The 72,089-nt window shown below is 30.2% G+C and overlaps 4 protein-coding genes, 2 long non-coding RNA genes and 1 pseudogene across 14 annotated transcripts; 3 read left to right on the forward strand and 4 right to left on the reverse strand.

The window, feature by feature from the left end:
* Nucleotides 1–5,301: 5,301 nt before the first annotated feature.
* Nucleotides 5,302–10,466, reverse strand: LOC102665937 (uncharacterized). 3 transcript variants are annotated; one of them, XR_001387348.3, is made up of 7 exons: nucleotides 10,028–10,466; nucleotides 9,749–9,812; nucleotides 8,079–8,153; nucleotides 7,953–7,997; nucleotides 7,198–7,407; nucleotides 5,716–5,776; nucleotides 5,307–5,602 (listed from the first exon to the last, which is right to left on the reverse strand). It is a non-coding gene; the product is annotated as an uncharacterized lncRNA (long non-coding RNA). The 3 variants fall into 3 exon arrangements; XR_413383.3 differs by having other exon boundaries at nucleotides 5,302–5,602; nucleotides 8,079–9,812; XR_413382.4 differs by having other exon boundaries at nucleotides 5,308–5,602; nucleotides 8,079–10,466.
* A 1,056-nt stretch (nucleotides 10,467–11,522) lies between these two features.
* Nucleotides 11,523–18,466, reverse strand: LOC100816439 (probable 2-isopropylmalate synthase). Its single transcript, XM_003521819.5, has 12 exons — nucleotides 17,903–18,466; nucleotides 16,037–16,250; nucleotides 15,873–15,953; nucleotides 15,519–15,611; nucleotides 15,325–15,411; nucleotides 15,085–15,185; nucleotides 13,808–13,841; nucleotides 13,648–13,722; nucleotides 12,633–12,716; nucleotides 12,403–12,537; nucleotides 11,936–12,081; nucleotides 11,523–11,832 (listed from the first exon to the last, which is right to left on the reverse strand). The coding sequence occupies exons 1-12, from the start codon at nucleotides 18,430–18,432 to the stop codon at nucleotides 11,745–11,747; spliced, it is 1,668 nt and encodes a 555-aa protein (XP_003521867.1). The 5' UTR covers nucleotides 18,433–18,466; the 3' UTR covers nucleotides 11,523–11,744.
* Nucleotides 18,467–30,032: 11,566 nt separating this feature from the next.
* Nucleotides 30,033–35,384, forward strand: LOC106798279 (uncharacterized). Of its 4 annotated transcripts, XR_005890852.1 has the most exons (7): nucleotides 30,033–30,195; nucleotides 30,345–30,452; nucleotides 31,028–31,094; nucleotides 31,778–31,902; nucleotides 32,023–32,155; nucleotides 33,222–33,333; nucleotides 34,827–35,384. It is a non-coding gene; the product is annotated as an uncharacterized lncRNA (long non-coding RNA). The 4 variants fall into 4 exon arrangements; XR_005890851.1 differs by lacking the exon at nucleotides 34,827–35,384 and having other exon boundaries at nucleotides 33,222–33,424; XR_005890850.1 differs by lacking the exons at nucleotides 30,033–30,195; nucleotides 30,345–30,452; nucleotides 31,028–31,094; nucleotides 31,778–31,902; nucleotides 32,023–32,155 and adding exons at nucleotides 32,168–32,565; nucleotides 32,637–32,710.
* Nucleotides 35,385–35,506: 122 nt separating this feature from the next.
* Nucleotides 35,507–40,071, reverse strand: LOC100792122 (protein DETOXIFICATION 21). Its single transcript, XM_003520856.5, has 8 exons — nucleotides 39,623–40,071; nucleotides 38,121–38,662; nucleotides 37,458–37,544; nucleotides 37,268–37,324; nucleotides 36,926–37,164; nucleotides 36,398–36,516; nucleotides 36,224–36,310; nucleotides 35,507–35,718 (listed from the first exon to the last, which is right to left on the reverse strand). The coding sequence occupies exons 1-8, from the start codon at nucleotides 39,884–39,886 to the stop codon at nucleotides 35,629–35,631; spliced, it is 1,485 nt and encodes a 494-aa protein (XP_003520904.1). The 5' UTR covers nucleotides 39,887–40,071; the 3' UTR covers nucleotides 35,507–35,628.
* Nucleotides 40,072–46,251: 6,180 nt separating this feature from the next.
* On the reverse strand, nucleotides 46,252–51,473 carry LOC100794766 (protein GrpE). Of its 2 annotated transcripts, XM_041014298.1 has the most exons (4): nucleotides 51,121–51,424; nucleotides 47,670–48,188; nucleotides 47,097–47,236; nucleotides 46,669–46,810 (listed from the first exon to the last, which is right to left on the reverse strand). In XM_041014298.1, exons 1-3 carry the CDS (start codon nucleotides 51,370–51,372, stop codon nucleotides 47,132–47,134), a joined length of 876 nt encoding a protein of 291 aa, XP_040870232.1. In that variant the 5' UTR covers nucleotides 51,373–51,424; the 3' UTR covers nucleotides 46,669–46,810; nucleotides 47,097–47,131. The 2 variants fall into 2 exon arrangements, with proteins under 2 accessions (XP_003520909.1, XP_040870232.1); XM_003520861.5 differs by lacking the exon at nucleotides 47,097–47,236 and having other exon boundaries at nucleotides 46,252–46,810; nucleotides 51,121–51,473.
* A 3,289-nt stretch (nucleotides 51,474–54,762) lies between these two features.
* LOC100817495 (probable ADP-ribosylation factor GTPase-activating protein AGD14) lies at nucleotides 54,763–64,786 on the forward strand. 3 transcript variants are annotated; one of them, XM_041014299.1, is made up of 14 exons: nucleotides 55,083–55,178; nucleotides 55,295–55,391; nucleotides 57,324–57,385; nucleotides 58,366–58,453; nucleotides 58,549–58,610; nucleotides 58,708–58,804; nucleotides 59,275–59,670; nucleotides 60,491–61,153; nucleotides 61,312–61,434; nucleotides 61,519–61,632; nucleotides 61,747–61,833; nucleotides 62,588–62,729; nucleotides 62,945–62,990; nucleotides 64,511–64,786. In XM_041014299.1, exons 3-14 carry the CDS (start codon nucleotides 57,366–57,368, stop codon nucleotides 64,563–64,565), a joined length of 1,893 nt encoding a protein of 630 aa, XP_040870233.1. In that variant the 5' UTR covers nucleotides 55,083–55,178; nucleotides 55,295–55,391; nucleotides 57,324–57,365; the 3' UTR covers nucleotides 64,566–64,786. The 3 variants fall into 3 exon arrangements, with proteins under 3 accessions (XP_003521869.1, XP_040870233.1, XP_040870234.1); XM_003521821.5 differs by lacking the exon at nucleotides 55,295–55,391 and having other exon boundaries at nucleotides 54,763–55,178; XM_041014300.1 differs by lacking the exon at nucleotides 55,295–55,391 and having other exon boundaries at nucleotides 55,164–55,178; nucleotides 57,324–57,378.
* Nucleotides 64,787–67,585: 2,799 nt separating this feature from the next.
* LOC100818564 (GDSL esterase/lipase At3g26430-like) overlaps nucleotides 67,586–72,089 on the forward strand; it is a 4,658-nt pseudogene continuing 154 nt past the window's right edge.

Consider the following 72,089-nt stretch of genomic DNA (forward strand, 5'->3'; position numbering starts at 1 on the left):
ATGGGTTTGACACATGAGTACCCTTTTCATCAACACAATCTATAAAAGAAATGGTGAGTTAGTTAATTATTATTGTCTTTTAAAAAAGAAAATCAATAATTATATATGCTGTTTCAGTCATGCAATAGTTGAGTTAGGAAGCTCGTTAGATTCTGACCAATAAATTATTATGCTATCGATCCAAGCTAGAACTCACACCAATTGAGAATTGCCATGCTAGACGTGGAGGAATAGGGACGATACATTTGATGAATGATGAGAACAACAGTGAAAAAACACGAGAGTTTGATATGAGGCCTTTTCATTGCAAAAGGACTTTTTGTTACTAGTTAGCAACAACTAACATCTTTATTCATTAGATATTTAAATATAATTTAGTATTACTAAATAATTATTTAATTAGTCAATAAATTTTTGTCCAGTTGCAGTCCTATTCTTCCCCAAGCAGCATCCAAAGAAAAAATTAAATTCTGTCTTTATCTTTTATCTTACGTAAATAAAACTACAACAACACATTTTTTATAAATAAATGTTAGAGGTTAATTTATTAATTTTTTTAACAAAAGAAAATTATGATTTGATAGGAAAAAAAGTGAAAAGAAAAAAAAATAAAAATACGACTAACGAAACATTTTCTTCCATTTGTTTAGAGAGAAGATGAAAGGAGAAATTATTTTATAGATACAAAAATTTAAATTTTTTCTTTTCAATTCAAATTTCTTCCCTATATTCCTTCCATCCTAAAATATTTATTTCACTATTAACAAGAGACTAGCTTTGACGTGGAAAAAAGAAGATACTTGCATCCCAAATACTTTTCTAAACACAGGACTTGTCTTCCTTCTTGTCCATTTAACTATATAGTAGGTCAACCTGGCAACTGCATCACGACAAAGCACTACTTGATCTTAGTTGGAAGGCACAAAATAGTCATTAAAGTACACGTACGTTACTTAAAAAAATTAACTTAGTTACTATGATGATCTGTGTCTTCCAAATTGCGTGGTATATTTGAGTTCTGAATAATTATGCCACAAAAAAAGAACTATTCCATAGACAAAAGTAAAAGATAGGTCTCATTAATGGCGACAAGTTGACCTCACAGTTTGGAGGCATTTCCCTTCACCAGCACGTACTATTATTGGAGAGTTGGAGCCATAATGCATGGGACCAGAGTTTTCTGCAGGAACCCAACACAAAGTCACTCGTTTTTCTATTATTGGTCGAATGTTAAATTTGAAAATAAAAAATCCTTGATAGAAATCAAAATTCAAGAGTGATGCTGTTTTATATGATCTTTCGTTGATCAGTGTTGGTCATCAATTACTATCATCCACTATAGCAATGTTAATTAGTGTAGGTCAGTCGACCCTATAACATTGATATAAGATTATTTTATAGATTAATAGTAAGAGCTTAAGGGTGAAGAGACTACAAAAGAGAAAAATGTTGGGAGTTCCAATTTCCTCAATGATATTTTTAATAAAATTAACTAATTAATATTTATTAATAAAAGCATTGATTAGTTGACACTAAACCATCATTAACATACTTTTTGTTTTAAAAAATATCTTTTTTTTATATTTAACTGTTTAAGCGGAGATGGATGAGAATAAATATCATATTATACCCTACTCATATCCATCATTAATACATTTTTTTTATAATTTTTTTGTCAATATATATATATATATATATATATATATATATAATATAAATTAAATATTTTATTATTATAATTTTTTTAAATATAAATCAATTAGCTTAATAGTTAAAATTAAATAAAAAAACTTAAAAATATACATTTAAATAAAAATATAATTAAATTCTTATTCTTTGAAAACTTTAATATATAGCTTCAAGAAAAAAATATTTTGAGATTATTTTGAATTTAAATATTTACTTTTGCATTAATCATTAACACATTATTAACACGTTTTAATGTATTTTAATTATTGATTTATTTGATTGCTTATTACAATTAAAACTCTTGTTCGTGATTTTCAAGCCGCCTCATTTTAACAACACACTATTTAGTTTTTTTATGAAGCAATCAAATTGAAGTATATGTAACTCAAATTCAACTCATTTATTTAACTACAAATTCAATTTTTAACTCAAATTTAAGTTATTTAATTCATGAATCAAGTTCAATAACTCAATTATCAAATTAAGACTTGAATTATATTTGAGTTGATTCAATTCATTCTCCGTCTTACTTATGTAGACTTAGACAAATATAGCATTATAGAATAATTTGTTACATGTTCAAGGTTAACAAAAAAAAAATCATAAATAACTCTATGGATTTATAACATGAAGCTGTCCCAACTCCTACACACATATGCTATAATTTTTTCAACAAATTTAAATCATTCCTTGAAATCGAGCATTTTGTTTAGGACAGTAAGATAAGCCTCTACACTAGAAAGTTGAAACAACTACATCCACTCCTTTTCCAGTCCCACTATAAAAAGAGAGAACATAGAAACATTAGTTGTGCATGAGCGAGATTAGTAAGAAAATGAAATATTAAAGCAATCAACTTTGTTATAAAAAAAAGTTAAAAAAATACTTTTAGCCTCTTTAAAATTTTAAAAGTTTGACTTTAGTCTTTTTTATAAAAAAAATATCTATTTTTCCCTTTAATTTTTAAATGCACCATTTTTGGTCCTTTAAATGGTTTAAATATCATTTCATAAAAATACAAAAAATGATAGTGCTAACAACTAAAACTGGTGGACTTCAAAATGAGAGGAATAATTTTTCTTTTACAATAACTAATATTTAACTTTTCAAATTTTAGAAAAATAATAACACATTTTACAACAAAAAAAACATGTATCTGAGCCGTTAAAAAATACACTATGTATTCTGAAATCATATTAATTAACAAAAAAATTGACCAGCATAGGAATCAAACTTTATTTTTGGTGGGCTCATAGGAATCAGACTAAAAACAGTTTTAACTGGACCGATATTTCATAGCTTCCTGTGAAAAATCAGCCACACCTTACCATATCTTTTAAATAAAATTTAGGAGTAATATACATAAAAAGAAAATTGAGAGTATTCTGAAATCATATTAAAAATATGGACCATACAAATCAAAATAAAAAGAAAATTGCACCGACATTACATTTACTTCAATTGAAAGATCAGGCGCACCTTGCCATATTTTAAAATGGAATTTAAGTAATTGTTATGCAGTTTTATTATTAAACAAAATTTTATATTCTTACGGTTGGCCTCATCTTTTTTTAATTTCTATAAAAAATGTATTCTCTATGAAAATAATTTTTATCAACTGTTTGTTATCTATGGAAAATAATTAGAGACTTTTTTTGTAATGTCAAATAATAATAAAAAAAAGCATCAACGCATGATTAGTACGTTAGAAATAGAGAAAGTGAGTAAGTTTAATTTATAGAGTATTATATATTCATTCTATCTCATAATAATCATCGTATAAAAAAATATTTCAAAATAATTTTTATTTTAACTTTTTTAATATAATATTAATTTTTTTTACTTGTATTTCTTATAATATTATCATATAGACTACCAAAAATAAATAAAAATTAATATTGATAATGCTAATATTGTAAAATTATTTTTTTCATCTATTGTTAATTTTTTTTTTAATCTATGTATAACAATTTAGACAACAAGTATAATTGAACGGAGCAAGTAATATTTTTTCATTAGTTATACATAGCAGTTTAAAAGATATTAAACATTATTTTTATTAGCAAATTGTTGTAATGATTGTCATTATAAAATGAATTGATCTTAAGGTATGTTTAGTTTTAACGTGTGAAAGTAAAAAACAAAAAATGAGATGAGAGATTTAAATTAGAGTAGACCGTAGAAGTGTGATACTTGTATTAATTTTCAAAATTTTCATCTCAAACACATCTAAGATGAAAGTAACAAAACACTACCTTATTACAATTTTATTATTTTAAATATGCTTAATTAAATAATTTTCTGTCTATATAATTTAGTGTTTTTTTATTTTTATTTTTGGAAAAAAAATCATTTTAATTCTTATAAATTGTGTTTATTTTATTTTTCGTTCTTAAAGCATTTTTGATAGTACTTTAAATAATTAAAAAATACCTTAAACAGTAAAAAAAATTATCTAAAATGTTAATAAAATAAATATATTTTATAAGGATTAAAATAAAAAAAAATTATAAAGACAAATGAAAGAAATACTTAATTACAAAGATGAAAAAGTCATTTAAATTTTTTAAATATTTGATATTGTATGGATTATTTATTGAGTGAACCACCTTTGGTCCAATTTGCAGCATCATATTATTCACAAACCATCAAAATCAATCTAAAGCATATCATTTTCTGCATAAGATATTTTGGTATCTGTTTTTCCTTCCTCTCCGGCAGCCCCTTCTCCTCCTACATCAACTCCGGCAAGCCTCCCCCAACAACTTCTTTCTACTCCTCCGTGTCGTTAGGTTTGCCGGAAACCATGTTATTGTTCCTCCCCTCCCTCCTTCCTTCGCACGTACCTTCATATCTCATATCCATCATGTATCGATCAAGGGTAAACCTAGACTTAAGGGGGCCAACAATAAAAAATAAAATTCATCTAAAACATATATATATATATATATATATATATATATATATATATAATGAAAAATATTCATAAGTTGAGATTCTAAAACGTTAATTACAATCATATTCAATCAAAATACATAACGTTTTCTTGCTTGTTATGAACATCATTTATAATTAATCTACACTAATTTTTTCAGTAATTTCCTTTCAATCTATACTAAAATTTGATAAAATATAATATTTATATATTTGTAACAAAATATAAGATTACTATTGGTTTTATAGTTTAGAAAAAAAATCAAGAAATGAAAACAATTATATAATAACTAATTAATAAAATATATTCTTAAGATAATTTTTTTTAAAAAAAAAGAAAATTATTGTAAAGTTATAATTTAAAAAAGCCAAGGATAAAAACTGATTGTATATTTAGTAACTAAAATTTAATAAAATATAATATTTAAATAAAAATTCTAAAAAAGATATAACATTTTTTTATTTGATAGTTTAAATTAAAAAGGTCAAGAGAATTGACAATTTTCTCCCAATTCTCATAAGCAATTTATGCACAAAATACACATCAATGCTCAACGACATTATGTCAAATTTTACGGGTGAATAGTTACATAGCCTGTTCAATTTTTTGAATTGATTCCATAGAAAAATATTATAGGCTACTGAAAAAGCTGGCGAATATATTTAAAAGAAAGAGATATGTAAACAAATAGTCAAGATCAACAAATTATATCGAATTTATTTTTTACAGAATTAATTGATGCAACTTATGGGATAAACTCTTGCCAGGGAGCTAGTTCACCTTAAAAAATTATCTAATACTTTTAGAATCCTATAGCTCATTTCTCTTAAATATGTAGTAACCTTTCAATTTAAAAGGAGCAAACAAGAAATAAATTAAAATTATTAATTGACCATTCATATATACACACTCCTCACAGAACATGTGCAATCCTAACAAGTACATCTTGGATTCGGAGTCCTTCTTTTGGAACACCATCTACAGACAAATTATAAGCACAAAGGAAAAATTAGGAAACTAAGATATAGAAAAGAAAAAAGGGAGGGGAAGGAATGAGGGAAGATATACTCATAGCATTTAAGATCTATCACCTGCAAATGTAGAGGAATAAGCTATATCTTCAGCAATATGAGAAAAAAAAGGGTTACATAGCTGTAATAAAAAAAATATAAACATTATATTCACTCACAGAATGACTTTAGGTATGATAAATCACAAGGTAGGAAATAAAATTATTAAACAATGTTAAAAATCTACTAATACCTTATTTTAACAATTATTAAAATAGTATAATTGAAAATGTAAAGGGCACAAAGAAAGAAAAGAAAAATAAGAATTAAAAAAGCTCACAGCAAACACTACAAGTAAGAAAAACACATTGCTCATTTGCAAAGGTCGTTGATACATGAAGAAAAACCCAAAGTAATAATAATACCATTTTTTTGCCGCTTAAAATAGAAGGAAAATATTTACTATTAGTCACTTTCTTTTCTATCTCACTTTTATTTAATTTATTTATTTCTCTTTTATTTTTATATTCTCTTCTTTCAACCTCTATTTTTATCATTATTCAAAATATAAATAAGAAGATAATAAACATTACAGTGTTTCAAATGAACACTTATAAATATTTTATCAACATCTATTATTTATTTCCATCTCTCTCTTGTTATATTTTATTATTGTATCTATATTTCTCTTCCTTTCATTTTTGTAATGTTTAGATACAATTTCAAGAAGAAAAGTTCTGGTGCATAAACATCTCTAACGCCTAATTTTTAAGCACACTTTCCGAGAGAATGTTAAAAATATTTCTTTCATATATATATATATATATATACATATATATATATATACATATATATATAAAGAAACCGTATTATATTATCACATCTTAAGTCTGCTTTTTACGGTATCCTCCTATTATCACACCCAGACCACACTTTTCTAAAATAATAACAAGAATTGCAAAAAGCCAAAAAGAGACCTCTTTATTCCTCCTCTTTAATCCAATTGTTGATATTTTTCCTTTTCCTTATGAATTTGATGATATTGTATGCTAAACTACTGATAATTGATGGATAAAGATGCAACAAATTAGTTAGGGGGCATTTAACTAGTTTTTAGTGCTTAACTAGCTTAATGTTGCCCTGTTGGATTACTTGCCAAGACAGCTTGATCACTTCATTCACTAGGTGAGGCCACTTTTGTAAGTGCATGTAGTGAATAGCATATATTTGGATTTAGGTGATTTGCATAAACATTTGAGCGTCACCACCTAAGGTTTAAATTTGTCTAGTAAAAAACAAAAAAAAAGTAAGATATTCAAGTTTAGTTTATTTATTTAAGGGTTTAATGTGTAATTTTACACTGTTGAAGGAAAACAAAAAGAAACAAATTTCATAAGAATGTACAAGGTAAAAAGCAGCATTGGAGAGCAAAGAGAATATGTATTGACACAGTTGAATGTAACTTCATATCATAATAACTCTATAAATGATAGCAAGAAACAATATTTTCTGCAAATTAATAGAATTATAGAAGACAATAGCATGAGTATTAGAATTACATACCAACTTTCGGTTTGGCTTCCCCTTGCCCAAGGCATTAAACTCCTCAACTTTATCCTCTTGATACTTGTCTCTTAACAACTCCTCAACTTTATCCTCTTGATACTTGTCTCTTAACAACTCCTACAAATGTGTCCTTTTTGAACTGTTAAAGTGTCTCCATTGTTCTTTTTTGTGTTGCCTCCTCTCATCAACATACTCAAAATTCACAACCTACGTCATAAAATCCACTCAATCAATCAAAAGGCAGAGTACTCCTTCAAAGAAAGAAGTATCACTTTGAAGAACCTTTATTCTAAGAAACAATTAGAAATGATACTACTTCCAAATTTAGCCACTCTTCGAGTGTTATAAGATTAACCATAAAAAGTATACGAGTTAGTTCATTTTTGCAATTACATATTGTTAATACCAATTATTTAAAATTCATTTTAATATTCAACAATTTTCAGTTTAGCAAGTTTAAGGAGCTCTAAGCTAAGAGAAAATTCATTTCACAAATATAGCTACAAAAGGAAGAAAAGCAAAGAAATTAATAGTATTCAAAATGACTTCACTTAATTTTTTTCCAAAAAGGAAAACTATTTCAATGCAGAGAAGCGCATGATGAAAGAAATGTCTACCTTCATGAAAATAAAATGCATAAATAATGTAATGTTAGATGTTTTTCAAACTCTTTTAATTTTTTAACCAATGTATTTACGATACCAATTAGCAAAATCCTTTAACTAAATAAATAAACTAACAAAAAAGAGTACCACAACCACTTCCAGAAGCTACATGACGGGTGGTTCTTCTTGCTCCTGCTTGAATGAGAAAGATATAATAATCATGATCTTATATTTTTAAACTGACAAGGGAAGTTTGGCAAGAGTATTTCTTACGTAGGTAAAACTGGATCTGAGTTTGCCATCACAAAATCGGCAATCCTGCAATAGTGTTGCATTCAATTAACAATCCTGCAATAGTATTGCATTCAGTTAACAAAGTTGGTTAGCTAGCAATAATTGTAATATTAAACAAGAAATTCCTCAAATAGACATACTCCATGCTTAAAAAATGCTAGTGGCTGGCTCACAATTACAACTTATAATTCAGTAGATGATTGAATATTAATAAATGCTAATTTATTATGATTGGGTGTGAAAAGAAACTTAATTTAGTAGTGTAAATAATTGTTATCCGTTGTGAAAAGGGCTAGGTCCCATATACCCCTAAAATAAAATGGAAAAGAAAAATTAAACTGAATGTCATGAAAGACAAAGAAAAAAGTCAATCTATAACCATTACATTATATTTCAGTCAATTCTAACTTTTTCCATTGATCTAAACTTAATCTCTAAAGGCATAAGACCACTCGAAGTGGTAATCAATTGCAAAATCTTCTGGCAAAATTAAAGAACACCCTATATTCATGCAATTATATGTTGAAGGTCTATCTACTCATGAATCGCATATCGCCAATGAACAGTGCATTCATCACTCTCTTTCGTACTTAAAAGTTTGGTTTTGATCATGAAATGTAATGGTAACAGGTACTAAGTAATTATGTCATTTCTTAAAATCAAAGTGAAGAGGATTTCAACTAAGTTCAAAGTAGTGCTTTTTACTTTTCCTTTGAGTCTTTTTTTATCTATAGAAATTGAAGTTTTGTATTACAAAACTTAAAACAACTCACTACTGTTCAGCTAATTGACTTAGACTTTCTTTATTTTTTCTTTTGAGGTTGAGTATGAGTTTAATCGGTGAATTTACACTTTAACAAAGTGAAACCAACCTTAACCTGTTTGTAGAGAAAGTAGCGTTCCCGTATGAGTAAGAAACAACAACAATATATATATATAAACAACACGATATTTTCAGATTTGATTGGCTCACAAACTTCCATCTTCTTCAAGAACCTGTTGAAAAACCTCTCTTTTGTAATAATGTACTAAGTATTATTGGATAATCCCCATTTCTGGACAAATATATTAATAACAATGTCAAGAATCCATATATATTAAACAAAAAACATTCGGTACTTATTTTTCAAGTAACTAAATGTTTCATAGGGTGTAGTAAACATTCTCTTACCTATGTCTTTTAATAGAACCAACTGTTAATAAGCTAATTGAAAAGTAAAGCATTTAGTATTTGCAACAAGTTCCACCCAGATCCAGAAAAGAAAACAGAAATATAAGAACAATCACTTGGTTATAAATTCTCGGCTATATAAATTGGGCAATCCTATATTCACTAAAATAGCAAAAGGAAAAGAGGAAATCCATTTTTAAAACTCAATGAACCCAATTACATGGTTTTGATGTCTAGAGGAAATGAGGAACAGTTTCAAGTTGGTTCCTATTTTTAAAGTGACCTTCAAATTGGTTAGCATGCTCTTGCAGCTCTGGTTACTCTCAAACTTGGTTCCTCTCAAGTATTGAAAATTTGTAATTTCAAGTATACAGATTCTCATTACAATTGCAAACAATGTATTAAGAAAGCAGAACATGTCATATTTATTTCCAATTTCCTCCTTTAAACAATCAATTAGAGTTCCAAGAGCAACGACCTCAGGATATGAGTTGAGAGACTAGCCATGAAGGATATGAGTCCACCTCAGGATCATAGCCAATCTACAACAAAACATAAAACAAAGGTCAAAATTGCAACACAAACACATAAATCTCCTAGCTGTGAAAAACACAATAGTGAAGTAAAGGTCTCCACAACGGTTCTCCCGTGTCACTGCAACACCAGATTCGTATTCCTACTTCAGAATTCAAATACACAATAATCTTAATCTTTAATTAACAGAAATATTAAAATTTAAAACAAAAAATTGATCCACCTATCAACAATGATAATAGTTATAGAAGTCCCATCAATAGAAATGGAGACGTGTTTGCAAAGGTGAAGTGGGACATCTTGAAGTAGAGAAAACAATGTCTCCTTCCACGAGCGTACCCAATCATGACTCTCCACTCTTTCTAAGACAAGAGAAACAAAAACCTCAACCTACTAAACTAATAGCAGCCACCGACGGCCACAACGACAACACCGTGGATGCCAACGATCGCATCGTGCTCCTCTTCGTTGCAAGACTCAAAGGAGTGATTAGGATTTTGGAAGGGACGATATTTAAGTACGCAGAGGTGCAGGAGATTCTTGAACGGAGAGGGAAGGGTGAGAATTTGGAGTAAGCAAGTGGGTGACGTCGAAGTTTGTGGCCTTGAGTATAGAGAATGAGAGGGATAGTGAGAATACAGAGAGTCACGAGAAAGAGTGAAGAGGTAGTCTTAAAAACAACATAAAATCTTCTTTTGAATAATCGTCTTAAAATGACAGTTTTTTAAGACGATTTTTGAAAAATCGCCGTAGAATGACAATCATTCTAAGACTATTTTTGCAAAATCATCTTAGAATGGTAATTTTTAAGACGGTTTTTGTAGAACCGTTGTAGAATTATTTTTATTTATAAAAATGTCACTGCATTTCTTTCTAAAATGATTTTTTATCAACCAATGTTAGATCAACATTGTAAAAAATCTTTTTTCTAATAGTGTGTTTCCATGTCAAGAAGGATTTTCAAAGTTGGTTGCATCAAATATGTAATTATCCAATTGTTGAGATTGAATTTCTTTAATGATGAATTATTCTATAGTTAACATTGTTTTTTAAGATAGAAAAAATTGTGCTCAGCCAATCTACTTCCTACTCTTGTGATAGTTGACTTAAATTGAACCCTATAAACTAGTAATAATCCATTGATTCCCTAAAATACTAAAAATTGCTTTCATGATTTAAGTCTCAATTTTAGTTCTTATATATCTAATATTTAGATTGACCTTATAGTTCTTCCTTGAATATCTATGAGATGTAGATAAGTGGTCCACAAATTCACATGAATAAACCTCAATCAAATCTAAAGATATCCAATTATTAATGGAGACAACAATCAATCATGCATTAAGAGTTATGTACAATCTCAAAAACTAGAAAATTACTTAGACATAGAGAAACAAAGGAGATTTAACAAGATAATCCAAACAACAAATCATGGAGGAAGGAAGGAGGGGAAAGAATTTGTCTTCAATCTCACTCTTTGGATTGTCGTAACTCTCAAGTTCAAACCTTAAAACAAAATATAAAATAAGTATATATACAGAGGATTCTAATGGGCTTATAAACCCAAATAATGTATAAATGAAAAACACAACATATTAAGGTTTGGTTTCAGCCACAACCAAAAAAGTTACCTTAAAATATGGTTAAAGTTAACCGTCCTACCTCATACACATCTTAAAGTTGTCCAAAAAATAAGATGAAATTAATATGGGATCGAATTCGTGAACTATTCCTTCTTTTATTCTCCTTGATCATCAAGCAAATAACAAGTTCATTTCTCATATATTAGTCCCATGTGGAGACTTACAAAGGTAACATTCTCCAATAATATGTTCCATACTTAAAAAGATAACAAAGAAATCACAAATAGCAAGCTGAATTTATAACTTGAAGTGTGAATTCTAACATTTAGGTGCTAGAATTCTTTCGACAAATACAAATCATTCCTTTGAATCGAGCATTTTGTTTAGTGCAGTAATATAAGCCTCTACACTTGAAGTAACAATATCCACTCCTTCTCCGGTACCACTATTAAATTAAACAGAAAACATAGAACATTAGTTGTTCGTGTGCAAAATTAATTAGTAAGAAAATGATATACTAAAGCAATCAACTTTTGGATTAACAATACCTAAATGTTGGATAAATAACGTTTCCATTCAAAGCAGGAGTAGGTGACTGCTTATTCTCTCTACGAATTACAACACGTGTAGTAGCAATTGCATCGGTGCCTCCTGTAACTGTACTTGGTGAGTATTCAAGTACTTTTACGGTTTCCTGCATAAAATGGTGTAACTTCCTTATATGATGATATAACCTAGAAAACTACAACATTTAGATAAATATTTTATCCTCTCAATGTTATGCTTAAAGATAAACTTTTAGCCCATTTTTTTTCCATGAAAACCCTAAACTTTGGGGGAAGGGGGAAATCATAAAATGTTGAATAATATTTCTCTAAAGGCGAGTTGTTAAATTCCAATAGATTTCTATAGAATGCACAAAATAGAAAACTATAAAAATGGGTAAATGCTTATAGTAGTAAGGGGTGTAATTAAAAGGAAAAATAGCAATAAGGAACTTATCAAACTTTCAAACCTTCACTATGAGATTAATAGCCTTGTAAGCTGAATCTACTGGTCCTACACCAACAGAACAAGCAACATGTGTGCTACCATCACTAGTAACAAGTTTGATAGTTGCTGTTGAAGAACCCATAGTTCCACAAGTCACCTACATTGAAAGATATTGCTTATTTTTTCTTTTATTTTGTTAGACAAGACATCGCATCAAACATATACCTTTAAATTTATCACATTTCAATTTACCTGCAAACCACCAAGCTTCCAAATAGGCTCAGCATGAGAAGCTTGATCTGATACCAATGCTTTGAGATCAACATCGGTAACTCTCTAAGGACACCAAGCATATTTGAGTTAGACAATAGGAAGACATTAGTTTCAAGAAATGATCAAAATGATTCACAATTAACAAACATCACAAGAACACAACCACAATCATATAGTTTTAAAAGGCATAATTTTTGGGTTGCTTTTGACCATAATGCATGATGCAATTTCTTGTTTCCCTATTTATTAATTTTATTTTGCTTCTTTCAAGTTTTGGTTACTTTACTAATATGCTTCATGATTTTGGATGCTTTCTATTTATGATTAGTCATTAATTTAGTGTTGCAAAATTTTATTCTCTTTTTCCTATAGTATAAGAAATATAGACGTGTGGCTACAAAACCAACATATGGTGAACATGAAACTTTTCTAAATTGTGTTCATTTGTAAGGCGCACAAATAAAAGCACAAATAAAAGTATAGTTACCCTAAAATAATTTTAGTAGCTGAAGTTCTCTGTATACTTTTGAGTTAAATCAAGAGTAAATAAATCCATATGTTGTGCCCTTACAAACAAACTCACTCCAAAGGAACCTTATGCATGCTAAAAATCATAAAATAATCCCATATGCTGTGCCGACAAGCATGTAAAATCATTTTTATCATTTGACATTGATTCTGTGCAGAGTAAATACAAAAAATTAATTATTTGACATAGACAAATCACCCTAGACCTAACTTATCATTTGACATTGATTCTATGCAGAGTAAATACAAAAAATTAATTATTTGACATAGACAAATCACCCTAGACCTAACTTATCATTTGACATTGATTCTATGCAGAGTAAATACAACAAATTAATTATTTGACATAGACAAATCACCCTAGACCTAACTTGTTGACAAAGTTAATGTTAAGTACATATAACTATATATTTATTCATGATTGAAATGAAGCAAGAAAGGGAAAGAGAAATAACTAATTTTTAACCTTCTTTTTCTCAGCTATTGCTTTGAAGTTCCTAAACACACTTTCAACTTCTTCATCCCTAAGTTCATAGCCAAGCTGAAAAGGTAAAAAGAATAACTCGTGAAAAAAAAGGAAAACATTCAGAATGACTTTGAGTATAATAACGAAATTATTTTATTACCTCTTTGAGTCGACTTTTCAAAGCTTGGCGTCCACTATTAGATGCAGAAAAGTAAATAAAGGGAGAATGAATCATAAATTGATTATATGAAGTCTAAGATACAAAAGAAACAAAATAATCATTACCAAATTACAAATAAAAAAACCAAAAATCTATTTTACTTATATATATATATATATATATATATATATATATATATAAAGTAAAATAGATTATAATAAAAATATTTTTTTTAAATGATATGAATGTTAATTACTTGATTTTAACTAATTCAATAAATATTTATTTGAACAATAGCTATATATTAATATATACTTGAGTACAATAAATTTTATTATTTTTACGCATTATATTTATGATAGTTAATTTAATAAATACTATTATACTTACAAAACTCTATTAATAAAATATTTGTGTAATTTTTTAGATAAAAAAATGTGGTTAGATACTTCAAAATTATATTGATAATGTTTATTTTTATTATAATTATCAGTGAATATAAACAATTTCAAATAAATAAATAATTTAAATAAATTACCAATTATTTCATCTAAAGATACATTAAACATAAGTTTAATCTTTTGAATACTTGCCATATTAGATCTTTTAAATATTAAATGCATATAAATGGTCTGTAATATATTTCCATCATTAATACTTCGTAAAAAGATCAATCATTTAATTAATTAAATAATTTTTTTCTTATTAAAATTAATATTGATATAAAAATATATTTAATTAACGTTGTTATTCATAAATTATAAATGCATAGTTATATAAGGAAAAAATATTAGTACATATTATAGAAATCCTTGTTGCAAATAATTTTGTACCTAAATGTAGGGTTGGATCAAGTTTAGTAAATATTTAGATATAAATCTATCAATGTTAATTGATTTGTGTTGAATCGGTTTTTCCAATTTAAAAAAATATTGGCAACTCAAACCAAACCAAGTACATCACCCAGTATATAAAAATTAAAAAAAAGAAAAATATTAAAAATAGAAAAAAAATGGAAAATCATTATAAAATGAAAGAAAATTAATAAATAATATCAAAAGCTTGAAATTTAGAATTACACAAAATAAAAATTATTGAATTATTATAAAAAAAATTGTTATAAATTACAACTCCATTCCATTGATATAAAATTAGAAAAAGCTCACCAGCTTTTATTCTATAAAGTTTCATCCTATTATCTTATAGTATAAATCCTTATATAATTAGGTTGACAAAATAGTAAAAAAAGAGTTTTGAGAAAAAAGCAAATGGCATACCTTAGCTTCCCTAGTACCATATTAACTCCATTGGACTTTTCATGGCCAATATCTTCGGGAGACAATATTTCATATGTACCTCTATGCTTTAATAATCCAGCCTACAAAGTAAATGTATGTAGCATAGTAAATGAAAGTTATAAGATTTACATTAAAAGAATATAATGGTAATTAAGTGCATTGTCTATATATTTAGTGTTATATAATTAGTTAACTGCAAATGCATTTAATTCCACTAACCTGGTGAACGCCACTTTCATGGAGAAAGGCATTATCACCTACAACAGCTTTGTGTGGTTGTAAATACATACCAGAGAACTCTTCAACCTATTGATAAAGATTTTATTTATAAAAAAAAAAATTGAATTAAACAAAGGTAACTTAAAGGGGGAAAAGTATCCCAAAATTCATAGAATAGTTTGAAAATATAAAACCATCTTGCTTGTCTTCAATAAGTGCCTTGTATTAATTCCAGTATACAAACCACCTAAGACATGATCTCCCCTGCATTTTAGGGCCATCACAACCTTGAACAAAAAAATATAAAATAAGTTATAATACATTAAGGGAAATGAAATTAAGTGACTGAGATAGTTAATAAAAAACAATAGAAGAGCAATATGATCATTTTGTTAACAGGTCCAATATGAATTGGGAATCCGAACCCTAATTGAGAGTTGTAATTCTGTCACCAAGTTACTGTAGATAACTTTTACATTAATATTCAATAGAAAATTGATCCATTAACATTTATTAGATTCGTTACACAATAAATTATTGATACCAACCTCTTCTAATGAGGCATTACCAGCCCTTTCACCAATCCCATTAATTGTTACTTCTAATTGCATTGCACCAGCACGAGCAGCCTGAAAGCAATTAATTAAGGCCAGATAAAATTATCAATATTGTGTTACACTGACTACATTAAGTGATAGGGTTATGTGGGTACCTCTATTGTGTTTGCAGTGGCATGTCCAAGATCATTATGACAGTGAATAGAAATAATAACATTTTCAGCTCCAGGGACATTGGCTTTTATACCAGCAACCAATTCTCTAATCTCGAATGGCATTGTTATGCCCACAGTGTCACCTATGCCCAGAGTTGTTGCCCCAGCTTTGATAACTTCTTCCAAAATTTGGTAAAGGAACTCTCTATCCGATCTGGTCCCATAATGATTGAATAATGCAAAAAAATAACTCAAAATTCATGACAATATCAACATTTGCAACCAACAAAAATGTAAGTATATAATGGATACAAAATTACACTATTTACATTTATTTATTTATTTTAATAATAATTAAAGTTTACTTTTAAATTATTATTTTTATCCTAAGTCAGATGTGACAAATATAAGAATTTTTCACACCCTAAAAATTGAATACAAATAATAATAGACTTTACAAATCCAAACAAACAACTTAGTGTATGTCATTGAATGCGTTCAAATTGTGTTAGAACGGAGAAAATATACTTTCTGAGGCAAAATTTCCAAAGCAGCAATCATGTTAATGAACTTTTTTGTTGTGAAGTTTTCTAGATCAAAATGAGTTTGGGACTTTTGGTTTTTTCTTAAAACCAGAAGTCCAATGGAATGGAAGAAGGTTAAAAGCAATAAAGGACGAAAAAGTAGAATTGCAGGTTCCAGAAATAAAAATTTAATTTATTATTTAATTTGAAATCAAAGACGATCACTAGTAAAAAAATGTCTTAGTAACTAGACAATTTTTATATAACCATTTTAAAAAAATTTAATTTAATTTCAAAAATGACACCACTTATTTTTCTATATCAGTTTTTAAAAAACCAACTTAAATTTAATGATGTTAAAACATCTTTAGCAGTGGTTGTTTTCCAGTTATGTTGAAGCCAAACATGGATTTAAGTAACGTTCCACAATTGTAATTACAATCGTAATATCAAAGTATTTTGACTCACGGCAATCATAATATTAAGATTGCATCAGTTGAATTTTCCTGCAATTATTTGCAATATAAAAAAAAAAAAAAGGTTGGACTCACGGCAACGAGACTGCGACCACGACTGCAACTTAAAAAACATGGCCATAACATCTGGAAAGATGAGTTACAAACGTGGGTACAACGTAGAATGAGGACAAAGAATTTAACTCCAACCTTTGTCGTGTTTTTAGGGTCCACTTAAAGGTACAAACAGCCAAATAAAACTTTAGGCTAAAAAAAAAGTTCTAAAATTATTTTTAATATTAATATATTTTAACAAAATTATCATAACTTATTAGTACCATCACTAACAATTAATGAGCAACAACTCTTCATCAATATCATAACTTAGTTTTAAAAAAAAATAATAATTAATAATTAAAGAAATTTAAAAACTTTTTTATTTTATTTCTATTCTCTTCTTATTCAATTCGAATTATGCTTTAATAAAAATTATAATTTTTAATAAATTTTTTAATTTTATAATTTTCAATAAATTTTAATTAAAAGTAGAGTATAATCTTTAAAAAAAGTACTTTGATTTCAAATCTTATTTAATTATCATTATTTAGTAAGACAATTCTCATATTACCATTCGTTTAATTAAGATTTTATTTTAATAATTTTTTATTCTATATCAAATATTCTAAAGAAACAAAATTTAGGAAAATTATTTGTTCTTCAAATGAATTTGATACAAATAAATTGTGTTGATTAATCTTGTTAAAAAAAAGTAAGTTATTTTTTAAAATTTATAACGAGACTTTTTTTATAAAGGAAATTATTATATGGAGACTTGTGAGTTGTGAAATAAAATGTGTTACTAATAAATAGAAAGAAAGCTATGGAACCTGGCTGCATCTTCAGAACAGAATTGGATGTCAGTACACCCTAAACCCCGTGCAAATTTGATCATATCAGTGGCTATTTGAAGCACCTCTTCTTTAGTCTTATTGAGCTTATACTCCATGTGAATCGGACTCACCGCTATGAAAGGCATAAGCCTTGGCCTCTTGGCATACTTGAGAGCCTCCCAGGCTCTCGTTATGTCCCTCTCATTGCACCTACATAGGGCCGCAATGACAGGAACATAACCATCAGCGTCACAGTTGTTGCCAACTTCTTGCGCTATCATCTTGACAGCATTGAAGTCTTCCTGTGACGCTGAAGGGAAACCCCCTTCGATGACATCCACACCAAGCTTCGCGAGCTGGCGAGCAATTTGGAGCTTCTGATCGGACGTCATGGCAGCTCCAGGGGCTTGCTCGCCATCGCGAAGCGTGGTGTCCAGGATGCGGACATAATGTGGGTCAGGAATGCGGTTTGGAATGTACTCGGGTAGAGAATGATGGGTGCCGTTGGTGGATGTTTTGGTTGCCATGGATTAATGCAAGATTGTATGACACTATTTAAGTATATATCTATGCTTTTTCTCCCCTTTTTATGGTATATTTAGTTTAAGAAAAAAAGGAAATAAAAGCAATGAAACCGAAATAAAATTAAGATTAAAAAAAAATGTGTACCATAACCCTCTTTAGTGAAAGGTTATTTTCAGTTTGTATCTTCTGAAAAAACAATCTATTTTGAAGAGAGTAAATATTTGATACAAATTCTCGCAGGATTACCTCTACAAACAAAAATCTGTGAATATATATACATAATAAAAAAAATTGATGAAGGTATTCTGAATTCATTTTAACGAAAAGTGGACAAGCATAGGACTCAAATTAAAAAGAAAATTGGACCACCGGCAATGCATATACTTCCTATGAAAAATCAGCCACACCTTACCATATCTTTTAAATAAAATTTAGGAGTAATATACATAAAAAGAAAATTGAGAGTATTCTGAAATCATATGAAAAAATATGGACCATAGGAATCAAAGTAAAAACAAAGTTGCACCCATTACATTTACTTCAAATGAAAACTTGAGTGCACCTTACCATACTTTTTAAATACAATTTAGGAGTCATTTTTATGCACTTTTAATATTAAACTATTTTTTTTATTCTTACGTTTGACATCATTTTTTGTTTTAGTTTCCGTAAAAAAATTACAATTTAATCTCTATGAAAATAATTTTGATAAAGTTGTTGTTATATACGGAAAATAATAGAGATTTTTTGTTAATGTCAATTCGTACCTTAGCAGAGCTGACTTAAAACACATTAAAGCAAGTAGCTAAGGAAATTTTTTCCAGAATATACAAAAAAATACCAAAATATACAACATTTCTCATTATTTATCTCAATATATAACTTTACTATTGATAATGTAAATTCAGGTTGGAAGAACTCAAATTTACACTATTAAAAAAAATTTGAAATTTTGTGTTGAAAATTTGGATCCTCAAATTCGAATTCTCAACATGGTTTTTTTTTCATTTTTTTTAAATTTTTTTAAATTTTTTTAGAAATATATATAGATAAAGAAAAATAATAAAATTGGAGAAAATTATGAAGTTAAATAAAATTAGTTAAAAATATTATAGTGTAAATATTATGAAGTGAAAATTGTACAGTTGAAGAATGTTTTATTAATTTATGAATGATGTGAAATGAAATACATTGATAGTGAAAAAAAATTAATGTGTTTGACTTGAACTTCCGGGACGGTGGGGGCACTTATTTTTTGAATGACCAACTAGCCTGCAGATGGAACATCGTTTTGGTTGACCTCTTTCTCTCTCGTCCATATATGTTCGAATTCTTGTAGATTTTGGTTGATCGGTTTTGTTTCTCCTCATGACTGGATTGACACATAATTGTGGTCCTTCATATGGTGGTCAATAATCATGATGACGCATGCCTCCTAATGGGATTTTGTAGACACTTGACACGTAATCCAATGTGTACACTGGACTAACGTATTCGAAGTAATCTATATTGATGTACTTACATGCAGCAATGACAATGGGCATGACACATGTGTGAGGTCCTCGAGCATGTGTCCTTGGATACACCATCACATATCATAAAGCATGTGTGCTTATATGCAGCGATTAACGTATATTGATGTGCCTATAAGTTTCAAATCAATCTTATTGTGATCTTGTGAAATGGTTGGCATGACGCATGTGTGAAGCCCTTTTATCATTTTAATTTCCCAAATTTCTAGATTTTTTCTTTCAGACGCTCTAAGTTTCCACTAGCACCCTTCAGTTGGGCAACATAAGACCCATGTATCCTTGGCACACCTCTTGGATTTAAAAGTTGCATGGTTCTTAATGTGCCACATTTTTATGGCGTGTTTCAGGTCCTCCAATTGACAGAATCGCTAACCAACATACAACTCGTCATCGTGTGAGTCAGATTGTTGTTGTTGGTCCAAAAATACCTATAGTTGAGGTTGTCAAGCACTTGGTTGTCACTAGCATTAGCACTATTTGGATATGGACGATACACATTTTCAGTTGATGTTTGCTGGAAAAGGAACTATATATCATTATCATCGTTGTCGTTGTTGTTGTTGTTGTTCGCCAAAATTTCATCTTCGTCGTCACTGAAGTCACCAACTACTTCATCTGGCAACCTATTTTGAGCATGATAGTCATGTGACATTTTGTTGCTTTCAGACTGAGCAACATGGATATCAATAGTTGGGTCGGCATTTAGTTGGGAGGGCTCATTTAGTTGGGGAGTCGTCTCACAGTAGTTTGACAATTCACTAAGCAATTGTGTGTATGAAGTAATGTGGGTATCGAATTCGGTGGGTTTCAAAATGAGGGACATAATAATCATTTGTGGTCGTGTATGGGTTTGGTGTGTAAGAGGATAAGCCTTCATGGTAGGTTTGAGTATAGTAGTCAGTGTATGGTGTTTCATGAACTTATGGTGATTGAATAGTTGTTTTGACATTGGCGGTAGAAGAAGATTATTGTTCTTATTGTACGAGAAACTAAAAGCCACTCAAGTATTGAGTGCGGTTATAGACATCGAACATGTCATCAATATCCTCATTGTCACTGATGGTAACAATCTGGTAATTGAACATGTCAGACCAGCAAAAATAGGGTATCGATAAATGACTGCAATTATGGTTTGACCTCAATTTAGGCCCATCTTAGGTTGGATTTTTGTTTTCAAGACATTGTGTTGATCAAGTGGCCTCAATAACTTAAGAGAGGGTGAATTAAGTTTTAAAATACTCCTAATTAATCAAGTTATAATTTCCTTTTTAAATCTATTATGTTCAGAATATAGAAGATGAAGATTAAGATGCAAACTATTTCAACAATATTCTTCAAGCATGCAAGATAAAAATAAGCGAGATAAAAATAACCAAGATAAGGAAGAGAGAAATGCAAACTCTTTTTATCCTGATTCGGTCACTTCTCGTGCCTACGTCCAGTCATCAAGAAACCTACTTAAGATTTTCACTATCTTCGTAAAACCCTTTTACAACTTTTGAACAACCTAAGGATTCATCTCCCTTGTGTTTAGAATTCTCTCAATTCAAGAGACAAACGGTCTCTTGATCAGAACAATTCTTTTCAAAAAATACATAAGTTTTTCTCTCTTTTAGAGAAGATGATACAAGTTGAAGATCTTAGAAGAATACTCAATTGATTTGCAAGTGTTTGGTCATATGATTTGTTTATGAGAGAATAAGACAATAAGGTTCTGAAAAAATCTAAAGATTTTCATAGGCAAGTCACATATTTATAGGTCTTTGGGGCTTTTCAAAAACTTTTCAAGAGATGTGACTTTTCAGAATATTTTTCAAAATTTTTTTACTGGTAATCGATTACAGCTTCTAGGTAATCGATTATACAATTATACATTGAGGGGTCATGAATTTTCAATTTGAATTTTAAAAATTTTGTTACTGGTAATCGATTACAGTTAATGGGTAATCGATTACAATATTCAAAATTCAAATTTTTAAACTTCTTTTTGAAAAACCAATTTACAATGTGTCTCTGGTAATCGATTATAGTATCTGGTAATCGATTACCAGTGGAAAAACACTTATTTTAGCAATGATAAAAAATTTTCAAAAACATTTTATAATCATTTGAAAATCATGTTTTTGAGGCCAAACATTTTTAATCAATAAGAGATTCTTTTAACAAAAATAAATTAAGTCTTATCTTTCTCTTGATCTCGTTTTCTTGATCTTGAATTTTGACTTGAAGTAATTTTGTATTGCTTACATCTTGGCATCATCAAAACCTTTATACACATGCATTCACACATTGAAGGTCATGCCTCTCCTTATTGAAACAAGTATATTGTTTCCGCCCTTAAACTCAACGCTCTCGTCACAGACGGCTACATAGGCATCGTAGTAGACTACGGCAAGGACGTTTTTGTTTCTGCTTGCCATGGTGACTAAGAGTGATTTGGATTGGAGACTGAGAGTGATTTGGTTTGCAGACTGTGAGTGATTTGGTTTCAAGACTGAGAGTAATTTGGTTTCGAGACTCAGAGTGATTTGGGTTGGAGACTCAGAGTGATTTGGAACTTCAATTGTAAAGTATTTTCTGTGTGTAGAAGAATACATTTGGAGACCTATTTACAATGTCATGGCTAGGGATAGATCCAATGGTTGTCATCGCACCGATAATTTTAACAATCTAGATTGCGTCCACCAGGTCATGAACAATGCATCAACAATTTTTACGGTCGAAATTGCGTGAACAGTGTCATGAACAGTGCATCGACAGTTTTTGAACAGGACAATGAACAATGTCGTGAACAGTGCACTCGCAGATTTTTTCCACCTATAAATATGTTCGCAAGCAGCTTATTTCATTCACATGCTCTTTCTGAATATCAACAACTAAATTTTGAATCGTTTGATTGTGTTAAGTGAGAATGGAGGCAACAACATTGTTATGGAAACAAGATTGTCACTGAGCTTCAAAGATACAAAACATGGTAAGTACCAATTAGATGATATTATAACTTTTTCTTGTCATGAAAATTAAAAAAATGTAACTTTTGTTTTATAGGGACAACCACCAATAATCATTCCTATTGTCATTTGATGCCCGCTCCTCATCCTTTAATTAAGTCATTGCTTGTTCATACTGGGTTTGCTGATGTGGCAAAATTATGCCTCTTCAAAATTGATCATCATCTAGTGACTGCACTTGTTGATCGATGTAGACCAAAGACGCACACTTTTCATCTTCCTGTTGGAGAATGTACAATTATGCTGGAGGATGTAGCACTACAGCTTGGCATAAGGGTCGACGGTAGGCCAATCACTGGTGCAACCTACTATGATTTGGAGGAAATGTATGAACAATATTTGGGTGTTGTTCCGCCAAAGCGAGAAGCAATAGTAGGCTCTACCATTAAGTGGTTGTCGGTTTCCTCGGAACTGACACAACAACAATTAGAAGCACACTGTAGAGCTTACATTTAGCGGCTAATTGGTTTTAATGCCAGATAAGACGGGAAATCGGGTTCATTTAATGTGTCTCACTGTCTTGGCTGATCTCGACCGAGTCAGGCGGTATAGTTGGGGCTCTGCTTGTCTGGTAACATTGTACAGAGGAATGTGTAGGGCCACTGACCCTGATGCCAAAACCATGGGTGGCTATGCATCATTGTTGCAATCTTGGGCTTGGTATTGCATGCCCTGCATTACAACAAGAGTTAATTGGACACCATCGTATCCGTTGGTTACGGGGTAATATGAGTCTCAAATTCATTATTATATTATTAGCATAGTATCAATTAAATTAATAATTTTTATTTATTAGATGGAGTGGCAGTGGATTACAGAATTGAAAAACGACGAAGACGTGCTAAAGGTGTTAGTACAATTCAACTATTGAAAATGATTCTGTCCAATATAAATTTTAGTTATTTTTAATAAACCAGTAACCGAAATGGAAGAAGATATGTCTCCTGCACAACATCTTTCAAATTATTGTTAGCTTCGTCATATTTACATTACAATTGTATTTTTTAGTGTATTTCATTATTCTGGTCTATCATCTCAAGTACCGCACTTTGTAATTATAAGTCTATTATATAAGAAATATGTATCAATTATTTATTGATTGTGTTTTTTAATTTGTTTTAATACTACTAACTAATTTTCTCATTTTTTTTAATTAATTTACATAACAAAACAAAATTGTCAATGACACATAAATTTAGCTAAAAAATATATACATCGTAACTAAAAAATTATACAATAATTTTCTCCAATTTTATCATTTTCCTTTATTTATATATATTTCTATAAAAAATTTAAAAAAAACATGTTGGGAATTCGGGCTTGGGGGACTTGGATTCTCAATACAAAATTACAATTTTTTTAAAAAATCAATGTAAATTTGACTCCTCCAACCTGAATTTACGCTCTGAAAGGGTCGTATATTTTAGTAATTTTTTTTATATTCTAGAAAAAATTTCAGTAGGTAAGTAATCAAATATATTTTTATATTTGTTATTATATAAAAGTTATTTAAAATAAATAGCCCGTGTATCACGTGGCTAAACCTACTACTTTGACAGTTTACTTATTTGTGATAAGTGATCACACTCATAATAGTACCTCTTTCTTTTGGAAAGGGAAAAGCAAGGCTGGTGATAGTGACAGTTTCCGTAGGAGTTTCACGTGATTAAATAACGTATTCATTGGCTTTATATTATTTTTTTCATTATATTATATAATTATTTTTATTTGATACATTAAATTTTTAATATTTTATTTTATTTTTTTAGAAACATTATCCTTATGTTAACTTTTCAATTAATTTTTAAATTTTTTGACATTATTTTTGATGTATTATGTTTCACCATTATTTTATACTGATACGTTATATTTTAAAAAATTTATTATTGTTCTTTATATTTTCAAAATGTATAATTTTGGTTTTTTTTTTAATTTTCGTTAGAAACATTAGTGTTTTAATTTCTTCTCAGTCACAATAGATAAGGAGGTCTTCTCCTTCAATCGTTGTATCTCTTGTCGTCGATCAAAAAGATTGTTGTCATATCTCTATTTTCGTCTTCACCACAGCTTCCTTACGAGGTTGGAATTGTCTCCTCACTTTGCAACAACAATCATCTCATCGTCACCCCTCTTTGTGTCACTTGTCTCCATCTAGTCCGATTGTAGATGTCAAATGAAAAATCATTACTTATTTGACCCGATCCAACCGTGTGCGATAGTGAAAGTCTTGTTTAGAGACCTCGCAAAGTCACATTGTAACTTCCTCATTCAAATTTATATTAGTTGGCAACTTAAGGTTTTTGTCTTCCATCCAAGAGAGAACTATTGCTCCAATCTCTCAGTGCTTTTATTTTCAATAAAATAATTGTATCAAAAGTTTTCATTTTTCAATAAGAAGTATAAGAATTATGGATGATTCCAATGAAAATATATGTTAACGTGATTTGATATGCATATATTTTTTACCTTGTTAGACCTGAAAGACATGGGAGGGAATGATAAATTTTTTAATTGTTTATTAAAAAAAAATAAAGATAGTTATTACTGTCATTGTATAAAGTTAATTATTTTAAAAGATTTAATGTCACTTCATTATATTTTATAGTTATTTTAATGTGACATTAAATTTTAAAAATTTTATTTTAATTTTTTATGTTTTCAAAATATATCATTTTAATCCTTTTTTAAAATTCAAAGTTAACATAACACTAATATTTTTAACAAAAAATTAAAAAAAATCAGAACAATATATTTTAAAAACATAAAAAACTAAAATAAAACTTTAAAATTTTAATATATTAAAATAAAATAACTAACAAACACAATAAATCACAAGTACTGTTAACCCTATTTATGGTACTCTATTTACCGTTATAGGTAGATTTTTTATGACTATATATCTCGCAGCTTCCTCCAATAAACTCTCCCAAAGTACTGTAGCCCGTAGAACCTTCGTCACCGCGGTACATACCCACTTGCCCAACAGGTTTTCAGAATTGAAGTCACAATTTTTTTAATCATAATAATTAAGATTTTTGGTTTTTAGGTAGAATCTCTATATATTTCCTCAAATTTTAATCTTTCAGATCTATTATAAAATTAATTATAAAAAATGTTCTGTAAAAAGAGGGCCTTCTTTAAAAGTTTATGTGACAAAGTGTCACTATGATTTATAGATAATCGAATTTCTCAAATATGATGATGACGTGAATTTGATTCTATGATCACGTAAAAAGAAAAATTATTGAAAGAAATAAAACTTAATTAATTTGATGATCTTTACCTCTAGATTTAATCTCATGATTTTTTGATATGAAGATAACCTTGTTAAAAAAAATATTGTATAGAATCTTCAAGAAGAGATAAATTATTTTTTTAGTTATGTTTGATAAAACTAACTAAAAATTGAAAAGTTAGTTGAAATTTAGAAAATTAGTTAATAATTAAAAGTTAAAAAATTATTTTATCAAATTACAAGTGGTTGGTAAGATTATTGAAACAGCGGAACAATATAAAATTATATAATAAATATATTTATGTAATGATTTTATACAAATTTTAATTTAATTTTTTTGATAAAAAATAATATATTTTGTAGTATAAAATATATTTTGGAAATATTTTGTGTCAAATTTTGGAGGAGATAGAGTAAAACGGTTTTATCATTTTTCTTTCTTTCTCACACCTCATCAATCTCATTCATAACTACCGTCCATACTTCGTTCCGTGATTCCCTCTCTCAATCATGCATGCATTCACAAGTCACACAGCCATCACAAGTCACACAGCCATTCACATATTTCTCTCACGTAACAGATGCAATTCTGTTCCTTTCTCTCACTGTCTCACGCACACATACAGCATCTGGGACGGAACCACGCTTAGGGCAGACGCAGTCACCCCCTTGATTTGCTGAAAGAGCTGACTATATGCCATTTTACATCGGTTCACATAGAACCAACGTGACATTCTTAGTTTTAATTTAAAAGATGTCATTGCATATTGTCTACTTCGGTTCTTAGTGGACTGATGTAGAAACGGGACGTGAAATAGCTTACTTGTGAAGTATTTCTATAAAATTGTTTAATGTATGACATTGTCCTAATAAAGTTAATTTGGTATGATACAAGAGTTACATGCACCTTAAAAAAGGCTGAAGTTTGTAAGTGAATGCTTTAAGGTATCCATTAAGGTTAGTCTAGTTGTGGAGGTTGAAATAAAATACATAGATACTTAAAATTTGATCTTCATTATCGTTATTATAAAAAATAAAAAAAAACTTGGGACATTATGATGCAAAATCCTGCAAAAGGTTAGATGGTAATGATAGGGTATTCTAGTGCGACTTTAATTTGTAACATGCAAAAGATGTTACACTAATGACAATTATTGTTTATGGATGCTTATATAACATGTCATCTGCTCACTCCTTTAATAATAAACTTGTGAACACAAGCTAAATAAATTATTTTTCTTAATTAATTTCTTCATTTTATAATATTATTTTAATTTATTTTGTTTTAGTTAACATAGAGCGATTTATTTCATATTTCAGTACATTATAATTATTTTATTTTAAATGGAAGTCAAACACGACAATATCCTAGAAAAGGGTTTTCTGGAATTATGTTAGCAGCATTTTGGAAACTCTTCTACTTTTCTACTTTTACTATAAGCAAACAATATTGGACCAGCAAAAAAATTGGCACTTGTCCAATTAGAGGCCATTTTTGTCAATCCTATCTTTTACAGCTTTTTGAATTTCAAAATCCTCTATCCCATACACCATCTCAACAAATGAATATTGTCGAACATGTATGCACAATTTTAGGTTTTTAAAATTCAGATTATTATACAAAATAAATATTTACTAAAATAAATATATTATTATACAAAATTCAGATTTTAAAACATATATTCACCCAAAAAATATCTTAAATAATTTAAATAATATAGCAAAAATACTTAAATTTAATAATATCATTTTCTTAATAACAAAATTAAATTATAAAATAATATTACATAAATTAATTTAATAAATAAATAATTTTCAAATTAATTAAAAATAATTTTATATAATATAATATTTAATTTTAATAATATATAAACTTTTTTATAAAAAAAAGGAAGAAGGGAAGTCGGGGTGCCAGAACCCGACTTCCGTGAACGCTGTTGAAAGTGGTGTAGTTTGGAAATTAATTCCTAAAGTAGTGTATTTCAAGCAAATATTGGAGAGAGAAGGTGCAGAATGATAAAAAAAAACCCATAATTTTAAGCAAAATTTTACCCTCATTTTGAAAATATTCTCCACTGACCTTGCACATTAATCAGTGTTGTTGCACCATCGCTGCCGCACCACTTCATCTCCAACCAGAACCATCTTCTCCACCCTTCATCTACTGTGACCAAACTCCGACCACCACCAAATAGCATTGCTGCACCACCACCACTGCACCGCACTAACAGGTATTTCAATGTGACAGATTAAGTTCGAAATATTTGTATTTTATTGTTTCTTTCTTCTCGTTAGATATGGACTTTTTAGTTGATATACATTCCAAATTTTTGCTAGTGGTTTTTAGTCTTGCTTTTGCTTCTTATATCATAAAAGCAAATTCTACTTAAAATTATTGAAATTTGTTTTTCTTATGAGGTGTTTGACAAAATGTGTCACCCAAATTTTATTATGATTTCTAGCAAGTCTTGGGTTACAAAAGCAACAATGACCATTAATTGACAGACCAAAAAATTTGCGAGCTCCCATACACCATCTCAGCATATGGATATTGTTGAACACCATTGATGAAATGTTGAAGAAATGTTGAAATTTGTTTTACTTATGAGGTGTTTGATAAAATGCCTCTCCCAAATTTCATTATGATTTCTAGAAGAATCAAGGCATGATGGTTTTAATGTGAAATTTCCTTTTTATGAAGGATGCAACAAATGTTGCTATTGTCACAAATTATGAGTTTCTATTTATGTGGGTTAAGTGTCAAGGAATCAAGGTTAGAGCAATTGGATGAAATTCAAGTGAAAGCTATCAATACTTCTAATGGGAAGAATTTGCCTAAATGTCCAGCTTTAATCTTTGAATTGTTTTTGGTAAAATAGTACATTTCTTCGAAAGTCTTGGGTTAGTTCCTTAGCAAGTTTAAATTTTTATTTTATTTTCTTTATTGTTGTTTTTTCATTTTAAGTTATTCCTACATATTCAACAAATTTTTTATTATGCATTGTTCAGTCTTGGTATAAGATAAATGGTATTAAATTAGAAATCAATTACTTCTCATGAGACTAAATAATTATTCTTGAAGGTTTATGTTACACACAATGGATAGTTTATATATACATATAACATTCGGTAGCTTATGAAAGATTTTTCTTTTCTAGAAATGACTATGAGGTAGGTACGCATTGTTGTAATTAAAGTTCAATTTTGTAACGTATTATGGGCATATTTGTTTTAAATTGTGTGATTTTTTTTAATAATTGCTATTATTATTATGTAGGTTCTAGCTTAAGGTTCTTTAATTCAGTCGTAAAACTTTGTTGTGATGATGGGAGTGAATGCTAGGATTTCTAGTCTATGTGAGTTTTGAAAAGTTTTTACCTTTTTTTCTTTCTAAATTCAAGCTACTACAATTTTTGAAAGAAAAAATTGGTTCAATCTGAATAAATATATACTTGATTAGTTTTTGACTTCCCCTCATTAAATTAAATTTGGATCCTATAGCTAAAACATAGAGGTCTATATGACAAAATGGTAAAAATTAAAATGATATTATGCTTTTTGACTTGATCCAACCTTTAAGGGAGGCCTAAGTGTAGATAGTGTAGCTTGGCTGCCGTTGGGATTTGAACCTAGGATCAACTGATCATGTAGTCTCTATCTCTAAGAGTCTTGGTATCACTTAGCAATAGTCATGATAATGTAGTAGTTCCTTGGTGTAATTCCTGAGCTAATCTATAGGTTTAGTTGGGGTCATTATATCAATAAGACCAACCAGTTTAAATAAACCTAGATTATATAAGCCTAGATTACATATTAGCGACAAATTATGGATATAATGTAACTTATGATTTATTATTCTTTGAATTCATTGCATTCACTATTTTCAATCAATATATGTCCTCTATTAAAGGATAGGTGTTGGCAAGCAAAACAAAGATTTACATTGTTCTGAAGTTTGTGGATAGGGGAGAACTATTTGACAAAATAGTAAGTCTAATTTACATTTCTATTACACACATAAAATATATTCCTCTTACACTACATATTAGTCTTTTTATTTAGTTTTATCAATATTCTATACGGACAATCTTGCATCTGAGTACATACAATTCTTGGATTGCTTCTTTGATTTATAGGCAGCAAATGGGAAACTTAAAGAAGATGTAGCAAGAAATTATTTCCAACAACTTATTAATGTTGTTGATTACTGCCATAGTAGAGGCGTGTATCACAGAGATTTGAAGGTTTTCAACTTCCTTAATCTTTTTTCCCCGATACCATAACTTTCAAATTTGATTGATAGGACTAATCAGGTTTTAATTATCATATAGTTATCTTCAATGTATTTTGCAATCTTCTAGACTCAAACGGTGTCCTTAAAGTTTCATACTTTGGTTTGAGTACATAGTCACAGAAAGTAAGATGATTTCAATCATACTAGATTGATACATGTTTCATGTTATTTGATTTTTTATTTAGACACTGCAGTTGCGAAAGGTTAAAAATTTTAGCTGATATAAAAAAATCTTTAGTCATTATAGCATCTCACTAAAATTATTCAGGAGTATCAGACAACTCATAATGATAATGTTACAAGATTAATTTCATAGTCATTTGGACTTGATTTTGGATAGTATCTTAGATGGTATTTCATTTTTAGGTTTTCAAGTTTTGATATTAAGACAACTATTTTTGTTAGAAAGCTCTTGGAATTATGGAAATGTCTGATCTTACTTTTCACTTGAGTTATCTACTTTAGGGGCGATTCATTTGCATATAGCTTTGGGAATCACATTTTTCAAATTATTACATAATGCAGGAAGATGAACTACTCTTCACTTGAAGGAGCTCAAGGATTTGTAGAAGGATCCTCCTACATCATGTAGGTAAGCTTCTCGATCCCTTTCTCTGTTACATGTGTTTATAGATGTGCCAAAAAAGGTATTTGACTGATCAATATATATTATAGATGTTATAGTTTATAGATGCAAACAACACATGCTCTTCATTTTGTTACATTTTTTTCACTTTCTTAGTTGAGTGTGGCTACACTTTGTGTTTGTATTTTGTTCTTCAGAAATCTTCCATACATGTTCTTTATTTATTATGCTCAATATATAATTCTACATGTGTTTTGTTTGGTATGAAGATTAAATCTGGATAAAGTTATACGAGTCTTTGTACATTTTGTTTAAATGATATTGTGATTTTTTATTCGTTTTGGACTGATTTATGAGTTGCAAGTTATGTGTTTGATCAAATGCCCAAATGAACTTTGAAATTTTCATTGGCAAGCTTTATTGGTTGGTTTTGTAAATATTGACATAACATTAAGTGCATACTCACTATCACACTACATTCAGAATATGGTCATTTAAAATGTGTCTGATTTTTTTGTGCTTAATATCTATATCTTTTTGCTTTGCGGGTTTTCTAGAAAGGAAGAATGGAAGAAGAAAGGAAGTGTCCAAGTATCTTTTCACTTTGTTTAGAATGATGTATGATTTTTGGACTCTATTATCTGTGTTTTATTTCTCAGTTATTTTGTTTTGTTTTCTTTGAAGCTTAGGTATGGAAGAGGTTGTAGAAGTTTGGATTATTTTTTTGGCAGCCCCATAGCAAAAAACTGTAGAGCAATATATGAAGGCAGAGCAATTAGAGAAACATGCAAAACCTGAAGATTGGTGTAATCAAGTTCGTATTATTACTTTCATGATAAGGATATGCATTTTGCCAATATTTTTAAGTACATATCTTTTTTATATTAAAGAAAAAATTAAAATTCTAAATTACTGATTTATTTATATTCGTAAGTGTGATTCAAAGACCACGTCAACATTAAGAACAAGCACAAGCTTTAGCTTCATTTGACATTTCAAAGTGGCAATGTACTCGAAAAATTGGGTGGATACATGCAACCAGTTATTTAGCCTTCACATCTAACATGGTAATTTTCTTGATTTGTTTTTACATGGATGTTTATCATTGTTTGTTTTTGTGAATTGATGAGATGACGTCATTATCTCAGGAAAAACAACCACATCTAGTAATGTTATTATTGTAATTTTCATATTGAAATGGGAGTTTTTATTGGAGGTCTGTCAACAGGTGACTTCATTGTAGTTATTTGGAAATAATTGAGTGATTGAGTGGTTGAAAGGATTTACAATATGATATAAGGAGAAAACTTGGTGTGTATTTTTCCCTCCCGTACTATAGTATATTTTAAAGAAACATGACCAATATGTAGCATTTTGCAGATTAAGTATTCTATTCCTATATGCAAATCTTCATGATGAACCTTTCTGCTCCATTTATTTGTTAGTTCTTCAAGGATACACTGGACAAAGTTTTGTCGTAAGGATCTTTCTTTGTTAAATTCAAAGAAAGAAGATTTTACATATTGATCTTAATAATAATCATTCTAGGATTCAAATATATGGACTACATTTTTGGAAATGAGACCGAAGCAAGAACATTTTCTAAAGCTCAAGGTTGGAAGGTAATCATTAATTAGTAGGTCTGAAGGCTTGCAATTTTTGTTTTAAGTTTTAATTTGTCATGTATTTTGACTCTTTTCCTATTGTCCTATTGAGCAAACTGATGACGTTGAGGAAATAGCTTTGAAAATTTCTTAGTTGCCAAAAGCATAAAAAAAAACATAAAAGGATTATTGTTATCACTCAAGGTGCAGAATCCTGTTTGTGTTGTTGAGGATGGAAAAATAAAATTGTACCCTGTGATACTATTACCTAAAGACAAATTAGTTGATACAAATGGAGCAGGTATTGCTTTTAGTATTTAAACGTTAAATTTATATGTGCAGTTAAGTTTATGGGCAATTAGTGTACTCATAAAATGCTTTGAATACTAAATCATAGTCATGCAACCAATACATAGATATTGCATCTTGATGATAGTGGCAAGCTAGATTCTGATTTTGTCTATTCTAAATGTTTGTGAAAACTTAAAAAATTGATAATGTTATTACTTATATTCTTTTGTGTTTGCAGGAGATGCTTTTGTGGGAGGATTTCTTTAACAATTGGTTAAGCAAGCCCATTGAAGAATGCCTCAGAATGATTGAAGAGTTGGGTGTTAAGCAGCCAATGTTATCATCCAAAGGTCAGGCTGCACATACCTAGAAAAGTTTGATTTTCATTAAGTGATTCCTCCTTTTCTGTTACTACTATGAATTATTGTTATTATTATATCATAGAGAAGAATTTTAATAGACACACTCAAACTATATGTAAGTCTTTAGCTAACAAAATGATTGAACATGTTCTATAACGATTAAATACCAAGTTTATTTATATATAATATCATGGGTAAAGTGCAATAGTTTTTGCTATTTTTTTTCTTCGATGAAGGATATGCTATTGCTAGGTACAACGACTTGAGCTGCTTTTTTAACTTTTGGTAGGAATCCATGTAGAGTTATAACTCAAGTAAACAATATTTTCATGTGATTCGAATACAGAAAATTATTTGTTCTCCCTGTCAAAGATTCTTTTTTCTATAAATATATATTGTCTACTACAGTTTACAATGACAATTTAATTATATTTAAAATTAATTTTAAATGGTCTAAGATTATAGTTTTATGACATTCAATTTAATCATATTCAAAATTAGTTTTAAATTTAAAATTAGACAAAAATTATGTATTTTATTGTTTATAAAATTTTAAAACATGAGTAACCATAAATATCATCCAAATTAAATTGACAATATTGTTTTATAAAATATATTACATATCTCAATCTTATTAGCTTTGATTATCAATTATTGAGTTTTACACACTTACAATAATTATATTATACATTTAATGCTACAGTTTATCTGTATAGAATAATGTTCTTTTACTACCACTGAGATTCAGAAATATAAATATGCATACTTTACATCTAATATTTTATATTATCCTCACAATGTGTTTCATGACTTAAGTAATTTTCTTTATTGTTAGTTGTGTTTATTGAGCTAAAGTTTTAGACCAAGTATCATCAATGGTTTGATTGGTGTTTTCATGATTAAGTTATGTAACTTTTGTTGTATTTCAATGTACTTTTGATTATATATTATAAGGTTGTAAACAATAAAATATAATAATAACTAAACTTAAATTACACATTTGTGTTCAAATTATTGTCATTTCTACATTCATTAAAACTTTAATATACTCCAACTAAGGTCTATTCTACTTTGTATTATTAATTTCAATTATTAATTTATCTCAAATTCTCATTTTTCAAATATTCAAGAAAAAAAATTAACTTTCTAATCTAAGCACAATTTCAATACTAAAACAAAGAATATATATAGCGAAATGACCCACCGATAACTAACTAGTTTTTGGAATGTTAAAAACATAATTCCATAATAGTTAAATTTTTTTAACATTTTGAAAAGATGTTTTTGGATTTGCAATTTTACCATTTTGGAAAGGGCTTTCTATTAATGATAAAATTTCAATTCCCAAAACACTTTTCCAAAATGTTAAAAAAAATATTATTCCAAAAAAGGGTTACCAAAATGTTGTCGTGTTTAACACCTACCTTTGTCAAGTTCTTGACCTCTGAATGCGGACTGTTTTGTTGTCATTGAGTTCTCAGACTGGGCGGTTCTTGAAGTCATTGGGCATTTTGCATCCGTAGCCCGCAGACGCGGCGGCGGCGGTGGAGCAAAGCTTCTCCGGCATCGAGAGTGTCAGTGAAGAAGAGATACTTTTGTCCTTTAGGAGGTGCAGGAAGTAAATTCTCCCTTCATGTGGCCCTTGCTAGTAACGGGTGCTATTCAACAAGAAGTAATCTCTTTCCGTTGCATTTTCAATGATCTTCAAGTAGCTGATATCTTGTCAAGATCCATTTTGTTGTCAAATTAATATCATCAATTTGATTTAATATCAACATTGAGAGCTATACGGCCGGTGTGATTGTTATATTAAATGTTTATATCTACCACATATTTAGTTATATATATAGTTGGATTGTTGTTAATTATTAGAAACATGCTTGTTACTATTTATATACAATAAATCTACAACTGCATTAATTTCTGGTATTATATAGTTTCCTACCATCTAGTTTTCTGGACATTTTTTCTGATCTATCCTTATGAGTACTAACTACCATCCTTACCACACTAATTACAAAATGTTAAAGTTGAGAATTAAGAACATGTAACATTAATAATGCCTTGCACGTAAAGATCCATTAACCGAGTAGGTCAATCGAGTACGAGCAAAAGTAATGTCTCTATTGAAAAATTCAAAAGTAAGAAAGAAGTCCACTACTTTTGATTGAAGACTTTATGATCAATAAATAACCATTTCTTCACCAAAAAAATGACGTACAATTGCTATCTACTTTTTTGCTGTATCACAACATAGTACATAGATGATGACACTGAAACTAATTAGCTAACGTTTTTTCTTTCTACTTCATTTTCATGATCAGGACTGTCCACCTTCGACCACCTGCTAATACGCTTCTGAGCAATGGTAACCTGCACAGCATGATATGATCATGTTCAGTAAAGATAATTATAATTATTATGCAAGAGAATGTAGTTAATTAGAAACAATCTGACAGTAAATAAGGATCAGTATGGATAAATTAAACATGTCAAAAAGTACTTACAGAAAAAATAAGAAAATAAAATGCATCAAACTTTTCTCATGAGCTGAAATTAATTTACTTTTAGAGAAGTTAACACTTCTTAAGAGTCAAAGTGGATAAGTTAATTTTAATTTATAAGTGATGTTTTAAGCAGTGTTTGGGTAAACAAAATCAAGTGTTTATTCAATAAGATCTCATCACAAGAGAGCTTATGCTGTAAATTTAACCAGAACACTTATTGAAATAAGTTAGAAAGGGCTTATTTTGAAAAGTTGAACCAAAATGTTTATTGAAATAACCTCAAAAGAACTTGTGGAAATTAGAAGCTATTTCTGTAAGTTTTTTTATCTTATTTTCCTATACTATCCTTAGCCCTTATGTTAAATGCATACCTGCTCGTCCCAATTAGTTTTGTAGGTGATTACAATTAGCACTATAGTTTGAATCAACGTTCCAAACAACATTCCAATCCAGATTCCCTACAAAAGTGAAAAAGTTTGTTCAATACAGGAAGCAGCATAAAGATGGTCTGCAATTTAAAAGCAACAGAATAGGTGAAAGTGTACCTTGACTTGCAAATCCAGAACGTTACCAAGTACAATACCTACAGGAATACCTATGGCATAATAACACCCCATATTCACATATGCTACAATGCTTTGCCACCCTGCTCCTATAGCCACTCCTGTTGAAATCACACAATCTCATTTCATAAGTATATATACACATTGGAAAATCACATAATCTCATTTCAGAAGTCTATGTAGACATTGGAAAATGACACATTCAACATATCACTGTTGTAAGTTTAAGGCATTTGACATATTCAGGGCATGTTTTGATTTCCGTTGGAATGGATTGAAAAGTATGTTTAAGAGTAAAATCATTTTATGTTAAGTTACCCCCAAAAGTATGTTTGAGAGTAAAATTTTGTCTGGAAACCAAGTTTTTGGGAAACAAGACTTGAGATACTTTTGCAAACTTAAGTTTGAGTAAACTTTAATCCAAACATGTACTAATTTGCTTTAGTAATATAAGAACAAGGATTCAAATCTTAAATCAATTCAAGAGGGAGCAAATGGTGCAAATAATACCTGAGAGTACAGGTTGAACACTGTTCAGTAATATAGAGACCGACAACAAAGGTGACAAATCCCCAACAGCAAAGGCCACCTCTTTATTTGAGGTAAATATATATGCAAGTCTTTCTCTAAAAAATAAGAAGAATATGAACAGAAGGAATCCGATGGCCAATGATGTGAGCACTGACACAATAATAGAGAACTTTGCAGCTTTGGCACTTCCTCTTCCAAGTTCATTTGCCACTCGAACACTGCAAAATAAAGTTAAAGTCAAGTTTTCAGGGTAAACTTACAACAGATGAAAAACAAAACAAAATGGAAGGTTGAGCTTGGTGAAACAAACAGTGACATTACCTTGCTGCAGCCATGAAACCAAGTGATATCATCATTTCCCATCCATTGATGTTGAGACTGTAAATAGTAAAATTTCACCATTAGCAGTGCAAGAGAAAAAAAAAAAACTCCTATTTACATCAAACTAATACAACCAATAACATAACACATTTAAATTTTAGTGAAAAATGTTCTAGTGCAGAAGGATTACCATATGGATAGAGCATCAATTTCAACCTCCGCGTTTTTCATGTTACCCGTCAAAAGAACCAATATTGTGTTGTACCAGAGCTCAAGACTGTAAAATATAAAACAGCTTCAAGTTAGAAAGACATGTAACAATTTTTGTTCACGATAAATAACATAGTAACAATCTAGATTCTCTAAGAAAAAAGTGTTTCATTGAAATCTTTTTCTCACACCCTTTTACACTCTCAGTGAATAAGGTCACATCAAAGGGAAAGGAGAAAAGTTAAAGAGAATAAGTAATGTCTTTTGAATAATGAGGCATAATTTGCTAGTAAAAATGATTTATGATAAAACATCAAGATTGACACTCAAAATGGAAATGGATTCTATGCTATCAGGCATTCACACAAAAGTAAATTGAAACCATTTGATGAAGATCGAATTGTTCAAATTTTGGATGTGTATTTTAACTTTTAAGTCAGACTTGCGAGATAAAATATGAGTCATCTGATGTTGACCCAATGTTAATTCCCCGACTGAAGGGAATCCGGGTCTACTTTTTTTTATTTTTATTGTTTAAGTCAAAACATGAATTATTATTATTAATAGGAAGAATCCGGGTCTACTCAAGACCAACAATCATAGAATTTGCAAAGAACTGAGCCTACTTGAGAAGAAAACTCACCATAACATGGCACCAGCTGAAAGGGACATCTTGACAACAGGCCAGAGGTCTTTGAATGCCAAAAATGTGAAACCTTTCCATGTATCAGAGCACCAACCACATGTGACAAATATGAGTTGACCAATATTAGGAATCCAGTATGCCAAGCCTGCTGAAATCATAGCACCAGGAATCCCAAACTTGAACTTCATTGTCAAAAGCCAGGAGAGAAACACGTGAATGACTATCGAAAAAGCCGCCAAGAACGCAATGATGATGTTCTTGCTTTGAGATTGCAGGAACGTCTGGCAAGTGAACGAGACAATGAAAGCAAACATGACAGGGATTGACCAAAGAGCAATGTTTCCTGCCACTTGTGCTATGCTCTCATCTTGGCCCAAGAGCAACAAAATGGGGCTTGTGAAGATGAACACAGGAAGAAGACAGACTGCAGTTAAGAACAAAACTATCCATGATCTTTGAAGATACACTCCCATCATGCCATATTCTTTTGCCCCATATGCTTGTCCACAAAGTGTTGACAACGCACTCGCCATTCCTAACTGCAATTTCCATTTTACAAACAATAAATTTTAGTCATTATCATAGGCATCATATTGTAAAATTTGTAATTGCAACTGTAACACAACACTGATACAGTTTCATCCAAACCATACACAGGTTAAGTAAAAATCAAATAAATGAAAAAATACACACACCCACTAAGTAACGTAATTTTAAATACAGTGATAGCCTATGTTCACAAACTTCAGATGTTATAATCCATGTTTCTCATATAACCTACCAAAAAATCTTCATCTGATTAACAAATTAAAAAAGAACAAAAATATTTAATTTGTAATTCATGAAACAGAGGAGCAATCTCAGTATCTTTGAGTCACAATACAGAAAACACAGAACAACAACCTAGGTTTAAATTTAAAAATAAAAAAATCAGAATAACATGTTTTTCTTTTTCCCCCAACATGTATTTTTTTTAAGAGAATCCTGTTTGAGACATAATCAAACACTAAACGTAGACACCTCTCTGAACAGAAATTCGAATTTTTTTTGTTATAATTCATGTTACAATCAAACACTAAATGTATTTGTTATAGCATATGTTCACAAACTTCAGATGTTACAATCCATGTGTTCATATAACCCAAGTTCAACCAATCGCAACAATCCAACCTACAACACCAAAAGATTTTGTTAAACGAAAAAATTTAATTTTTAATTGATGAAACAGAGGAGTAACCTCTATTTCTTTCATGTATTTTTCTTTTTCAAGAGAACCCTGTTTGAGACATAATCAAACTAAACGAGAACAACTCTCTCAATAGGAATTCGAACCTTGATTCGTCAAGTTACGAGACACCAAACCAAACATAGTGAGACAGCAACACAAGAAAACAGTCAAAACATGATACAATACTACACATGCGGCGTAGTTTGTTCCACTTTTTTTATATAAAAAAAATAAAAAAAAATAGCAAGGTTTTTGGTGAAGAAAAAAGTACCAGAACACCATTGGCGAACCTAATGAGAACGGTGAAAACGAGAGCATAAGCGGCCAATTCCTTAGAACCAATATGGCCAACAAAAGCTTGGCTTATAACACTGATTCCAAAGGTGGAAAACCTTGTGAATATGGCTGGTGCCGCCACTATCCACATAACCTTGCTCTCATTCCACACCCTCTTGGCCAATGATAACTCTTCTTCTTCTTCTTCTTCCTCTTCCTTTCTTCTTCTCAACAGCTTCTGCTTCAGATCCCCCTCCATTTTTATTTTTTGTTTTGGGTTTGGGATTGGTCAAAGAGAGAAAGAGAGAATGGCGTTTGTTTAAAATAAACAAAGAGTTGAACCATTATATATATTCAAGTTCAAGTTGTTGTTCTGTTTGATTTGCTGACCCACCTGGAACACCGAATCTATGGTCAATATAACATGATTTTCTTGCCATATTACTATCAAATTTGTTATAGTAGTAATGATGTTCTTATAAGGCTTACAAATTCATTTTTGCTTCTATAGTTTCAGTGGGACAGTGCACTTTTGGTATTATTTTTTTAAAATATTATACATTTGATTCTCACTTTTTTTTATAAATTTATATGATCAATAGTTTGTTCTTATTATTTTAATAAAAATTGTTAGTGTGAGATCCTAACGATGATATCAATAATATATTAACAGAACAAAGATAAATTTTGATATCATCAGTTTCATCTTAACATATGTATTAAGTTATCACATTATTATTTGAAGGACAAAAAAAGCACAATTTATAATATTATTGAATAAATAGTGAATTTAAGCCTATATTTAAACTTGTAATATTTATTAATAACATGCGTGTGGTTATTGTGGGTTCCAACTTTCAAATGATTTAACAATTTTGTCGTGTAAGTAGAAAATTTTGCTGGCGAAGGGAGAAACATGAGTGAGTGACATCACGGATGAGGTTTTTGGTAGGAGTGGCGGCTTAGGTGTGAATAAGATCTGATTTTTTTAATTTTTTATTGTATTATTTTTTTGAAAATTACACTGTTTTAAATTGAATTATAAAATTAAATATTAATAAAATTAAATATTAACTTAAATTAAGTGAACAACATCGAAACAGTTAAAAAAAGGAAACAGGGAAACCAATGTTGGTGTGAATAGCAATATAGCATGTTGTGGTATCTTAATTTTCGGCGTCTTCTCGATATAACTATTCGTTTTGGCCACCACTTCGATCTAATTGGTAAAGAAGGAAACGACTTCTTTTTTAACTATTAAAAATGGAAAACAACTTTTGCTGTGAAACTTAATTGATAATACCAAAAAGTTTAGTACAAATCATGACGTGGGTTAAAACACGAATGCTTTATAGAATATAGTTATTTGATTCAAAATGGACAAAAGTATAGGATCTTTCGAAAACTTATGAGAATAATTTATACTTCTTTCTAGTAGTTTTTAAAATTAGTTTAATCGTGAATGGGATTCGTGCATTTAGTTTATCAAAATATTTAATTTTAGTGAATTTTATAATCAAGTATGTAAACGAGGTTTATAAGTAAGAATTTCTGTTTATAGTACTATCATAAGCAATGAAAATTATAAATACGAGATATAGCTGGTCAAAATAAAATTTAATTAAGATCACATAATTCTTTAAAAAGTCATGCATATATCTACTTTTTTTTATAATTTTGATTGATATATAATTCAAATTTACAGTTTTCATTTATCACAATAAATAAGAGTTTACATTTAATACAATCTTTTATTTAGACATATTTGACTTATTTAATACAGTATTTTTTTATTCTAAAAAACTACAGTATTTTTTTTAAAACGATACATAGTAATACTCCTTCGGTATTTATAGAATAAATGTAAAATAATAATAATTTTATAAAATTAATCTTACATCTTTACTAATTTATTTATAGATTTTATTACCCATTGTTAATATTATAAGAAATATAAGTAAAAAAATTAATTAATGTTACATTGAAATTAATATGACAATTATTTTAGGATATTTTTTCTCTCTTATACTACCATTATAATCAGACGGGGATGGGGAGAGTGTATGTTTTGTTAAACAATTAGGAAGAATATTCAATAATATTTTTAGGTACATGTTCTTTTGATTCATGTCATAAATTTTATAATTTTTTTTAATTTTAACATAGTGTGCTTGAATTGTTAAAAAATGTTAAAAATTACAAAAAAAAAATATTCAGCTATACTTCTAGTATATTTTAAAAAAAATATTAGAGCTTGATTCTTTATTGATCATATATATAAAAAAATATTATTTAAAAATAAAACTCATTAGATAATCTTTATGTTGTGTCAGGGTTAATTTTTTATTGTACATTATGATATATCACATCAAAAAGAAACTTTTTAAAAGAAAGCTTCTATTTCATAAAAAAGTCAATTTAAACTAACAATAAAAAAGATAATGATTTTTTAGTCTAATTTTTTTTTTTGTTTTGAATGTTAATGCACATCAAATAGAATGGATATTAGCATTCCCTATATATATCATTATTATTAAATAAATGATATATGTTATAAAACTAAACTAACAATAACTTATATATTTTAACATTATATCTTTTAAACATTTGGTATTATAAAATTATGTTGTCTTTGCATATTTCAGTTATTGAAGTATGATAATGTTACAACTGTAAAAAAAAAGTATGATAATGTTATTGATATAATATTGTTATTTGTAGTTGACTAAAAAATATTATACAGATATCCAAAAATTATATGCATTATATATTTCAGTTTTTGAACGTGGCCTCTGACATAAAAGGACTGCACATGGAAAATTCAGCAAAGGAATTTAACATAGTACGTAGCAGCAGAAAGATTACGTAAGATTGACAGTGCAGCAATAATGAAATTGCATAAACATTGAGGGTCCAGAGAACCAAACCGCATTGTGACAACAGAGGCCACAAAAACATCCTGCATTTGTTTACTATAAGTGTTAGACATACACTCTTCACTAGATTCCCAGGAGAAGACAAATTTGATAAAAGAGCATGTTAAGAACAAATTATCAGAACTCTCTTCATGATTCTCATAGTTTCTGTATTATCTTTTATTGAAAAATATTAATGGTTTGTTTGATAGTTTTTATTAATAAAAATATTCAAATCCACACGAATCTCTCCATCCCTTCACCCTTTATCACTATCAAGTTTATCTTATATATCCCAAGTGACCATATTATGAAAAACATATCTTTAAATCTTATTATAAAAAAAAATCTTTTTTTTATACTTTATTAAAACTTAACACGTTAATTAATAAATGATTAGTCATCAAATTCTCATAATTCATAACGTTAAACGTTAAAGATATATAGAATCGATATTTAATTAATATCATAAATTGTTGTTTATTTTAATAAAATATTGTTTTTAAAATTTTTTATTTTTTAAATTTACTCTAACCGAAGAGTTTATGCTAGTAAATGGTTCTTTTATAAACTCTTATAATTTTAAAACATTAAATATATAATTATTATCAATTAATATTATCAAACTACTACATATAGTAAAAAAGAGATTATTTTTTTATTTGATATTGTAAATATTATAAACAATATGAATTAATCAAAAGGTAGAAAATCATAATCTCTTTTTATTTTGCAATGAACTAATGAAACATAATAATGGCTACACATGCAAAAATCCAAATATAACAATATAATTTTGATCATTTTATTATTATTATTTCATAAATAAACAAGCTATTAAGGAGTATATAATACCATTAAAGAAATTTTAAAATGTGGTTACAGATGATAAACTATTCCGGAACACGTACAAAAGATAAAACTATTTAAGTTATTATATATTGTGGTTCAATAACATTTTTTTAAAAAATAAAAATTATTTAGGAAAATTCAATAATATTAAGTTATAATAAAATTATTTAATAGATAAATTATGCGTAACTAATAAGTTGAAAAATTTATTTAACAATATTTATATTTGCCAAAACTCAAAACATTCAATAAAGACCCCCCTCAGTTTTAAAAAATACCACAGCGCATCTTTTCTGTGATCGCAATGCTTCAACTTAGGAGTTCTTATCAATGAACAAATGCGATATTAGCACTAATTCCCTGATTTTAAAGAAAAACACCAATGTAATATGCAATTAATAATAGAAGAATACGTAGAAGGAGTAACTACGAAGAAATAATGATCCTATTGGTAATTGATTAATGATCCTATTGGTAATTGATTATTCCTTTGTTTTATATATATATATATATATATATATATATATATATATATATATATATATATATATATATATATATATATATATCACTGTTAACAAATAATATGACATGCTATGATGTCTTATTTCAGAATAACAAGTGTCAAGATATAGTGAGGTACGTATCACGTCATCGTTAAACAACAATAAAGACTATTTTTAAATTTTAAAACTTAACTATGAAAATTAAAAATATTAAAAATAAGTAAGTTTAAGTATATATAAGATTAAGATCATGTTGCATAAGTTTTTCCATAATATTTATAAAAAATATAAGATTTTTTTATAATTTAGACCATATGTATTCTCTTCGAACTTGAAATTATTACTTAAGTTAAAACTATTTCATATGAATTGATGAACATACTTAATAATGAGGAATTAAAAAGGTAAAATAAAATAATTTTTTAATAAATGAAATTTTTATACTGAATCAGTTGTAGCGTATACATAAGTTAATTTAATCTGTAGAAACTTTTTATTTTATTTTTTTCAAATGATTTTAACTTATTTATTAATTAATTAATTTTAATTTGTGAAAAAAAATTATTTTATTTTTGTATCTTTTCTGCTATAAACAGGGACGAAACTAGATACCATGAAATAGGGGCAGTCACCCCCCTAGCCAATTAATAAAATGTTATAATATACAATAAAATATAAGTTATTATATTTGCCTCCTTCTACATTTCCACTTTTGCCCCCACTTACAGCTCTATACCTTTAGAAAATGTTAGTATCGGTACACTTTTATTTATTTTATATCTAGTAAAAAAAATCAAAACATATTAAGTGACCAAAAGTTCACTTCACTTTGTACCCCATTGCCCACAGGTTCTTCGCTATGCGAAGGTATGGGGGAGGAATAATGTATGCAATGCAAAGAGGCTGTTTCCGGTGACCAAAAGTACAGAAAAATAATTAAGCAATTTGTTTTCTTTTTTCTTATTGGTATTTGTAGTGAGCCTTCCTTATTTTATTTTATAAATTTTGTTTATAACAATAGTTACTGATAAAAAAATCAAATATATAAATATTTGTTTTATTTTAGAATTTAATTGTTTTTAGATAATTTTGTAGATATAAAAAAACGTGTTTTCTTTAAATTTAGAATGCTTTTAATTGGTTTTATAAATTATTTTATTTCTTTTCCTATACATTATAGAATTGCAATGTTTCAATCAAAAGCAAAAAAAAAAAATTAATTTCAATTTATTTCAATTTATATTCATATATATACGTTATATAATTTAGATTTATGATTTGCTTTTAATTTCCTATTCATATGTCACAGACTTCAAAAATTTCACCACAAACATATAAAATTGGTAACAGGTAAACAAATTAAGTCAATAATTAATTATGATTTACTGTTATATTTACTTTTATATTATTAAACTAAATTTTAGATCATTATTAGTGGCAAAAATTCTCCCCCCTAATAAAATTTCCTGGTTTTGTTCTTGGCTATGAAGAAATTTTTATATCCAAAGTCTTGACACTATCATCAGCAACTGTATAAGTTAGTGAGAAACAAACAAATTAGTCCCAGGAATTCTGCATCACGATGCTATCAGATAAACAAATTAAGACCAAGCCAAAGCTGAAAAACATGGAACACTGAAAAACATTCATTATATTCTCACATTAATGCTTCGTGTCGTCTAGTTATCATTGGAGTACGAAGGCTTTGCTGCAAGCACTTATGATGTTACCACAGACGTGCTGCATTTTGCAATGTTCGGATTCGTAGACATTAAAATATGTGTTTGGTCATGTAATTTTTAAATGTTTTGTTTTTAATCCTTACTATTACTCTTTATCATAAAAATGAAAGTTCTCCCCCTTTTGAACTTGTATTTAACAGAATCTTAACTCTAAACATGTGAATTGTGTTGTTTCTCTAACATTTTATTTTTATCAACATTTTGTTTTTATCTTTGGTTAGAGACTACACGTGTCTCCTAACAAGAGATTAATCTCGCAACGTGTATAACAAACAAGTAGATTATGACTTACCAGCTAATAAAGCTTATATATAAAACAAGTTAATTGGCATTATAATTAGCTAATTTGTGAAACAAAAAAAAAGTAAAAATACTAGAATGTACCGTTTAGTTCCACTTAAATATAGAAATAATCACTCGTTTTTCAAAAACTGTTTCGGAAAGCTTAAAGAAATAAACGATTGTTTTTCAAAAATAAACTAATCAAGCATGAACTAATAATCGATTGTGAAGAATGTATTTTTCTAAAAAGCGCTTTTACATCAACGCAGCATTGAATCTTGTCTACCAAAGAATACATTATTATGCAATAAGATGAAAAAAATTATGTCATCATAAAACCTTTAATCAAATTAATTAAAATGCTCTCACACTACAACGATTCTGATTCCAGGTATCAAGCACTTGAACATTGCAACTAACTCTTCCTTCCAGGAAAATGGTACCTTTGAAAATTCAGTCATCTCTATGAAAGCCATGCAAGGACATAAAATCTAAAAATATAATTCAAAATCTCAGAATAATAACTTTCTTTTTAAGGGAAATTTGGGAGGAATATCTCCTGGGAGACTCTTACAGCCAACATTATGTTCAGGGAGATTAAAATTGATATACTATTGCAAAACTGAAATCAGGCAAAAGTTTTGACCTTTCAAGACTCTGTTTCTGTGCTGCCCTCGTTTTGTTTACTGTCCTCAGAAATTTCAGTGTTGCCGTGTTCTTCTTGCGGTGCTTCTTGTTCAGGCTTTGCAGGTCCTGGACCAGCTGATACCTTCACCATTGATGGACGCAAGAGACGCTCACCAAGTTTAAAACCCTTTCTGAATTCTTGAATTATGATGCCATCCTCAAATTCATCAGAATCCTCGCGCATAATTGCTTCATGTAGCTTTTACAAGTAAAATGAAAATATAATTTATCAGAGAAACTTTTGCTCATGAATATCAATATTCTATGCCTTCAGAAACCACTAAATAAAATTTCAAAAAAATAGAACCATGCGTTGAGTGTTTCATTAAGGCTGTGGCTGACACAGAAGGTTCAAGTCAAATATTTTACAACCAACCAACTGAAAGTAATTCTCTAACTAACATTATGAACCTATATTCTCGACACATTTTGCCAAGAAGGCTTTTTTTCCTTGGATATTTCATGTGATGCAGTTTTAAACTCACCAAGTTGGCTCGAAACAATAAAAAATTGCTTTGGGTTAAAAGCGTGTCAAGGTCTTCAGGAAACCTGAACAAGCTTGATAAAGTGTTTGAAAAAGTTCATCAAGGACATGATTGAATTTCGAGCCAACAGGTTTGCATGCCTGCATCAACCATAGATGACACAGCATTATGCCATAAAAAACATAATGAAAGATTGATACCGTGCCAAAAATATCTTTTTAAAAAATAAGATATTTTCATGGAAGAGACATAAAAATCTAAATCAATATTGAAATAATACAACAATAACATAAATTACAGAAGTTGAACAAAACTTAGCATAGTGTCACCTAACAAAATTGACAAATATACTGGTTAGTTTACAACAAAGCGTCATATCTTTTTGCACCCAGGCAATGTAATATAAATGTTTGGTGCACTCCAGCCTTTAATAAAACTTAAATTTATTGGTTTCATTTTTAGATAAAACATTATCCCCTTTATGATGATAGGATTCTAATCTTTGAAAGTTAGATATACTTGAATTTAACTACAATTCTACAAATTGAAATTGCTGAATGCCAATTAACTTACCAATGGATCAAAGGGTGTTCCAACTGTCTCCACTGGTTCAACTCCAAGTGAATTTAGAATTTCAATGAACTGTTTATATATGCTCTGATAGCTGTTGTTTATTTTCTCCTCTCCCTCTGTCTCCACCTTAATCTGGGTTTTTGCTCTGTCGAAATTATCCAATACAGGCAACAAACTCTCCACAACTTCACCCTGAGCATTTGTGACCAGTGAAAGGCGATCTCTCTCGGTCCTCTTCCGAAAATTGTCGAAGTCTGCACTAATCCTTAGAATCCGATCCTTTTCTACTGATAACTCCTCTGACAAAGAAGCTATTTTCACTTCAAGTTCTATTTTCTCATCTTCAACGGATTTTAATGACGATTCCAACTCAGCAATTTTGACTTCGTCGTTATTAGCTAATGCTTCTTTGTACGATTGAAGTAACAGTAAGAAAGGTGAAGCAAATGTTTCATCAGCATCACTAACCTCATTATCACTTGCACTGTCGTTTACACCAACAGCACCATCTGAAGGGTCCTGTTACATTAGTGCATCAGAATATTGGGATAGGACAAGAAACAAATACTTAAACTTCATATTCTTGAACCCGCACTATTTCCTTTATTGGAGTTAGTCAAAATTCCAAATGTCAAAAATATGTATTCCCCAAGGGTGAAATCATACTCAAAAGGCTAAAAGTAAATGAGTAGAGGGGGAAATGGGAACCAAAAAAGGTGGTATGGAGCCAAAATCTTCTAATAATAAATCCAGACTCCATTATGAAAAGTAAGATGTAGTAGTCAAAACAAACATCAACTATGGCTATACATAAATAATATGTCTCTTAAATAAGGAAGAACAGGTATGCATAGTATGTTAGTATATAACAGTATAACATCATGGAAGAAATGTAAAGTGAAAACTAGTTGATACAGAAACTATAGAAACGAAAATCATTATAGTGGAGTTCTGTTTTTAATTTCAAGATGTTTTATTTAATTTTTGCAGCTTCTGTTTATGGGTAGTATTTTGGGTTATATTGTGTTGATTAAGTGTTCTAGTGTCGGATCTGATGTGCTTGAGGTAGTAATAAAAGTCAAAGATTAAAATTAGAATTAGGGAGTTGTTATCTTGTAAGTTGTGCCTGGGAAGTTGTAGTTTAATACAAGAGGTTGTCAAACTCAAGTGCTTACCTAAACTCATGGAACTTCCTTATCATTAAAAAAATAGAAGTTTTAATTACCCAGCTGATCCCTAAACTATTTCGGAATTTTCAAGTAGGTCCCTAAACTAAAAAAGTTTTTAATTGAATCCTGACCATGCAATTTTTTTAATTAAGTCTCTGGAGTTAGTGATCCCTTTGCAAACCGTTATCTACCATATAACATTCTTTATTCCCTACTTACTGGTGGCACGAAATTGTCAGAAAATGACAATTTATGGGAATCAATTTTTGGCGGTTTTGAAACCTCCATATATTGTCATTTTAAGCAGTTTCCAACTGCCAGCAAAGAGGGAATAATTTGCAAATGGACCACTAGCCCTAGTTACTCGAGTAAAAAAATTTATATGATAAAGGACCCAATTAGAAAAAAAAAATAGTTTAGGAACTAACTGAGTAACCTATAAAAATAATATTAAAAAACATATTAACGACATATATATACATATCCACAACAATAATTCAACATTTTAACTTCATAATAAAGCAAAGTAGCAAACCACAATAATAAAGTGTGATAATACATTAAAACTAAATAAGATCAAACTACATAAATAACCAAATAATATATAAATTCAGAAAAAACACTAGTTCCTAAAAACTTCGTACCCCATTGCCCAGAGGCTCTTCGCTATGCGAAGGTATGGGGGAGGGATGTTGTACGCAGCCTTACCCTTGCATATGCAAAGAGGCTGTTTCCGGATTCGAACCCATGACCAACAAGTCACTAAGGCACAACTTTACCGCTGCACCAGGGCTCGCCCTCAAAAAAACACTAGTTCCTAGAGTGAAAAAATTTAAAAAAGGAGTTAATTTCTTCAAATCATTTGAGCCCTAGTAAAACAATATCACTGTGGGGTCAGTGAGAAGCAAAAATTACATTCTTTCCAAACTCGTTGATTCGAGAGTTTATGTGAATTTACATGAGTTTAACTAAGTTTATCCAAAAAATAGTTTGACAGCGAGTTTACCTGTCTCTACCTAGAATCATAAACTCGTAAGAGTCTGAGTTAACTCAGGAGGTAGGCAACAAATTTTTAATAACCATAATTTAGAATTCCCAAGAGATTAGGTTGGAAGATCATGAAGTCTAAAAGGTCTCATCTTGCACTATAAGAGCTAAACGGCCTAAACCTCAGGCTTTGTATGGAAGATCCTTTTCCCTAAAGAAGAATCTTCTTTATTGAGGCATGAAATTATCAAGAAGAGTCATCTTCTTGCTTTGTCTACTGCAGCAGAAGAACCGGCAATTGTCTGCAGTTGACTCTTGTTTCACTCAATCCTTCCATACTCCTTGATGTAAGTAACCCACTAAACCCTATCTAGATTCTAGCCCTACATCACTTGCTTACTTATTTGAAAAATAGTTTTGAAAACCACTTCATAGTACCCTCAAACATTAATCACCAGCATTAATACTGAACACCCTAACTTCAATCTTTGGACAACCTCCCAAGGAATTATCATAGGGACAAAACTTATATATGGTTCCTTAGGTTTTGTTTGTCGTGTTCTCTAATCAGAAATGGAGTTTAACCTAAGTAATCCGCAAAATCCTTTAATGAGAACATTAAAATACAAAGATTATCAAAGTGAAATACCAATACTGATTAGAAAACAGAACAAACAACACTTATTGAAACTATATTTAAGTTTTGGTCCTTATTGTAGACCTCATGTGGATATAACTTAAAAAGTTTGCCGCAAGACCATACATTTGAAGGAAGCAGATAATTGCTATTAGAATTGAGAATGAACTAGGTCAAACTGATTGCAAAGGTCATTAAACCCAAAGGGTTGGCAAAATGGTGTAAGACTCCGCTGCGTTTCCATGAGTGGGAACAATCTATTTAGGAGAGAATCCGTGTTCGATTCCCACCGTGTGCAAAATTCTCTTAGGTCAGCGGCAGCCACGCAATGCGAGCGGGATTAGTCTCTAACCCAGTTGGTTGTGGGACACTCACAATCTCTGACCCAAGACCAAGAAAAATTGTGAAGGTCATTATAAGGAGTGCATTGACCATATTGTCTAATTTATATGTAGAATCTTAACACACCCCTCACACTCTCACATCCACTTGATTTCATAGCACAAAATCTATAACCATTTCAATGAGCCTCTTCAAGCGGAAAATGCTAAAAATCGACACAAACATAAAAACCCGAAATTCGACTCGGTTCCATTTCCTCAGCTAATAAACAATTAACAAAAAAAAGAAGTTGAAAGCATTAGAGAGAGAGTCTTACCAGAACCTGAACCTCCGGCTCCTGAACTTGCGGGGCCTCGGTGTCGCCGTCGAAAGCGAAGGGAACGAACCTGACGAACCGTAGAGAGGGAACATTAGGGAACGGCAGGGAGGAGAGAAGCGAGGAGGGTTTTCTCCCGCAGGTGGTGCTCTGTCTGAAGGACACGACGGCGAAGCGCGATGATTTCGGCGACTTTGCGGCGCGCGGCGGAGGCGGTGGCCGGAAGGTGGGGGTTCTGAGAACAGTGGCCATAGCGTGCGAGAGAGAGCAAAAGAGAGAGATAAGGGGGCAAGTGGCGAATGCGCGACGCTTTAAGAATTGAAAAATATGGTGGGAAGGAGGATCCGTTGGATTTGATGGGTGTTGTTTAATCGGACGGTGGTAGTTGAGTTGGAATTAGGAAACCCTTCTCATATATGAAGTGAAATATCTAGAAGACTATAGAACAATCCTATCATTAAATTGATTTTGAATTAACATTATTTATAGGATTAATTTTAAATAAATATGAACTTAAAGTGGTGATCTATGTTTGGACAATAAATGTTAAAAAACTGATTTTGATACATTTGAAAACTTATTATTGAGATTAATTTTGAGTGTGTAATTATTAAAATGACTTGAGTCTAAGCAGGTATACATAAAATTAAGGGTGCCAATTTTCACCCAAAAAAAATAGGAGCATTAATCTGGACCTTAGTTCGACAGGTCTAATTTGGTGAATTAGATTATGAAATTGTTTGGTTAAGAGAAAAGAAATATGGTGAATGGAAATGAAAATGATGACATGAAATAATTAAGAAATAAAATGAAAATTAAAAGTATTTGATTAAAGAGAAATGAGAAGAAATAGATAAAAAATAATATATTGACAATGAGTCTTGCAATTTTTAAAATTCTTTCCACCTTATTTCTCCTACTCTAATTAAACACTCAAATTTATTTCTATCAACCCTCTATTATTTTCATCCATCATATAAAGCAAGGAATAAAAAATACATAGGGTCCCAATTGAAAGAAAAAAATAGTTTAGGAACTTAATTATTAGTTAACGTAATAATTATTGTATGTATGTTACCATATAGTACACAATTATTTTATGTTTTTTAATAAAATTATATTTCTAACATGATTCATAATAATATTATCTCTTAAAATAACGTAATTAATAATAATATTATATGTATTAAATGAATTCCTTTGACTTTTGTGTATATGTAGTACGTATCATTATCAATTTTTCATATTTTAATTTTTAAATTAATTATATATTATTTTGCATGTATTTTTCATGATATTTTTTATTTATAGGATAAATATAGTTAAAAAAATTTAATTATAGAAACAAAAAAATACATGTTAATATAGTATCTATGATAACAAAATAAACACTCAATATTATATTGTTACAAACACTTGCATATTGTATTTACATTTTGTTTCTAAATTTCACACAAGTATTGTAACACAATTATTACTAGAAAAAGTAAATTATAAGTACCACTAAAATTTTAAAGATTATCCAAAATTTTAATTTAACTATATCTAATATATCACTAAATATTTTAAAACAATAAATTTATCCACTTACATACATTTTAAAAAAACTATAAATATTAAAAGTATATAATATAAACAAACTTTTGTAATGCAGGGTTTCAAATCTCGTATATAAGTAAAATATACTTAAATACATGTATTAAATGTAAAACTTAATCTTAATTTTAGTTGAGGTTTGCATTGAAGTGTTCAATTTTTTGAGTTGTGTTTTTACTGGACTAGATATTGTAAAACACCATGTCTTGTTATATCCCAAGAACTTATGTATCATGCGGATAACTCTTTGAAAACAATATGAATTCACATGTATCAGGTTAAATAGTTTGAAATCATTAAGAGTTAGTCATTATTAGATAGCATGGACATCACTTTTAAAATTCAGGTTTGGGTATGCATACATTCATATATCATAGAGACAACTCATTTAACTATATAGTGTACTTAAAAAAAAAAAACTATATAGTGTTGCTTAGCATATTTGGGTTCTCATTACTAGATTCAGATAATTGTTATGTTTCTATAATTGTGTTCTAGACCATGACTATTGTAGTATAATTATAAACTCAAATTGGAATTCTTTTAAACTTCTTTTTTACTTGAATTTACCATCGAAAGTAAATCTGAGGAGGAGAGGGGGGTGTTGGTAAAGGATGATCCTGGTTTTACTGCATTTTTTATGTTCTGATGTATTTGCTTCTAAACTTTGTATGCTGTCTTATGACTTGGCCTAGGTAAATCTTGTACACTCTTCTAGCTTTTTTATTAATGATATCTCTTTGCTTAGAAAAAAAAAACCCGAGTAATAATTGCTTTTCAAGGAAATTAAATAATGGATTTTCTCATCTAGTAAATCCCATATATGATTTTGTTCATGATTTGCAGTTTAACATTTAATTTTTTTTTATTGCGTAATGCTTTTCAAAATTTAAAACCCACTTGCTTATAATAGTGTTAGTGAGTTGACTAAATTGTCCACATTATTTTTTCAATTTTTTAAGGGTGTGTTAGTGGAAAGAAATGAAAAAAATAAAATTAAAGTGAGATAAAAATTTAAAACTAAAGTGTAGAAATGTGAATCTCACTTTGTTGATTTCTACTTTCTTTTATCCTCTTTTTCTCCAAACAACAAACCCTAATTGACTAAAGTTGGTTGTGTTGGCAGAGAAACCGTTCTTCACAATTTTTATTTTTTTTTAACAAAGTCACAGCAAATGAATTAGTTGGTTAACTTCTCACAAAGTACACATGCATGTCTTACCTTCTAATTGCCTGTATTACCATTGAACAAGCTTATAGAGCTTCATATAATTGATAGAGACAAAAAAAATCAAATAATTCTATGAAATATATAAATTTACGTGATGTTATATAAGTTTCTTTTAATAATGGATTGTTTTGTTTTAGTTTTTAAAATTGAAATAAATTAATATGTGTTTATTTCATTTGTATTATTTTAAATTAAAATGTGTTCTTAGTGTACTTTTTTAGCACGTTGATTTTAATGTGCTGCATAGGAATTGATAATATTTAGCCCATTTGTGTGTTTTGTCACTGTCGGCAGGAATCTTACTGGAATCCTCAAAGTGGGAGCCTCCTGTTCCCTACTTCATTAAACACTTCTCATTATTTATTTATTTATTTTCGTGAACAATAAGATTTAAATAATTAATAAAAAAAATGATTGATACAATTAGTTTATTACTTTGAGTCTATATATTAACAATATGGAGTCATTTTATTTTAGAATTGTTCGATCTATAAGAGAATGATTAGTTAGATGTTTAATAAAAAAAACTCAAGATATTTTTTTATTTAAAAAAACAAACAAAATGATTAATTATTGAGTTATCGTGAGTAAATATATATTTCTCTTTTTTTCTTTTATCAAATTTTAATCTTGTGTAACAATAATCTCCTCTCCTATGTTTTTGGATATTTTAGTCTTGTATTCGTTTGAATTCATATAATAATTTTCTTTAGGAGTCCTAGAAATTATTATCATTTGCACAAATAAAATAAACAATAAAATTTAAAATAAACAATAAAAGTAAAGAAAAAGAAAGTTAAAAATAATATATACGTTGGGAGTTGAGTTCCCGTTATGCTCCAGTGTTCATCCCTGAAGCATGCAACTTGGAAGTTGAAACTCAAAGGCGATGAATGAATCTGTTAATAATTGTTTTGTTTATTATAATTAATAATCAAAAACCAAAGTTTTAAAAAAAGAAAGTAAACTGTAACGAAAAATGCATGTTTGATTGGTTTCTCTCCTCTGCTTCTGTGAACGCCAGCCAATTCAGATCGAACTCAACTCCACCACCGACCCACGACGTCGTTTTCACTTCGTAGAATTCTCCTGAAGCAGATTTTAGGGTTTTCTGGTGATTATTATTGTTTTGGAAATGGGAAGCAGAAAGGAGGAAGAGAGGAACGAAAAAATCATCAGAGGTCTCATGAAGCTTCCTCCCAATCGAAGATGCATCAACTGTAATAGTCTGGTAAAAATTTCGCACCTTTTACTTCTATTATTATTTTTGTTGTTGTTAGTAGTAGTATTGTCATTTGGGTTAGTGGAAGTGTGTTTTTGGTTTCAATTCGGTTTTTTTTTTTTTAGTATCCGAGTAATGTGGTTACTTCGAAGTTGAAACCTTTGGCGCTTAAGTGGATTGGTTGGATTGAAAAGAAGCTTTGAATTGCTTGAGGAAGTTGAGGTTGGCATTGAAGTGTTTAATTTTTTGAGTTGTGCTTTAGTGGACTGGATCAGTGGATCTTCTAAAGTCACCATGCCTTGGATGGAATTAACATAATAATTAGTAGTTGCCGAAGATGTGATGTGATGTGTTTAAGAAAAATCCACACAACACTAACACCAAACAAACAAAACCCACAGCAAGTTACAACTCTGCCACCGCCATGGCCACCACAAATGTGGTTTCAATTGGATCACAACCACCAGCAGCGTTGCTGATCAATAATAATACTGCAGGAAGTGCAATGTTACTGATCAACAACGATAAAAGAACTGGAGCATGTCATCCTGTGGGTGTCACTTTCTCTCCACCATATGGTGCAGGAAATGGGGCATGCACCTAGTTGGATTCATTTTCGCTTGACCACATGGTGGAAGAAGTGGAGAACTCACGCTACAGGTGTGACTTTTTCTTAGTCATATGGTGTAGGAAACCTCCGTGTCGGTGTCACTTTCTCACAGCCATATGGGTTGGTAATAACAACAGTTACCATCCCTGCTTGACCCAGGCAGCAAATAGATCACCAACCATTTGTGGCGCGTGAGAATTGTAACTCCTCACAGAGAACCGTGGACCTTCTCACCCAGATGGAGGCCAACGGTTCAGCCCCAAAGCAATTTCCCAGGAAAACCCCATGAATGAAACATTTGCAAATTCGGGTGCCACCCTTAGGCTGGGAATTGGAAGCCAGTCCATGGACTTTGATAGCTATAGGCTGGAGCGGCTTCAGGCTTCCTATTGAAACTTGGATCTGAAGTCGCTTCAACATATAACTTCAGATCTGAAGCCACTGGAAACGACTTCAGATATAGAGAAGCTTTAGATCCAAGTTTCAATAGGAAGCCACTCCAGTCTATAACTTCATACTGGCTTCCATCTCCAAATTTAAGTGTGGCACTCCAATTTTCAAATGTGTCATTCGTAGGATTTTCCCTTGGAACTTGCTTTGAGGCTGAGCCGCTGGCCTCCATTTGGGAGAGAAGGACCATGGTTATTTGTGAGGTCAAAATTCTCAAGTGCCACAAATGGTTGGTGATCTATTTGTTGCCTTGAGTAGGGATGGTAATGCTAGTAATTACCAACCACATATGGCTGAGAAAGTGACATAAAAACGGTGGCGCCTCCATTTCCTGCACCATATGGCTGAGAAAATGAGACACCAATAGGGTGGAATGCTCCACTTCCTCCACTATATGGCCGAGAGAAAGTGACACAAACAGAGGGGAGTGCCCCATTTCCTCCACCATATGGTTGAGAGAAAGTGTCATCGACAGGGTGGCATGCTCCATTTCCTGTACCGTGTTGATCAGTAATGCTGCACTTCCTAAAGCGTGATTGTTGATCTGCAACGCTGCTGGAGGTTGTTGTACAATTAGAGCCACAAATTGCGCTTTTATTAGGTTTTGTTGGTAGCAGCAGCGGTAGTGCTGTAACTTGCTGTTTTCTTTTTTGGTTTGGTGTTTCTGTGGGGTTTGATGGTTGTCTGAGCAGCAGGGGCGACGCTTGAGCATTAGGAGTCTTTGGTCCCCTCCAAGGGAGCAATGACAGCTTTGCAGTCATTGTTGCTGCCGGTACTACTATTGCTGTCAGAGATTGGGATATATAACTGATTTCTTAGTCATGTTTGAAGAGGGAATTACAGGGGTTTAAGAGGCATCTGATGGATGATAACGATGCTGACCAGAAAGAGAGTGTATTATCTCGAGGAAGAGGCTATAGCTGTGTGGTTAAATCTGTGTGTAAGAGATGTTTTTAATAGTATGGGTTTGGACACATAACATTTATCTAGAGGAATTAACTTAATAATTAGTGTTATGCAATTTTATTATTATTTTTAATGTTATGAGATGATGATTCCCAGTTAATTGACTAGTAATTTAATTTTTTCTTCAGGGTCCACAATATGTTTGTGCGAATTTCTGGACCTTTGTTTGCATGACCTGCAGTGGTATACAGTGAGTTCCTTTTCTATTTATTAAATATATGCTCTAATTCTTTCAGTCTTGGCATTCTTTTAAAGAAAGGAAAGTTACTTTTTATCGTTTGATATGTCTGGAGTGTTGAAACTTGAAATTTGCCTGGCATTTCAATAGAGATAACAGATTCCATTGTGATGTTTTTGCTTTTAAAATTCAGGTTTGAGTGCGCGCCCACAGACACACACACACACATATCATAGACAACTTCATTTAACTATAGTGTTGCTTAGCATACTTGGGTTCTCATCACCAGTTTCAGCTAATTGTTATGTTTTGTGTTCTAGACAATGACCATATAATATATTAGTACTTTTAAATCATGCAATTTTATAGTGCCAGGGTGATGTTTAGATGTTCTTATGGCTGAAATTTATCATGCACATGTGAATTTTTTTATTGCTTTCAATATTCTTCAAAACTTTCATTTCTGAAGTAGATAGTGGACTTTATCAGAGAAAATCTTGAACTCAAATTGGAATTCTTTTAAACTTCCGTTTTCCTTGTAAGCCATGCTTGATGAGTGATAAAATTAGAAAATGAGGAGGTCACCCAAGTAATAATAATTGCTTTTTAAAGAAATAATATGGGATTTTCTTATCTAATAAATTCCATAAATTTTCATAAAATATTACCTGATAACTAATTATATTCAAAACTACAAGCTTTGCTTTTGTTTCATCTATGTTCACTGCTTTTATGAGGTTGTATGCATATTTTTTATTCTTTGATGGTAATAAGTTAATCGTATATAGTATGTGTCTGTTTTGGACTTTTGGTTAGTAATGAATTTTTTTTGGAGCTGAGTTAGTGGTTGTTTCTTTGAGGTTTGAACCTGTGATCTTTAGTAAATTAATCAAGCTTGTCACCACTAAACCAATCCTAGTGGCTTGAAGTAGTGGTTATGTAGTTGGCGATAATGTACAATCCTTTAAATAGTTTATCTTTCTGTCATGCAGTCGTGAGTTTACCCATCGTGTGAAGTCTGTATCTATGGCAATGTTCACGTCACAAGAAGTTGATGCTCTTCAAAATGGGGGTAACCAGGTACAATGGTGGATTATCTTTTCTATATTTGGAATTTTGGAGCCACCTTTATTTTCGTGTTGAAAAGAGGTTTCCATGTGATTCTTTAATTTCAGCGTGCAAGGGAAATACATTTGAAAAATTGGGACTTCCAAAGGCAGCGGTTGCCAGATAGCAGGTCTAATATATTTAATTTTTTGTTAAGGCTATGATACTAACACATATTTAGTTGTTTATATATATCTCATGTGACAAATCATGTGTTGATTTTGCAGTAATGTTGATAAAGTAAGAGAGTTTATAAGGAATGTATATGTGGATCAAAGATATGCAGCAGCAAAGTCTTCTGATAAGCCTCCAAGAGATGTGCAGGCAATATATTTTTAGATGTTTATTTGTTTATCTAGATAACCATTTTCTTCTGAAGCTTAGTTTAAGTTTTAAACTCAGTCTTGTAGTTGGATGTCTCAGTTTTTGTTTTTTCTAAAACTGACGTTCTGAGTTTATTTTTATGTTTGGTGGTGTAGAATATGTTGAGTTTATAAGACTTTTTTTTTATTTAGATTAATTCAATTTTAAACATTGCATGAGTAAAGAAATATGCAGAGAAACAAGTGAATAAAGTGATCATACTTTTTTATTTCTATTTTCTTGTTTGCTTCTTGTATGTATTTAATGTAAACCTTCACCATTTTTTTTATCCATAAACTTTCACCTTTGTATTGCATTGAAGTTAATGTTCACAATTATGTATGAAAGACATAATTAGTTGCTCCAGAGTCCTTATAATCAACTTTTACTCTAGTAATGCTAGATATTTTTATATGGGCAACTTATTGTAGAGTCCTATTGAAGATGATACAAGGCGTGCCAGTTCCTATCACTCATATTCTCAAAGTCCTCCATATGATTACCAATATGAAGATCGACGATATGGAAAACAAGCAGCTGCATTGACCAGGAAGCCTGGTTCTGATAAAGTTTGCTATGAAAGAAAGATAAGTAGTATTATCTTTAGTCCTGGTCGGTTCAGCGATCATGCGTATGATGACAGATTTGCAAATGAGAGATCTGGTCCAAGAATCTCCGACTTTTCTATGTCTAATGGTGGTGAGCAATTTAAAACTGATTTTCAGCATTCTGGTACCTGTTCAAGTAAAGATGTATTGCCTCATGTAACAAATACATCTCTGGAAACAAACTCCAAAAGAGATGCAGATGGAATTCATCGTCCACAGGTTTGTTTCTCTTGTTTCCATGACAAATAGAAAGATGTGTGCTTTACTTTTTTTTTTTTTTTTTGATCAGCAAATGTCAATTGGCAGTTTGTTAGCAGGGGAGATTGAACCCGCGATCTTCCCTCCTTTCCCTTCATTCTTAACCACCCAACCAACCTTATATCATTGTGTGCCTTGCTTAAGCATGACATTTTCCCTTGGTAAACTAATATTGATATTATTCAAGTGTTTCGAAAGGTTATTCTGATACTCTGAACCTGCAAGATGTTATTATACAACTGGGTCAGGACAGTGAAGAAAATAAAAGAAGTAACATATTGTGTATTATTCTCTAGTACAACTCTCTGGTAAACGAGCCAGAGATGAATTACAGCAGTACTGGGTATTCACGATAGCTTGACCTCTCCTTACTCTTTTTCTTATTTCTAGGCAACATGCCTTATTTTTCTAATTGTCCCAGCCCAAACTAACTACCTACCTACCTAGCTAATTATTCCAATAACTATGGGCCAGCTTTTTGCAGCTTGTTCTCAAGGGATGTTAGGATCCAATTGCAAAGTATGGGACTTGAGCCCTACACTGGAAATATAGGATTCTTATCATTTTAGATGTCTAAAAATCTTTGTATTGGAAAATATTGGTTATGATGATAAATCTAGGAATTAAGTTACCACACAATGAGAAATGTTTTTCATCTAGGAATCAATTAACAAGATAATAAATATCAGTTCTCTATCCTTGACATTGGAGGTTGTAGATTTGGGATTAAAAGCTAAAAACTTATTTTGCATATGACATTAATCTGTACTTCTTTTCCCAGAGAACTACCTCATTGGGATCAACAGACAGCAACCTGTCATCCTTAAGATCTTACAGTTCTGGTGGTTTAGTTGATTTTTTCTCAGAACCATTCCAAGCTTCTGGACCCCATCAAAATAAAGTGTCTTGTACTCCACAACCATCTGATCTGGGAAGTACTGTTAGTTCAGATCTTTCTGAGGCACCAGTGGCACCCAAACCATTTTCTTCATCTGCTTCATCTATTGACCTTTTCCAGTTACCAGCTGCACCCTCTCAGGCTTCATCAGTGGATCTGTTTCAGTCATCTGCTTTATCTGCAATTGCATCTTTCAATGAGCGTCAACCTTTGAAAACATCACAATCCTCATCTGTTGACTTTATGGACCTTTCTCAGCAGCCATCTGCTGCAACCTCAAGTGAGAAGTCACTGGAGTTGTCTGTCCCAGAAAATGAAGGATGGGCAACATTTGATATGCCTCAGCACACATCTACTGCACAAGTAGAAATTCAACCAGCAGTACAGGAAAAATTTGATCCATTTTTGAACTTAAATGCAAATACGCTATGGCCATGTTTTGAAACTTCTAGTGCTAGCGCTCTTTCTTCAGTTACATCTAATTTATGGCGTGATGTCACATGGACCAGAGAAGAACAAGTTTCTGTTATGGCATCAAACTCTCAAGTAAGTACTAGAAAGCTCGGTGCATGTCTGGTTTTATATTCTAGTGATATACTCCAAAAGAAATACACAATATGTAATGCTTTCTTAAATCTTTCGAAATTGGAGACATCATGGAAAAGATGAAACTTAAATAAGATTTTTATGTTGACACTGAACAGTCATGGAGTGCATTTAAGGATCCTGCTAACTCTGTTCCTGTGGATGCTCTTATTACTCAAGGATCACAAATGCATGATCTTCCGTCAACTGATGATCAGTTTTTGGATTTAAGAGCTTCTGAGGTTGGTATCTATATGGTGCATTACCAAGATAGTCTATACAGTTTTGAAAATTAAGAAATTCTCAAGATGCTTTTATTCTACCAGGGATCCAATAAAGATGGTATGCACCGCATTGACCCTGTTGCTGGGTTTGATCATGATCTTTCATCGCATTTTGTTAGTGGCTCACCATGTCCTCCATCTGCATTTCCTCCAATGGTTTGTGATCTTAAATTGTTTGAGATTTCTTCTATTTCAAGTGACAGTTCTGTTTTGTTTCCCCTCGTTTGTTTGTTTTTATGCTTTGTTCAGTTGTTTTGTTTCTTGTTTCAGGGAGAGGTTCAGCCTAATGAAATCAACCATAAATCAACTAATCCATTTGATTATCCTTTTGATTCAGATGTAGAACATAATAATACGGTAGGTCATGACTCATGAACCATGAATATGCTTTCATCTGTTAGTCAGTAGGTGATTATCCTGGTCTTGCATATATTTTTCATGGTAATTGTCACTCTGATTAAACTAGTTCCTAGTGATGCTTGTTATTTCTGCATGTTTTACTCTGTTACATTGATCATGATTCCTCCAATCATATGGTTGAAATTTCCTGGTGTGTGGTTAAGCATTTCTATTCTGCTTTGTAACATATACTTAACTTTTGCTTTTCTAGACAGTTCATTTCTTGTGTTCTGAATGTTCATAAAAAATTGTTACAACCCCGTCACAGCTTAAAAATTTAATGGATATTTTTTGTGTAGATTTTCTGGGAAGATCCTTTTTTTCTGATTAAAATATTTTGCCTGACACTTTTGTCACTTCTACAACCTGACATGCTTATAAAGTTACAACTCTGAAGCTCTCCCTCTATTACGTTTGAAATTTAACATCCTGAAAACTGCTACCTAGCAAAATAGAAACAGGATTGAGATTGTAGGGTTGTTGATGCAATAGTCTTTCACATGCGATCGTGTCACTATAGTTTGAACTCGTACCATGCTTGTATTGAACTTATTTACATGCTATGTAGATGTTTTAATCTAGCTAAAAAAGTTGCTCAACTGTTAACGCTGCATGGAAAGATATAAATTTCACAATGTGGATCTTGGGTTATTGGAGACAGAAAGATAGTAACTTGTTCTTTGGTTTCCTTTTGTTTGTAACATGTGTGCAGTGTCAATTGCAATTCCTTGACGTCAGCTCTCTACAAGCAGCTCTGCCAGATTCCCAGCTAACACCCACCTTCCAAAGTGGTATTGCTGAACCATGGCTCCCTCAGAATACACTGAACCCTTATTTCTCCTCTGCAGGACAAGGTGGTCCTTCAAGACTCATACTGGAAGTTCAAACATTTTAATTATGGTCTTTGTCTGACATCTACCTCCACTTCTGTTAGAATCATCTCATATTCTCATTTGTGTACACACGAGTAAAATAAATGTTATTCACATATCTATTAGTAGGATTTCAATGCATTTCAAATATCTGTATAAGTAGAAATTTCTTACTGTCTTTTGGTTCTATTATGTAGGTGGTTTGACATTCATGGCTGCACCACCACCAAGTTCTCAAATACTGTAAGTTAGCATATGTTGCCCTTGTTTTTCTTTTATTTATATGATGGTTGAGGTGTATTAAATCAATTGGTAAACCTTGTGACAATAAATTATTGGCTTTTTGAACGCAATTCTCAGTTTCACCATTAATGATGTTTGTGAGTCTCTGATATTGTCTTTCATTCCAAGCTAGCAAGTTTTCAGTACATTTTTTAATTTAAATAAAATATAAAAAATAAAGTATACAAGATATTAAAATATCATAATTATTACATAATAATGAAACTCTGTATCTTAAGAAAGAGAAAGATATAACTGGAAATGTTTTTTCATTATCAATAATGAACATTTTATTTTATTAGATAGAAATAAATTAAAGAGATAAAACTTTTGAAATTGAGGAGAAAATTATGGCTACAAATTATTTAAATAAATACATATGATCTGTATGCCTATTAATTTGATATAATGTATCAAATTTTAAAATTCAAAATTCAAATTTAAATTGGGATTGACTAATTTTAAACAATAGAGAGGAATAAAAAACGTAAAAATAAAATAAAATGTGAGATACTTGATACAAGAGAAATCATGTAGCCTATCATGAAAGAGAGTGAGTAGTTCCTTAAAATTCTCTTCTTCAAGAGTGAGTATTTAGATTTACAAGGGTGACTCTAAGCATCAAAATATAACATTGGGTGAGTAAGACCACATAGTTGTCTGTAAATTTTTTGAATGATCACTATAAATATTTCAATGACAACCTAAAAAATATTTGTTTTATAATAATAGCAACATCAACAATATAATATAACCTATAAATATTAGTGTAACAATTCTTTAAGATAAATGAAGGTAATATAATAGATATCAACTAATCCAAAAGACAAGACAAGACACAACTGTCCATGGTCCACCCTTCACGGATTGCCATGGCTATGAAAGGGTATATGGGGTGTAGGCCATAGATGGCTTCCTTTAGGCTATTGTATCCTGCACTCCCTCAATTGCATCCTGCACCTCACTAGGATGCAATAGTGGGAGTGCAGAAAATAAATGCCCTTCATTTATGCTAATTTTGAGAGGAAAGAAAGTTGGCCTCTTGGTGTTCCTGAGTAAACTTCTTTATCAAGTGAAGCTTCATCATCATCTTTGTATTCCAACACTGAAAGGGTTGTACTGGCCCATTATGGATTCCAGCTTTTAATAGATGTACATGTGTGATATTATAAAGTTGGAAAGTCTACACTATCCCTCTAAATCTTACCCAAAGTAATTTTTTTAATAAAATATTTATTTTTTATTTTAAAATTATTTGTTAATTAATAGTATTACAAATAGCTGCTTTGTTTCATTGAACTAGATTTACATCATGGGGGAGGATAGGAACAATTCTTATATAAACTTAATCTACACATCTTGTCTTGTGTACTTATAGGATAAAGCTGTCCTATAAAGTTTGATTTGGCAATTTCCAATAGTATGGCCTTTTCTATGTTTTTGGAGCATGCTCATTGGCTTTTTGAGTTGATTATTTTCAGGAACATCCAGACGAATGAACCGGTTGCTTCTGTTGGGGGTAATCCCTTTGCATAGGATTAGACTGTAAAATGTGGAAACATCATTCATAGGGAAATTTATGCTTGCTCTTGACATAGATTTTAATGCTTTTATTCTGGTCAGATTAAAATGTTGCCCATTACTTCCACGCCAAGGAAGTACTTGTAATTCATAGTCACTGCCATATGCAGGCCATGCGTTTGTAATTTTGTAATTGAATGGCATTGTAGTTATTGACAAAAAACAATTACATTGTAGTTAGAACTCTTAAAATTGCTTAATTAGTGTTGGGGCAGGTATGAACGCAACCAATTTGGATATAGTGCGTGTTTGGAAATAGATGGCAAAAAAGCTTTAAAGGCAAAAGTACTTTTGCAAAAGGATCAAAATCTTTGTTTTTGTTTTCAATTTGCTGTTGGATTGTATTGGAACACGTGTTGCAACAATTTCAATTACAAATCAAACATGCACATAGATTGTGAGATTTTTGAGGTTTGACAATGTAATTGTAATTGGATTAGTTTAAGAGTGTCTGATCTTTTGTCCACACATATTTTATGTAATTCAAAGCTTGTTAATCGATTAAGATTGAGTCTACGTAGATGCTACCTCCAACAACTAAGCATGTTTGGATTAAGAGGCGTGCATTATTTTAATGGGTTTCAATAACAATATAACATTGCTGACTATGTGTAAGACTAATTGGGAACAAGAGAGATGTTAATAGCAATTTTTTTAACACACTACTATAAACGTATTTCTTATTACCACTCTTATAAACATATTTCTTATTATTGGTTGAAAATATTAGAAATCATAATTTTTTTTTATTTAATGAGTTTTTTCTTCTTTTAATTTTGTAACTTTAATAAATTATAATGAATAGTAGAGTATGTTAAAGTGTACTCTCTTTGTCTCTAATTATAATTTTTTTTAAAAAAATTGTTTATCCTTTTTTATAAAATCATTTTCTAATTTCTTGATACATTAATTATTTTTTTCTTCTAAATATCCTTATTTAATTTATCTCTCTTCAAACATTAATAAGAAACAAGTGGATAGAGAAAAAAGAAATTAATAATTTTGAAATCATAATATCAGTCATTAACAAATTTAATACGACCAGTATTTTTCATTAGTTAAAAAAAATTTATAATTAAAAACGAAGAAAGTATTAATGAGTTTGCCTTAGTAATAATAAATTTAACTACTTTTTAAAGATTCTTCACCTAAAAAGTGGTAGCTCATTTATTTAACCAGATAATCATTACAATAATAATACATTTTTAATTAAAGTTGTAAAAAATGGGGCATAATTTTTTTGTAAATTGTAATATGTCGTACACATATACGTTCAACTCGAATACCTGATAAACATCCCAACACACGTAAATATTTACAAAGAGAAACTAGTCAAATTCAAAACATTTACGTGTGCATGTACATAATCCATCACATTAAATATCAATCACTGGGACCTCCATATACACAATCATAAAAATACTAAGAACTTGTCTCGGCAACATCATCATAAACTGTACATCCCAAGAAAAACATATACAATCATCACTATTAGAGCATCAACATATACAACCATCAATTAATCATATAATGTCACATCTTTAGAATATATTTGAGTCTTATCTTAACTACATTAATTAAAAGTCGCACGTAGTATCATAAATTGTAATTGGTTGATTTATACTCACAATACATAACAATTAAATTCTTTTTCCTGAAATGCATATAAAAGTAGATAAACAAATCAAACAGACAAACAAAAGGAGTAAGACAATAATATATATATACAATAAAGTAGGCATGAGATACACATTCAGGAAAATATATAACACCTTTAGATCCATGAATCAGCTAAGCAATATATCACAAATAGTTTCACTTAGCTTTCCAAGATAAGCATCATACTCACATCTTGCAATCTCACACACATAACCTCAATAGTATCAAACATATATGCAATCAAAACATGAGTAACCTCTTAAGAATAATGATGCACATACTTTCAGTTATAGGGAAACATTCATAGACATGTTAATGGCGAGAAATATATCTTTAGTCTGAATATATACCTAAATAAAATAAAATAAAATAAAATAAAATGTCTATTCAAAAATAAGAAAAAGATAAATACACACTTAATTAAATATCATTATATAAAGAAAAAAAGATGATAGAAAACGAAACTATGTTTATATATGTATTCTTACTTAATTGCCAGACTATTTCAATGCATATTAATTATATTGCAAGCATATCTTTGAGGATATAATTTATAAAATTTTGCGATATATCTCTCCAGACATATATATAAAGGTGAAACACATATATTTATGATTATCATGCTCACTTAAGGAGAGATGTAACTCCACCTCATGTCAAAGTTTTTCTAAGCTTCACATCCACACCCTCCAACTTCGTTATATGTTGCAAGGTTTACATACGTAAAAAGCAAAATTTAGACATATGCAAGTTTGGAATGTGTTCTTTGAGTGTACTTTATTTTACCTTTTGTAGAGACAAAACAAGCACACAACAAAATAAAAAATAATATAGCAATTTGACAAGTGAGAAAAAAAATCTCAAATTAGTAAATAATTGTTTTTAACATTTTTAATAAATAATTTAAAAATAATTGCCTAAACTGGTAAAAAAAGAAAAGATCAAAGAGAGCAATAATATATTAATATTTGGATATTTAATCTTCATAACTTTTACACATCAAGTCTTAAGATGAATTCACTTGAATCATTCAAAAGAATGGAATAAAAGAAACATGTATTATCACCTGAGAATCGGTGTCAAAATATAATCCTTTATGAGTTTGAATAATATGTGTTCATATATTATACAATCAAAATAGAACTGGGATACCACTTTATTTTAAAATGGGTAGATTTGATGGAAGAAAAAAAATAGTTGAATGTGAAATAAAAAATCTTGAAAAATTTCTGACCACACGAAGGAAAAACTAACGTAATACAATTTTAGAAACTAAATTTTCCTTTTACTTAGAGTTTTCAAAGGAAAACAACAACAGTCCTTTTCCCAATCACATGCGGCTCCTCTCAAAGTCTCAAACAATGATGTTTTGGGCTGTTTAGTAACATCATTCCATATATCTCTCCATACATTTCTCTCTAGGCCCTAACTTTGTGTCCCCTACTCTCTCTATACCCTTTCCTTTCCTCACCCTTTTGAATTTTGAGTAGTAGCATCATTGCTACACATTGAACAACAACAACAACATGATCATGAACACTAAAAGCAAATTGATCACCCTTTGGGTCCTGCTCTATTTTTGTTCCATCACAAACTCACTAGCTGCTTCAAAAAAGTGCAATTTCCCTGCCATATTCAACTTTGGTGACTCCAATTCAGATACTGGAGGCCTCTCTGCTGCCTTCTCCTCATGGAGAGTCCTACTTCCATCACCCTGCTGGTCGTTACTGTGATGGCCGTCTCATTGTTGATTTCTTAGGTACTTCAATTCTTTTCATTTTCTCTCAATCCTTAACTTCATTATATGTCTCAATTAGCTCTATTATGCACTTTGCCTTTGGTTTTTGTTATGTTTATCTTCACTTTTTATTTTTATACATTAATTGTTAGTGAAAAGATTTGAACCTATTATTTTTTTCTATTTTCCTTCTTTGTTAATCATTAGACCAACCGTATATTTCCTGCTGATCTTCATTTTAATTTTTTCGATCAAAATTCAACATTAGCTAATTGATTCTTTGAGAATGTATGTAGTTTGTAGAACTTTGGATAATGTTGTTGTTTTTTTCTTCTTTTTTTTTTTTTAAATTTATCTTCCATCGACTAAATTCAAGCCAGACATTAAGAAATGTGTTTGATGGTTTTGTATGTGGTTGGGTTTTTTTTTTTTAATGATTGAGAATTTTGTAAACTAAGCATAATAAGATCGTTTGTGAGTCAATTTACTTCTTAATTTTTGTTAAATAATATTTATTTATATTTTTGTTCCCCAAATAAAGGGATCTTAGAAGAAATAGTTTATTTATCTTCTGGATTTTATTTGGCTTTTGAAATGTATTCACAGACACATTCAGTGGATATTGTCATTATCCATAACTTACAAATTTGCTAAGCTCATGCCTGTCAGTGGGTGGGTACACGCAACCTCAATCTCACCAAAGCATGGAAAAATATTGTTGTCTAGTCGTTTAAGATTAATTTTGCTTAAGGATTTGTTCCTTAAAAAGTAAATTATTATTCTTCACATTCTCGTAGTACTCAAATTTTATAATTTAATTTAACGTTTTGCTTTGGATAGATTGCAACGATAAGGGAACATGAAGGGTTAAGTTTGCTATTGAAAGATACTACATTATTTTATCATTTTAAAAAAATGTGAATGATCATTACACGACACTTGATTTTTAAACCACTTAGTAATTTTTTTATGGAATGCAGAAATAAGTTTATGATGAAAAAAATCCAGTAAAAAAAGTAGTTTTTGAATCAAATCCTTAAATTATAATAAATTGATGCAATACTCGTTAAGATTAACCTAATATAGTGAAATATTTGGATAATGTTTGAGATATTAAGTTTTATCTTATATTTTGTGTGAAATAATAGTATGCATGTTATTCAAACTCTGATGAGTTCTATTCTTATTGTAAAAAACTTGATGCAACTTTTATTTTTGTTGTTGAATAAAAGTGATGCAACTTGATAGACAATAATACTTATGAATATTAAATGCATTGTAGGGTGTGATACTATGATTGATAAATGACTACATGAGCGACACACACTTTTAATTTTTTTTTTAAATTTAAAATAAATAAATTTGGAACTTTTTAATGTTCACTTTGTCAAATTACTGATTGCTATTGAATTTAAAGGAGCAGATTCAGAGAGAAAGAACAAAATCTTTTTACAGAAAATGAAAACCTTTTATTTTTATATAATGCAATACATAGTTTTTTTTTTGTAGCATGTGATAAATGGACCACACACACTTCTAACAATTTTTGTTTTTGTCTTTTTAGATTTTTAAAAGATAATTTTGTTTTTAAATACATATTCTGTAATTGTCACCCATTTTAAAATCATGCGCAAAACAGTATGTAGTAAAGAAGTTCATAAAAAAGGCAGCTCTTATACAAATTTTGGACACTTATGGTGATTCAAAATGTAAGGGTTGGATTAAGAAAATCTGACAAAATCTTCTTTGTACTCACAATCATATCTGTCAGCGAGCGATTAATCACAACACAAAGTTAGCTTAACTTATTATTCAAATTTTCAAATTTTAATTTGATTAATGAGAATAGCACTTTATGTGTTAGTTTCCATGTCATTTCAATTAAAAAGAAGTTAGTTTCCACACTAATTAATTTGAACTTTCTTTTTCCTACTGTGCATCAAACAAAAGCTAAGAAGTTGGGGCTGCCTTATTTGAGTGCATTTCTTGATTCTGTTGGGTCAAATTATAGCCATGGAGCCAACTTTGCAACTGCTGGATCCACCATTAGACCCCAGAACACAACCCTTCATCAGACTGGTGGTTTCAGCCCTTTCTCTTTGGATGTTCAATTTAATCAATTCAGTGATTTCCAGCGCAGGACACAATTTTTTCACGATAAAGGTAATGCCAAGGCATGAATCATATTTTCCCTTACCATATATCTATTTATAATAGTCATCCAACTCTCTTTGGTTAATAAATTACATGCCAATAAATCTTTAATGGGAGTGATCCTGAATTCGATATCTTAAGATTGTCTATTTGAGTTTCTAAAGATGAAAAATAAAAAAATGATTGAGAAGAAAAAATTTCACTAAAGTTGGTCTTGTTAGATTTTTTTTATTGAATGTTAGTCATGGATATAATCGATGAATACTCGTATCAACAATATGATTATAAAAAAAAGTTAATAAATTTCTTCCAATGGGCTCATATTAGAATCCAAGAATAAGATATGAACATGTTAATAAATTTAGTTTTCTTCAAATAAGTGAGTCATCAACATTTTTCACCCCTCTTTGGTGGAGCATATGAAACATTGTTACCCAAATCAGAAGATTTTTCTCAAGCATTATACACGTTCGATATTGGTCAAAATGACTTGACATCCGGTTACTTCCACAACATGAGCTCGGATCAAGTGAAAGAATATGTTCCAGATGTTTTGGCTCAATTCAAGAACGTCATCAAGGTAATCCTTTTCAAATTTTGTGATATTTCTAGTTGCTCATATAGAAAAGATTAAACTATTCAATTAGGGTTGGTTTGATAGAATGGAAGAGAGTGAAAAAGAAAAGAAAGGAAGATAAATGTTTGAATTAAAATAGAGATGAAGATAAATTTTTAAATTTTTTCTTTATTTTTTGTCTTTTCTTCTCTGGCCAAACAAATTATTAGTCTTTACATTTATCCTCACTTTCATTTTTTAATGTCTATACAAAAAAAATTGCTAGTTTTAGTCCATAGACATGCATAAAAGTTACTTACTAGAACACTTTTTTTGGCAATGCAAAACTGCTAAAAAAACTGTTCAGGGATTAAAACTTTCGATCTTCTAGTGTAGGAACTAAAGCTTAAAATGGAGACAACTATAATACCAAATGGATAATTTTGCACATAAAAGACAACTTTCTAGCATGTGCATCACATAACATTCATGTTTGTGTTTCTGTTTTTTTTTTTATTTTTTATTGGCAAGTATTGATTGTTATTTTATTTATTAGTGAGAAGATTCAAACCTGCAACTTCTTTTTCCTTCCTTCACCACCAAGCAAACCTTATAACCTCTGCTTGGTATTGTTAGTATGTATATAATCATGGAGGAAGGCCATTTTGGGTTCACAACACGGGCCCCGTTGGTTGTTTGCCATACATCATGGATCTTCACCCAGTAAAACCATCATTGGTGGACAAAGCAGGATGTGCAAACCCTTATAATGAAGTTGCCAAGTTCTTCAATAGTAAATTGAAAGAAGTAGTGGTTCAACTCAGAAAAGAGCTTCCCTTGGCTGCCATAACCTATGTTGATGTTTACTCAGTGAAGTACTCTCTCATTAGTCAACCAAAGAAGCATGGTAATTAAAACCTTTGTTTGGTTTGGTTTATGAGAATGTGTAGGAAAAATGAGTTTGTGTTTGTTGAAATGCAGGTTTTGAGGAACCATTAAGAGCATGTTGTGGGCATGGTGGGAAGTACAATTACAATTTGCACATTGGTTGTGGTGCTAAGATTAAGGCTCATGGCAAGGAGATTCTGGTGGGAAAGCCATGCAAGGATCCATCTGTTTGGGTTAATTGGGATGGTGTTCATTACACTGAGGCTGCTAACAAATGGGTGTTTGATCAGATTGTTGATGGTTCATTTTCTGATCCACCTATTCCTTTGAGCATGGCATGTCATAAGCATCTTTGATTGAAAAAGGGTGCTAAAACCTTTGTCCTCTTTCTTCTCTATGTATCTTCCCTCCTAAATTTTGTCTCTCCTAGAAAATACTCAAACAAAAATGGTCATACATCTTCTCTATTAATTTTGAGAAAAGT

Source organism: Glycine max, chromosome 3 (assembly GCF_000004515.6).
Source record: "Glycine max cultivar Williams 82 chromosome 3, Glycine_max_v4.0, whole genome shotgun sequence".
Taxonomy (NCBI): Eukaryota; Viridiplantae; Streptophyta; class Magnoliopsida; order Fabales; family Fabaceae; genus Glycine; species Glycine max.

Excerpts from the sequence above, each read along its gene's own strand:
- LOC100816439 (XM_003521819.5), bottom strand. The coding sequence starts at position 18,432 with ATGGCAACCAAAACATCCACCAACGGCACCCATCATTCTCTACCCGAG. Across the intron at positions 15,954-16,036 it reads CCACTGCAAACACAATAGAG|GCTGCTCGTGCTGGTGCAAT; the intron begins GTACCCACATAA and ends AATTGCTTTCAG. Across the intron at positions 12,717-13,647 it reads CAATAGCTGAGAAAAAGAAG|AGAGTTACCGATGTTGATCT; the intron begins GTTAAAAATTAG and ends TGGTGTCCTTAG.
- LOC100794766 (XM_003520861.5), bottom strand. The coding sequence starts at position 51,372 with ATGGCCACTGTTCTCAGAACCCCCACCTTCCGGCCACCGCCTCCGCCG. Across the intron at positions 48,189-51,120 it reads AGCCGGAGGTTCAGGTTCTG|GACCCTTCAGATGGTGCTGT; the intron begins GTAAGACTCTCT and ends CTAATGTAACAG. Across the intron at positions 46,811-47,669 it reads GAACACCCTTTGATCCATTG|CTACATGAAGCAATTATGCG; the intron begins GTAAGTTAATTG and ends TACTTGTAAAAG.
- LOC100817495 (XM_003521821.5), top strand. The coding sequence starts at position 55,083 with ATGGGAAGCAGAAAGGAGGAAGAGAGGAACGAAAAAATCATCAGAGGT. Across the intron at positions 61,633-61,746 it reads CATCTGCATTTCCTCCAATG|GGAGAGGTTCAGCCTAATGA; the intron begins GTTTGTGATCTT and ends TTCTTGTTTCAG. Across the intron at positions 62,730-62,944 it reads TTTCTCCTCTGCAGGACAAG|GTGGTTTGACATTCATGGCT; the intron begins GTGGTCCTTCAA and ends TCTATTATGTAG.
- LOC100792122 (XM_003520856.5), bottom strand. The coding sequence starts at position 39,886 with ATGGAGGGGGATCTGAAGCAGAAGCTGTTGAGAAGAAGAAAGGAAGAG. Across the intron at positions 37,545-38,120 it reads TCAGCTGGTGCCATGTTATG|TCTTGAGCTCTGGTACAACA; the intron begins GTGAGTTTTCTT and ends TATATTTTACAG. Across the intron at positions 36,311-36,397 it reads TTCTGGATTTGCAAGTCAAG|GGAATCTGGATTGGAATGTT; the intron begins GTACACTTTCAC and ends TCACTTTTGTAG.